Source organism: Pelodiscus sinensis, chromosome 3 (assembly GCF_049634645.1).
Source record: "Pelodiscus sinensis isolate JC-2024 chromosome 3, ASM4963464v1, whole genome shotgun sequence".
In the NCBI taxonomy this organism is placed as follows: Eukaryota; Metazoa; Chordata; order Testudines; family Trionychidae; genus Pelodiscus; species Pelodiscus sinensis.
Window position 1 is genome coordinate 63,249,469 of NC_134713.1, and position 72,089 is coordinate 63,321,557.

The 72,089-nt window shown below is 43.4% G+C and overlaps 1 long non-coding RNA gene across 1 annotated transcript; it reads left to right on the top strand.

The window, feature by feature from the left end:
• The first annotated feature begins 31,330 nt into the window (after positions 1-31,330).
• Positions 31,331-58,816, top strand: LOC142827604 (uncharacterized). The gene is made up of 4 exons (XR_012902292.1): positions 31,331-31,457; positions 37,646-37,716; positions 38,817-38,863; positions 58,403-58,816. It is a non-coding gene; the product is annotated as an uncharacterized LOC142827604 (long non-coding RNA).
• Positions 58,817-72,089: the final 13,273 nt, after the last annotated feature.

Genomic DNA, 72,089 nt, shown 5'->3' on the forward strand with positions numbered 1-72,089 from the left:
GCTGCACGTTTAGGCGGTTTGCCTTTGCTCGGGCGTCAATGCAATCTCCCCACCGCGGTGTGGGGGAAAGGGGGGCCCGGGCCCGCCCTCACTCACGGGCCCCAGCCCAGGGCCCTAAGGACGCGGAACTGTCTTGCTCCGGTCCGGCTGACGGGGCTCCTGCCGTAACTCGTCAGCCCGCCAGCCCAAGTGGGCTCTGCCCTGGGCTGCTTCCTTCCCCCCCCCCCCCCCCCCGGGCGTTCCCCGCTCGGAGTGTTTACCTTCGGCCTGGCCGACAGTCTGACGACCCTGTTGCGCCCCCCCCCTCCGGCGCCGGAGGGCTGCGGTACCGTGATCCGGGTGTGGGCAGTGCTCCCGCCCCAGGGGTGTCGCCTGACTCTCCGCCTCTCCCAGGGGGGCTGCCGGCGTTTCCAGCCCCGGCGCGGCTTGCGTGCAAGCCGCGCACTCTCGGGCCAGCCCCCCCCCCCCGGATGCCGAGCAGCGCCTGTTCGGCGTAGCTCAGGGGTGGGGAGGGGTCGCCCCGTCACACATACACTGATATATTCTGCTTTCATTAAGTACAAAGTAGTTTTATTTTTCTGTTAAAAAAGGTGCTTCTTGTTTATTGTGAACTTGAATGAAATTGCGTTATATAAATGTGGATTTAATTGCCCTTTCAAGCAGTGAAAAGGTAAAATTGGCTGGGTTTGCCTCATATATGCTGTATTAAGAAGCGTCATTAAATCTGTAAAATCTGTGCAAGTAAATTTCACTTCTGGAACAGTGGGAGTTAGTTGACATAATGTAATGTCAAACTGTTTGATGAATTACAGTATCAAAAAGGATGTGTTTTTGTGCTCCATAAAAACTACTCAACAAACATAAGTAATACAAGAGCATTGTTTGATCAAACAATAACAGCACTTAAAGCTACATTTTGTACTTTCTTCAAAACAAGCGGTAGGAAAAGAATTGCCTGTCTTGTTAAAAGGCATCTTTAATATATAGGCTATCTAGCATGAAGATTTTTTTCTTACAATGAAATTTTAGCACCAATATTTTAACTGATTAGAAGCCATTCCCCAAAGGTGAGAGATCAAATTGCAGGATGTGTTGCTTTGATGTTCTATGCACACATCCTGTACAATGGGCCCTTCCTGTCTTCAGTAAAAATAAAATTAGAGCATCTGGTTGTGGATCAGGTCCTTAGTGGACAGAATGAGGAGGGCCTGATCATGCCAAGTGAATTGCAGCATTTACAGCCCTTGACTTCAATTAATGCTGATTTTCTTTGCTTAGGAAGAGAGACTAAAAAGACTGGGACAGTGCTCTTCAGAGAAGAAACGCATAAATGTGGACACAATCAAAGCAAACAGAATAGAATACTGTAGACCTGAGCAAGCCTATTTCCTTTCACAAAAGGAGTGAAAGCTGATGGGCAATAAATTTTAAATTGATACCAGGAAATATCACTTCACATAACACATAATTAGCCCATAAGACATCGAGGCCAAGTATTTATCAGGCTTCGGAAATGATTGGACATTTATATAGGTAATAAATAATAATGATCCCATGTTTCTTTTTTAAAACAAATATTAAATGAAGTGGCACAGACTTTGGTCTGAGTCATCTGCTTGACCTGCATGCCACTAATGTAGACTGATGAAACCCAAACTGTGGAGTACATTTCTCCTCTACATTGGCTTTTCCTTTTCATAATAATCGGTGCCTGGCAATTTTCCCAGTTCATTTACAATGCTAGAATATGCCAGGATAATATAACACTCAATCATAGCAATATTTTAAGTGAACCGTATCAGCTTCAGGAAGTCAATGGGAATTTTACTTAACCAAGCAAGGCAGAATTGGCCTAAAGCCCTTTTTCTTTCCACAATGATGGCATATTCTCTTGTTGTCAAGGTTTTTCTTAGGTAAATTTCTGTCTCCCCCTTTCCTATGTTCCATGGTACAGGTCTTTTAAAGAAGGTAGGAAGAAAAGATCTTTTGAGTTTGCCTAGTAGGCAGACATTTCTTCAGCTGAGCTAAGCACTCTGTAAAAGTAACTGACAAATGTGGTTATGTCAAGTGCTAAAGTTTATTTTGTCTTTTATATTTAATGAACATCTGTGGCATTGAAACTTTGTCCAGCGGAAGGCCACATTGGGAACAGAAACCAGCAAGGCCCAACCTCTTTCATATTTAATAAGGATGCGAGCTCTACACAGTTCACAATCCCAGCATGCAGTGCTCAATCGATCCATATGATCAACATGGGCCATGTATTTGTAATAAGTATGAGGGTGGCTGTTGGCCATAGTGCAGAACTCCATGAATTAGGATGCACTTTGGCCTACATTGCTCCAAAAGTTGTTCTGAAATGTTACTCTTAAAAGCCTGACTCTACAAAATTCTCTGTCTTCTTATGTATGAGTGCTTTCTTACCTTCAGCCATGATGCAAAGGAAAGGGTGTCTGGTGTAAATTGTTTATAGTTACACATTTTTACCACAGTGCATTTCTTAAATGACTGTGAATGTTAAACTCTGGAAAGGCTGGAATGTATTGCATTTAATTTGAGAATGTCAGAAGAAAATTAACCAATAGGCATTTTTACTAATTAAAAATTAACTAATAGGCATTCACCGGTTAAACTGAGAAATTCGTTTTGCACATGTCATACTACAATTGTAAATGGCAAACATTTAGGGGATTCTAAGGCCTATCACACCACTGAATTTTTTAACTGTTCAGGGATATTATGAATGATTCACGAGACAAATGAACGCTAATAGTTTGCTGAAAAAAAAACAATTTTTTTATGAGATAGGAAGATACTATTGCAGATAGGGTGAAACCTTATTTAAACTAGGATCGGGAGGTATAATCTCTACCCTTCATTTAAGATAGCTGTAAGAAGCCATTAAGCTCCTTTATGGAACCAGGTATGAAAGACAATAGGAACGTCTACACAAAACAAAATCATCTGTCTCACTGCCCACCACAAAATGAAAGAAAGCGAGGAAGAATGGTAAGAGGTCAATGTGGCTCCATCAAAAAAGGCTGAGGTATGTAATGTCTGTTTGCATCAATCTTCACAAAAACTCAGTACAATTAGTGTTAATAACAAAAGGGAAGGAACACAAACCAAAACAGGGAAATAACAGGTTAGGCTATGTCTACATCACAAGGTTTTTGCGCAAAAAGCGGTGGAGTGTTCACACCTCAAGTACGTTTTTGCGCCAAAAAAAAAATACAATAAATCAACAGGATAGAGGGATTTTTCTGGTAAAGTTATTCCTCTCCCCATGAGGAATAACTCCTTTTTGCACAAAAAAGCATGTGTGGATGCTCCACCGGGGTTTCTTGTGCAAAAAGACCCTATCAGAAAAAGCACAGGTGCTCTGATGGCCATTCTTTTAATGGCTATCAGAGCTTTCTTTCACAAGAGTGTCCATGCAGTGTGGATGCTCTCTTGCACAAAAGCACATCGCTTTTGTGATGCACATTTGAGGTCTGGACACGCTTTTGCGCAAGAAGTTTTTGCGGAAGATCTCTTCCGCAGAAAGCTTCTTGTGCAAAATCCCTGCAGTATAGACAAAGCCTGAAAGAATATTTAGATAAGTTGATTCATTCAAGTCAGCAGGGCTTGTTGAAACTCAACCTAGGGTACTTAAGAAGTTAGCTAAAGCAATTTCAGAAATGTTAGCAATTATCTTCAAGAATTAATGGAGGATATATGTGTCCCACAGGACTGGAGAAGAGCAACCATAGTATCTCTCATTAAAAAGTGGGAGGGGGGAGGGAAAGGTCCTGGAAATTATAGACCAGTCAGCCTAACTTCAATACCTGAAAAGATACTGGAACAAATTATTAAGCAATCAATTTGTAAGCACCTAGAGAATAATAGGATTATAAGAAATAACAAGCATGGAAGTTTGAGGAACAAATCATTCCAAATCAATCTAATTTCCTTCCTTGACAGGGTTACTAGTCTAGTGGGGGAAAGCAAATTGATTAAATGTATTTTGATATCAGCTCGGGACATCATCTCACATGATATTCTCATATTCAAACTGGAAATGTGATGAAATTTCTAAGAGGTGGGTGCACAACTGGTTTAAAGACTGTACTAAAAGTGTATTTATCAACGGTACACAACCAAACTGGGAAGATGTATTTAGTGAGGTCCTGCTAGGCTCAGTCACAGGTCTCTTGAAAGGACTATCTAATGGCTCATCAAAGAACACTTAACTCACAATGGTCTATGGGAGATGCCCATCCACACTGAATGGACTTTCCTGTGTATGTTCCATCTGAAGTATAGGTAATGGTCACTGCTGTGACTAAGCAAAATTATGCACGGACATGGGACTTGCCAACGTGACTCCAAATCATGTTACTTGTGATTTTTCAGAGTGAGAACAATGGGTTCCCTTTCAGTTGGCAGAAGCTGTAAAAGACCTTGGAAACATCTTTATTTGGCATCTCTACTGCTCCATTCTCTTTCCTACTCAAATTTCTGGACTATGGACTTATATTAATGGGAGCAATCTAATAAAGGATTGACGTCTGTTCAATGATTTGAAAGTAACCAGAGACTTGACTTAAGCCAGAAGTTTATTACAGCATTACTACAAGCCTGAACAGAGAATTTTGCAATTACTGTATGTACTTGATTCCTCTAACCAAGTTTAATTCCTTCCTTCCTTCCTTTATAAATAAACCTTCAGATTTTAGATATTAAGGGATCGACAGTAGCGTGATTATTGGGTAAGATCAGAGTTGTATATTGAGCTGGGTGTGTGGCTCTTGTTAGCTAGTGTGGTGAAATAGAAGTTCACCTTTGTGGTTGATTTGGTATATCTTATGGGTGAATATCCACCAGCATTTTGGGATGAATGTGTCTGAGCTATTTGTCAGCAGTGCAACCTGAATTTGGTATTCTCAGTTGTGACTCATGAAGGCACGGTCACACCTCCTTAAGCCTATCACTACAGGGCATGTTTACTAAGTAACCTTCCCTTCAGTTTGACTAATGACCACCCAGAATGAGTTTCATATCAATCAGCAGCCACTCCAAAATAGTAATGGACTTGCTTTGAATTTTTGTGCCAGAAAAAAAGTAGACTGCATAATTTTGTGTTGCTTTGGGTTTTATACTGAAACTCTAGGCAGTAGATAAATCAAATAAATTTTACATTTGATTTGTATTTCAGTTATATTATCTTACTATATACTTTAGAAATGTACATCTGTCCATCCATCCGTCTGCGAGTCCATTTGTTCAAGAACTCCTAATCAGTAAGAGCTAGGACTACCAAATTTAGTATGCAGCTTCTTATTATTATAACTTAATACAAAGTAAGTGTTTGGTTGGGTCAGGACAATGGGATTATCTGAATTTGATTGTTTCTCACAAAATAGAAAGGGAAGGGTCTGGTAGAAGGGACAATTATACTGCAGAATAACTATGAGGAGGGCCAGCAAGGGGCCAGAGTGGGGGTCAGGCCAGCTATAAACCCATTGACCCAGCAGGGGTGGAGACAGGGACAGATATCTACTACCTATTTCAGAGAGTTTATGTGTTTGTTTGTGTGTCTGTCTCCCAGCCAGGAGACATGTACTTCTCTCCTGGCTGTGCCTGCTGCAGCGGCAGTGGCCATGGACAGGCGCTTCTCACTTGCCCCCAATCCCCTGTGGTGAGAGAAGGCTGGAATTGTCCTCTTCCCACGGTTGCCTGCATACTAAACCCCTCAGTCCCAGCCAGGGCCGGCCCTAGGCCAATTTAGCCGATTCCCCGGCGAGGGGCAGAGGCGCCCTGCACCCAGGGAAATTACGCATGCGCCATGCGCCGGGAGCACAGTGCATGCGCAGTGCGCTGGGAACCCCTGGAATCGGGCCCTACGCTCCATAGAGCCAGCCTTGGTCCCAGACCCACCCCCGAGCAATGATTTAAATGAAGAAAAATAAAACTTCTTTGTGTTAAGCACCCAAGTAATGCCAGGTAAATCTTCTAGGGTACATCTACACTTGCTTCCTAGTTTGAACTAGGTATGCAAATGTAGCCGACCGAAATTGCTAATGAAGCGGTCAAACTAGGAAGCAAGTGTAGATGTACCCTAGAAGAACCACTTACTGCCTCTGCTATTGTGGGGGTGGGGCTGGACTGGGGCACTGTCTTCTGTTTGGTGGTGGTAAAGTATGAGGGGAGTTGAGTCACCTTACTGTCTGAGGCTATGTCTACACTACAAGGTTTTTGCGCAAAAACGGCCGTCCGCAGAGTGTTGTAGTGGAAATGCGGAAGACAATTGTGAGGTTGAGGAAATTAGGTGGTGTACCACAATCGTTCCTTTTGTGCCTGCATTTTCTTACAGGCCTGGATGCTCTATGCAGCCATTTGTGCTTTTTGCTGCTTATTATTCTTTTATTATTCTCAAAGAGTGAGCTGTTTGCTCAAGATGGTACAGTGTAGGAATGCACTGTTGACTTTCAACAAGTTCTGGGACAGGTCCCAAGGCCATGCACCTGGTATGGGAGTGCAGGAGGGCTTGGAAAGATCACATAGCTGTCTGTGCTGAATGTTTCCCATGTGATAATGCTAATTATTTGGCCTGGGAAAATATTCAAAGTATCAACGATCTTGTTAGGTTCTCAAAACAACAGGTGTGATTACTGTAGATCCAACAGTATATAAAGGCCGGGAATATTCCTAACATTGGAACCTCGGTATAGACCGAAGCCGCAGAAGGTGCTACGCACTGGCCACTGGGGTCCGTCTGCTGTCCTTCTTCAGGGGGTTCCTGGCAGCAGAAGGGAAGTAGGCATTGCATATCATTCTGAGGTTTGCTTAGGCTTAATAAGCATTGTATTTTCTTAATAAGATTTGCTTAGGCTTAATAAGTATTTTATTTTATTCTAAGATTTGCTTCATTGTATTTTACTCTAATATTAAGCATTGTATGTTACCTTAATATTTGCTTAGTAATATCTTTAAGCCTTCACCCAATTTGTGTGCTTATTGCCTCCGAATCCCATAAAGGAAGAACCATTGCTTCTTGGCAATACAAGTGTCCACACCTCAAGCGCATTTTTGCGCAAGAAAGTCTACAGTCAATCAACAGAACAGAGGGCTTTTTGCAGTGTAGGTATACCTCCTTCTATGAGGCATAACTCCTTTTTGTGCTACAGCTCTTGCGCAAAAAGGCATGTGTGGACACTCTGCAGGAGTTTCTTACACGAAAAGAGCCTATCCGAAAAAGCACAGGTGCTCTGATAGCTCTATGGTGGCTTTCTCGGAAATGCTTCCAGTTCCATGCGCAGGGTTAGGTAGGCAGGCAAAGTTCAGAGTCTCAATGCGTGGATGAGACGATGGTGTAGGAAAGAGGGGTTTGGATTTATTAGGAACTGGGGACACTTTGGGGAGAGGGGGAGCCTACACAGGAAGGATGGGCTCCACCTAAACCAGGGTGGGACCAGACTGCTGGCACTACACACTAAAAAGTCCGTAGAGCAGTTTTTAAACTGAGAGAGGGGGGGAAAGCCGATTGGTGTGGAGAAGCACATAAATCGGATGGAGACTTCTCTTACAGGAGAATCCATTGATAGAGATTCTCTAAGCTGTAGTCAGAAAGAGAGGAGGGGAGAGGACAAACCATGGGCCATAGCAGACGAACAACCGCATATAAAGGAATCCAATGCATCAGGAAAGGGAAGACAAATAAACAGTGGCAAATTTTTAAAGTGCTTCTACACAAATTCTAGAAGTCTGACTAAATAAGATGGGTGAACTAGAGTACCTCGTATTAAAGGGGAGATTGACATAATAGGCATCACTGAAACCTGGTGGAATGAGGAAAATCTGTGGGACACAATCATACTGGGATATAAAATATATCGGCAGGATAGAGGAGGCCATGTGGGTGGCGGAGTGGCACTGTATGTGGAAGATAATGTAGAATCAAATGAAATAAAAATATGAAATGAATCAACATGTTCAATAGAATTGCTATGGATAGTAAATCCATGCTCCAATAATAAGAATTTAGCAGTAGGGATATATTATCGACCACCTGACCAGAACAGTGACACTGACATTGAAATGCTGAGGGAGATTAGAGAGGCTACCAAAATAAAGAACTCTATAATAATGGGGGATTTTAATTATCCCCATATTGACTGGGTACATGTCACATCAGGAAGAGAAGTGGAGATAAAATTTCTCAATGTCTTAAATGACTGCTTCTTGGAGCAGCTGATACAGGAACCCACAAGGGGAGAGGCAATTCTTGATTTAGTCCTGAGTGCAGTGCAGGATCAGGTCCAGGAGATAACCGTTACAGGACCGCTTGGGAATAGTGACCATAATATAATAACATTCAACATTCCTGTGGTGGAAAGAACACCTCAGCAATCCAGCACTCTGGCATTTAATTTCAAAAAGGGGAATTACACAAAAATTAGGAGGTTAGTTAAACAGAAATTAAAAGGCACAGTGATTAGAGCCAAATCCCTGCAAGCTGCATGGAAACTTTTTAAAGACACCATAATAGAGGCCCAACTTAAATGTATACCCCAAATTAAAAATCATAGTAAGAGACCTAAAAAAGTCATCGTGGCTTAACCACCATGTAAAAGAAGCAGGGAGGTACAAAAAGGCAACTTTCAAGAAGTGGAAGTCCAATCCTAGTGAGCTAAATAGAAAGGAACATAAACACTGTCAAATCAAGTGTAAAAATGTAATAAGAAAAGCCAAAAAAGATTTTGAAGAACAGCTAGCCAAAAACTCAAAAAGAAATAGCAAAATATTTTTTAAGTATATTAGAAGCAGGAAACCTGCTAATCGCCAGTGGGTCCCCCAGATGATCAAGATATAAAGGGAGCAATCCAGGATGATAAAGCCATTGCCGAGAAACTAAATTATTTCTTTGCCTCAGTCTTCACGGCTGAGGATGTTAGGGAGATTTCCAAAACTGCACCATCCTTGGTGGGTGATGAATCTGAGGAGCTGTCCTGGATTGAAGTGTCATTAGAGGAGGTTTTGGAAGTGTCATTAGAGGAGGTTTTGGAACAAATTGAAAAACTTAATCTTAACAAATCTCCGGGACCGAATGACATTCATCCAAGGGTTCTAAAAGAACTCAAATGGGAAATTGCTGAGCTATTATCTATAGTTTGTAACCTATCCTTTAAATTGGTTTCCGTACCTAATAACTGGAAGATAGTTACTATGACACCAATATTTAAAAAGGTCTCTAGAGGTGATCCTGGCAATTACAGACCAGTAAGTCTAACTTTTATACCGGGCAAATTAGTCGAAACAATAGTAAAGAATAAAATTGTCAGGCATGTAGAAGAACATAATTTGTTGGACAAAAGTCAACATAGTTTCTGTAAAGGGAAATCATGTCTTACTAATCTATTAGAGTTCTTTGAAGGGGTTAACAAACATGCAGATAAGGGGGATCGAGAAGATATAGTGTACTTAGATTTTCAGAAAGCCTTTGACAAGGTCCCTCACCAAAGGTTCATGTGTAAATTACATTGTCATAGGAAAAGAGGGAAGGTCCTTTCATGGATTGAGAACTAGTTAAAAGACAGGAAACAAAGGGTAGGAATAAATGGTAAATTTTCAGAATGGAGAGGGGTAACTATTGGTGTCCCCCAAGGGTCAGTCTTAGGACCAATCCTTTTCAACTTATTCATAAATGATCTGGAGAAAGGGGTAAACAGCGAGGTGGTATCGTTTGCGGATGGTATTAAACTGTTTAAGATACTCAAGACAGAAGCAGACTGTGAAGAACTTCAAAAAGATCTCACCAAACTGAGTGATTGGGCAACAAAATGGCAAATGAAATTTAATGTTGATAAGTGTAAAGTAATGCACATTGGAAAAAGCAACCCCAACTATACGTACAGTATGATGGGGGCTAATTTGGCTACGACAAATCAGGAAAGAGATCTTGGAGTTGTCATGGATAGTTCTCTGAAAACTTCCATACAGTGTGCAGCAGCCTTCAAAAAGACAAATAGGATGCTAGGAATTATTAAGAAAGGGATAGAAAATAAGACAGAATATCTTACTGCCCCTGTATAAAACTATGGTACGCCCACATCTTGAATACTGTGTACAGATGTGGTCTCCTTACCTCAAAAAAGATATTTTGGCCTTGGAGAGGCTTCAGAAAAGGGGAACTAAAATGATTAGGAGTTTGGAACGGGTCCCATATGAGGAGAGGTTAAAGCGACTGGGACTTTTCAGTTTAGAAAAGAGGAGACTGAGGGGGGATATGATAGAGGTATATAAAATCATGAGTGGTGTGGAGAGGGTGAATAAAGAAAAGTTATTTATTAGTTCCCATAATAGAAGAACTAGAGGACACCAAATGAAATTAATGGGTAGCAGGTTTAAAACTAATAAAAGAAAGTTCTTCTTCACACAGCGTGTAGTCAACCTGTGGAACTCCTTGCCAGAGGAGGCTGTGAAGGCTAGGACTATAACAGAGTTTAAAGATGCATCTGACGAAGTGGGCCTTTGCCCACGAAAGCTTATGCTCCAACACTTCAGTTAGTCTATAAGGTGCCACAGGACTCCTCGCCGCTTTTGCAGAGTTTAAAGAGAAGCTAGATAATTTCATGGAGCTTTGGTCCATAAAAAGCTATTAGCCAGGGGATAGAAATGGTGTCCCTGGCCTCTGTTTGTCAGAGGCTGGAGAAGGATGGCAGGAGACAAATTTCTTGATCATTGTCTTCGGTCCACCCCCTCTGGGGCACCCGATGCTGGCCACTGTCAGTAGACAGGCTACTGGGCTAGATGGACCTTTGGTCTGACCCAGTACGGACATTCTTATGTTCTTATGTTCTTGATGCAATGTGGGCAGGTTCCAGTGAAGCTGGTGAATTAGAAAGGGTCTGACTGAGGTCGTGTAAATCTGTTGAGCAGCTTGTGTATTAGTCCTGTAGACTGCAATACACAATAAAATAGATGTGCCTCTACATGGTTCCCCCCAACTCGTCTCTCTCATATATGTGGCATGAAGGAGGGGGAGTATAGCTTCCAGTCAGAGCTCCTTGTAGGCCTGACGCTGTAGTAGGAGCGTGGCCTTCAGACCCACTTTCAGGTTTATATGGTGCCCACTGAGAACTGCACTGGAATAACTTCTGTTTGGTAGATTGGAGTGGTTATCCCAGTTGGGTAATAATCTATAAATAACATTCCAGCCTCCATATTTAGCCACATTATAGAGACTGTTTCTCATTGTTTTATGTCCACACCAAAATGATGACCAAGCAATTAGCCACAATTTAAAACTAGTGAACTCTCAGTAAATATCAGCAGAATAAAGTTTTGACAGATACAGTTAAATTTGTAGGCTCCTCTGCTATTGCAGGGACACTGTTTTTATTCTAGCCTTCATACATCACATTTGAATTCTTCCACAGACTTTGCTCTCCCATAGCTTCATCATTTTAGATTATAGAATCGGAACAATAGATAACCTCTTGTTCATATATCCAGTAACATCTAGGCAATATATCATCCAAGAAAACTGTTTTTCCAGTGATGAATCACCATCTTCACACCATTATACACTAACCGTCTATGACTTTCATTATCACACCATTTTTAAAAACCAGGCTTGTGGATGTGGCAAATAACAAGGATTAATATAATAGGAAATGTGCTAGTTAAGAACCTAAGTACAGTTGTTTTTCATGTCTACATGCTAGTGCACATAGAACAGGCATGTCCAAAGTCCGGCCCGCGGGCCAATTGCGGCCCGTGTTCCGGTTTAATACGGCCCCACAGGTAATTTGGCAATATCTATCTTTTATGGCCCCCAACGAATCCATATGTATTGAGATGAATACATTGTAAAATCTCAGTTAATGTCAGTTGGTCTAAATCAGTTATAAATATATTTGGACACAACATGTATACTTGGTGTTATGTTCCTGTTCATATTTTTTGAACTTAAAAGTTGACAGACAACCTTTATTACCAATAATATGTAATGTACTTTACAATGTTCCTGACATATATTTCAGCTTCCTGGATTTTTTTTTCATCTGGCCTTCAGATATGAAAGGCAGAGTGATTTAACACCTGTTTAGATTTGTCATCCATGTGATGAATGAAAAGTATGCCGTTTGCAATAAACTTTGCATAAAATAGTTAATTTGCGTTTAATTTTAATGGTTCAAAGAATGTCAGGCAAAATGGTCAACTCTCACGCATATTCACTTCATAAAATCTGGCCCTCTTTGAAAAAAGTTTGGACACCCCTGACATAGAACATATATATGTGCATACAGAAACACACAGGCCCCAAACTCTGGTCTACCCAAGCTCTGTTCTCCCCCACACAAGGAGCATTATGTTGTCCACTGAAGTTCACCAAAGTGCTGGCTGTACTGCATTCCACAGAATGTCCCCTAAGTGGAAGAGGGCCAAAAGGAAGTGGAGGAGATCAGTCTGGATCTATGCCATCCAGGAATTTCCCCTCAACAGGTTAATGTTCCTTTCACCTTGCCAGGCCTGTGCAAAAGGAATGGAGCATGAGCCAGGATGTGCATAAAAATGTATTAAATACAAAAACCTTAGCCTGTAGTTAAGACAATACTAAGGAAGCAAGAAATCTCAACACATCGGGATATGCAAAACGTGATTTCAATAACAACATTAACCCAGTAATGTTGCCATTGCACATATCTATTTATCTATCTTAGGGTTTTATACTGCCAGCTGCCACCCACCACCATAGTAACTGAGCACCTGCTGGGTTCTTATTGTAGGTCCAGGACTGTAGTCCTTATGCCAGAAAAATTACCACTGACTTCCCTGGGCATTTTGCCTACCAAAGAACTACAGGATTAGACACAATGAACATTAAAGTAATAGACTTTGTAGTAAAAAAAAATAGGCCCTGTCTTTATCTGCCAGGCTTTGCTATTAGAATCTGAAATTTGTATTTTCTCACTCTTTCATGTTTAAATTTGCAACTTGACTGTTTCTTTGTTTTCCCTCAAAACAGAAACGAAAAATATGAATTTGCAGTGTTACAAATCTGTTTTGCTTAACTCTTTGGGCTAAAGCAGTAGTCTCCAACCTTTTTAAGCACAAGATCACTTTTTGAACTTAAGTGCAATCCAAGATCTACCTCAAATACAAATACCCTGGCCCCACCTCCCTCCCTCCTCTTCTTCGAGGCCCTGCCCCTGCTCACTCCATCCTCCCTATCTTGTCTTGGATTAAAGGATTTGAAGTGTGAGAGGGGCTTTGAGCTGAGTTTGGGGCAGGCTCTGGGATGGTTTTTGGATGCTGGGGTGCTCGGGTCTAGGGCAAGGGTTTGGGGTGCAGGAGTGGGTTCATGACTGAGGTAGGGTTTTGGGATGTGGGCTCCAGCTGGGCACTGCTTACTTCAGGTGGCTCCTGGGCGGTGGTGCAGTGGGGCTAAGGCAGGGTTACCCCTGCCCTGGCCGTGGTCCCACTCCCTAAAGCATCCAGCAAACTCCATCCCAAGTCCTGTTGTGCTCCCTGCCCTGCTTTGTGAAAATAGGATACAGAGTGGGAGGGGACACCCTGACATCAGCACCCCTCCTCTCTATCCCCTGCCCAGCAAGCAGGACTCTCCCCAGGGGGAGGGACAGCTCCAAGGCAAAGGGCAGGAGATGGACAGAAGTAGGGGGGAGGGGCAGCCGAAGTGCTTGCCCTTGATAGCCTCTTGATCAAACCAGTCAGGATCACCCATCAGAGGCTCCAAGATCTACCAGTAGATTCTGATTTACTGGTTGGTGACCACTGGGCTAAAGCAATCCCTACTGTGTCTTCGCTAACTTTTCCCCCATATATTTCGGCTGCTGCAATCTATAGATATAGTAACTCCAGGCAGCAGGATGATATGGCAGAAATGATGTCAGACACTGATCCTTGATCTTTAATCCAATTAAAATCCCTGTCTCATACCCCACAGACTCACAATCCGAGTGCGGTACAGTAAAATGGTGTAGTTGGCATCTATCTTGGACCACGCAACAGAAGATGAATGAGTAAAACGGGAAACGGCTCATAGTTAATCTGCAGGGCATAAAATGCTGCATGTTGTGCCAGAATAACAAATGTGGCTGGCAGATTGGTGTGTGTCTTTGAGGTGACCAGCGTTATGTGAAGGCTGAGAGTTTTGTCCCTGGGCTAATGCTGACTGAGAGCACCATGTGGCTGTTCCCGTCATGGAGCTGGAAGGCAGATTCATCAGACCATTTCTACCATCCGAAGGCAGCCCTGCTTCATGAGTGAAAGAACAAAGTAAACTTGAGACACCAGACAAACTTTTGCAAAAGCACCACAAAAGCAGCCAAGATATTTAAATAATGCATTACCTACTTGATCTTCTGTGACTCCAAGCCTCATTATCTGGAACCTTCGTTCAGAGGTAGCCTCATTCTCCAGCGTGGGCCTCTTTTACCAGTGGTGATGTCAAGAAGTGAGTCTCAGAATGATTAAGGGCCCTGAACATTCTAAAGGGTCTGATTCTGCTTTCAGTCACATCGGTATAGATCAGAAGTAGTGACACCGAAGTCACTTCTGTTACTCTGCTCAGAAACCAGCTTAAGTGATATCAGAATTAGGCCTGAAGTCATAAATAGTAAATTCCCAAGGATATGAATGTGGACTGTTGGGTTAAATCCGAGGAGCAAACAGGGATCAAGGAGAGCAGCCGTGTGTACATAGAATCATAGAATACTAGGACTGGAAGGGACCTCGAGAGGTCATCGAGTCCAGTCCCCTGCTCTCATGGCAGGACCAAATACTGTCTAGACCATCCCTGATAGTCATTTATCTAACCTACTCTTAATTATCTCCACAGATGGAGATTCCACAATCTCCCTGGGCAATTTATTTCAGTGTTTAACTACCCTGACAGTTAGGAACTTTTTCCTAATGTCCAACCTAAACCTCCCTTGCTGCAGTTTAAGCCCATTGCTTCTTGTTCTATTCCCAGAGGCCAAGATGAACAAGTTTTCTCCCTTCTCCTTATGACACCCTTTTAGATATCTGAAAACTGCTATCATGTCCCCCCTCAATCTTCTCTTTTCTAAACTAAACAAACCCAATTCCTTCAGCCTTCCCTCATAGGTCATGTTCTCTAGACCTTTAATCATTCTCGTTGCTCTTCTCTGGACCCTCTCCAATTTCTCCACATCTTTCTTGAAATGCGGTACCCAGAACTGGACACAATACTCCAATTGAGGCCTAACCAGCACAGAGTAGAGTGGAAGAATGACTTCTTGTGTCTTCCTCGCAACACACCTCTTAATGCATCCCAGAATCATGTTTGCTTTCTTTGCAACAGCATCACACTGCTGACTCATATTCAACTTGTGGTCCACTATAATCCCCTAGATCCCTTTCTGCCGTACTCCTTCCCAGACAGTCGCTTCCCATTCTGTATGTATGAAACTGATTGTTCCTTCCTAAGTGGAGCACTTTGCATTTGTGTTTATAAACTTCATCCTATTTACCTCAGACCATTTCTCCAATTTGTCCAGGTTATTTTGAATTATGACCCTATCTGCCAGAACAGTCGCAACCCCTCCCAGCTTGGTATCATCTGCAAACTTAATAAGCGTATTTTCTATACCAATATCTAAATCGTTGATGAAGATATTGAACAGAGCCAGTCCCAAAACAGACCCCTGCGGAACCCCACTTGATATGCCTTTCCAGCAGGATTGTGAACCATTAATAACTACCCTCTGAGTATGGTTATCCAGCCAGTTATGCACCCACCTTATAGTAGCCCCATCTAAGTTGTAGTTACCTAGTTTATTGATAAGAATATCATGTGAGACCGTATCAAACGCCTTACTAAAGTCTAAGTATACCACATCCACCGCTTCTCCCTTATCCACAAGACTCGTTATCCTATCAAAGAAAGCTATCAGATTGGTTTGACATGACTTGTTCTTTACAAATCCATGCTGTCTGTTCCCTATCATCTTCCCACTTTCCAAATGTTTACAGATGATTTCCTTAATTACTCGCTCCATTATCTTCCCTGGCACAGAAGTTAAAGTAACTGGTCTGTAGTTTCCTGGGATGTTCTTATTTCCCTTTTTATAGATGGGCACTATATTTGCCCTTTTCCAGTCCTCTGGAATCTCTCCTGTCTCCCATGATTTTCCAAAGACGATAGCTAGAGGCTCAGATACCTCCTCTATCAGCTCCTTGATACATGACAGTTCAGTTCAGATCACAACAAGTTCCATTCCTGTGATTTTTCCCAGCAGACTTTTGTTTAAAATAAATCTAAAGGTTTGAGAACATACAGTTTTAAAACGGCCCGTCATTATTTGTATTCCTCTGGTGTCTGAAGGCCATAGCAAAAATCAGGACCTGAAGGCCATAGCAAAAATCAGGACCTCATTGTAATAGGCACTGCACAAACATGTAGTAAGAATCACTTCCTTGATAATCTAGAATGACAAAGCATGGGAGGGGAAACAGAGGCACAGAATGGAGAAGAGATTTGCCCAAAGGTCACACAGCGGGTCAGTAGTCTCCTGAATGCAGTGCTGTATCCCCGGGGCCACACTGCCTGGCCATGTGAGTAATTAGTAATCAGGGTAACAAATAAGATGCAGCACAAATCAGATTCTAACTTTGGCTGACAGTTCTAGTCACCTGGAGATGCCAAAAAGCATAATGAGTTTTTCAGTGTTCCCACTGAAACCAGATGTCTGGGGTGGGCACACTTGCTATGCTGAGAAAATAAATTGCTGTTGCATAAAATAATTTGAATGGCTTTAATATTACTTTTTTTAATGTTTGAACAAAGTCACTATTAAATCAGAATGATCAAATTAGGCTGTTGTAACTTTAACTCAATATGAAATAGAATATAAAAAAGATAAAGGGACCAAAAGCCTTTTCTTGGGACACAAGGGAGCATGTATAAGAGAGACAAAGAGAGACAGAGTGAAAGAGAGAAGAGACGAGAGAATAAAGATACTTGAAAAGCTTTTCCTCATGCCTTTTGTTTAAAAGGGAACTGAATGTTTGCATGTGGTTAATTTCTCCCTCTTTGGACCAGCTTTAAAAGGATTTGTTTTTTAAAGTCCCATTGTCAGTTTTTATTGGAAACTCTCTAATTTTGTGATGTGCCAGGATTTGATTTGAAAACCCTTTCAACGCCCTTTTCCAAACGTCAATCAAGCTTTAGGTTTCTTTCCAGCATCAAGGCCTTCTACAAATAGTCCCCTCCATGCAAGCACTCTGGGGCCAGGAATGAAAGTCTTTGATTCCTAAAAGCTTATACATGGCTTGATGGGGGTAGGGACAGAAATGAACCTGATGGCAACCTTGTTGCAAGAAGAGATTGTGAATGTTACCCTGGGAATTAGGCTGTACGAGGCAAATCCCTAACATCAAACCAGTTTTGTTCATGCCCCTTACTGCACTTGTTAATGAGGGTCTTACTAGGACATATAGTTGACAGCTCATCCTGAAAAAGAAATGTCTGAGATCTACATGAGTCACTATAGGACTGGTGTGGATAGTTGCACAACCTTTACCAACTTCAGGGTCACAAAACTGCAGCTGTTCAGCTATATAGGTAGAAACATCTTCAATGTCATTTTCTGGTGTTTAACCTCAAGTGTGAAATAGCTATTACACTCCAGGGACAGTCCCTTAGGGTTATGTTGAATTCCTCTGTGATGCAGAAAAATTGAAGATTAATGTGTTGATAATATTAGAGCTGTGAAGAGGGCAGAAATTCCATTCCATGAAGGATTTCAGGATTTCAGCATTTGTCTTCGTTCCAATTAGCAATTAAAGCTGTACGGTTTGAAATTCCCCACGACGAGGAAATTAAAAAAAAAAAAATCAGACCGGGTTAATGGAAACATTTTGTTTTTACAAATCTGTTTAGTTTCAGTTGTGGTTTTTATTTTATATTATAGGATAAAATCCTAAAACAAATGTGAAACAGATACTGAAAAAAAAATTCAAAAATGTCAAAATGGAACCTTTTGCCATTGACAGACTTTTTTTTATTTTTCCTCTGTGTAACACCCATGTGGACTACAGCAGATCCTGGAACTCTGTACTGAACTTCTATGGGGCCCTACAAATACAATGGCTATTAGAACCCCCAACCTCATTCCCTAGGGATGAGAACAAAGGGAACTAGAACCCTGACCTCTTCCCAGCAAGGGGACAGCCTATCTTTAAGCAGAGAGAGTTTACTTTCAGATTTTCATATGGAAGCTGAGAGAGAAACAGCACAGTTGAGGGAGTCCCTGCTACCCTCCCACTCCCCTCTAAAGGAATTTTGCCAGCCAACAGCATTATAATGGTCTACAGACAGCAAAGCGAAACCTGATCTGGCACTGGCTACCAAAACCACCAAAACCCTAGGAGGATCCCAGACCAGGGAACCAGCCAGCCTGGCTGGAATCAGAGAACACCCTCCCCCATACATGGAGAAGAGAAAGAAAAAGGGACTTTTGTTTAAATCAGTCAGTGACAGAGTGCTATGACACTCAACTTGAGACCTCAGTCTGCTTTGGAAAGATGCCTGGGAGGGAGTTGAAGGTTGCAGGGTGCAGCCATTAAGGTTCCTCCAGGGGATCTGAATGACTGATTCTCATTCATCTTTCCTGTGAAATGAATGGCTGACACTGTGTTGAGTGTTAAGATGATGAGAACTGGATTATTTATAAATGTATTATATATTGATATTTGATACTTGACAGTCTCACTTCCACATCAAATGCTGTGAATGGGACATGTACAGTCTGACTTAATTAGCTTCATTAACACCGGTTCTACAATTGAGAGGAAACTGCTTTTGCTGTTATTCTGGATTCTGTAATTTCCACTCCAACTCATCTGATGAAGTGGGTTTTACCCACAAAAGCTCATGATCTAATATATTTGTTAGTCTCTAAGGGTATGTCTACACTGCCACCCTAGTTCGAACTAGGGTGGCTAATGTAGGCATTCGAAGTTGCAAATGAAGCCTGGGATTTAAATATCCCGGGCTTCATTTGCATCTTGCCAGGCGCCACCAGTTTTAAATCCCCCTTAGTGCGGACTCCGTGCCCGTGGCTACACGCGGCACGGAGTAGGTAGTTCGAATTAGGCTCTCTAATTCGAACTACCGGTACACCTCGGAGAGAGCCTAATTCGAACTACCTACTGCGTGCCGTGGGTAGGAAGTCCGCACTAAGGGGGATTTAAAAATGGCGGCACCCAACAAGATGCAAATGAAGCCCGGGATATTTAAATCCTGGGCTTCATTTGCAACTTCCAATGCCTACATTAGCCACCCTAGTTCGAACTAGGGTGACAGTGTAGACATACCCTAAGGTACCACAGGACTGCTCATTATTTATAAATGTATTAGTTAACCTTAATCCTTCACTTACCCAGACCCTATTTTACTATTCCTGTAAAGTATGTAAAGAATATAGGCATACATCCTGTAAAGAATGTAGGCATTCGAAGTTGCAAATGAAGCCTGGGATTTAAATATCCCGGGCTTCATTTGCATCTTGCCGGGCACCACCAGTTTTAAATCCCCCTTAGTGCGGATTCCGTGCCCGCGGCTGCATGTGGCATGGAGTAGGTAGTTCAAATTAGGCTCTCTCTGAGGTGTACCGGTAGTTCGAATTAGAGAGCCTAATTCGAACTACCTACTCCGTGCCGCGTGCAGCCGTGGGCATGGAGTCCGCACTAAGGGGGATTTAAAACTGGTGACGCCCGGCAAGATTCAAATGAAGCCTGGGATATTTAAATCCCAGGCTTCATTTGCAACTTCGAATGCCTACATTAGCCACCCTAGTTCGAACTAGGGTGACAGTGTAGACATACCCTAAGGTACCACAGGACTGCTCATTATTTATAAATGTATTAGTTAACCTTAACCCTTCACTTATCCAGACCCTATTTTACTATTCCTGTAAAGTGTTATTTGAGGTTTGTCATTCCTTTGCTGGGAGTTGTTTACCCTATTGCCCCTTGTAAACTGGGCTGTATGTCCCTTGCCAGTTAGTAGCAGTAATTTTCTCAGGGCACAGTACACCTGTGACTATGGCTCAGTAAGGAGATGCCAAGGCTAGAGGCAACAGGCACGAATCTAGGACCCAATCTACATGAGAAGAAGGGAGAAGCCATTTCATATACTGGTGATAGCAAGCACCACAGAGAGAGAGGGAGGAGGCTTAAGCTACACCTCCAGGGAGGGGTCACATCAGAAAAAAAAATGCTGGAAAAACACAATATGATTTTGCTAAACATTTTGACTCTGATGGAACTGCATTCTCCAACATGGTTTCACTGAAGTTTTTCTGACCAGCTCTTGCCGGCAGCTTTTGGTACATAACTAATTAACGTGAATATTTTTCCTTGTTTTACAATCAAATTAATCAAATAATTACCCTTAATTATTCAATCTGAACAGGCAGTAATCCTCCAAGAAGGTCTTCTAGGCAATTCTTCATGAGCTGCTATATGCTGATGACTGTGGTCCAGAGGCAAATACTCTAGAAGAGATATAATCAATAATGGACAGATTTGCAGAGTCTGCAGAAAGGTATGGGGCTGACAATTAGTCTGAAAAAGACACATGCCATGTATCAACTTGTGTTAGGGAAACCCTGCATGAAACCAAAAGTCACCATCAGCAAGACACAGCTGAATGCTGTACAGATTTCTGCTAGTTTGGCAATATGTCATCAAATGATGTTACTATAGACACACTACTGACAAGTTGTATCAACAAAGGTAGTTCATCATTTGGTGGGCGATCAGGCAGCATCTGTCAGCAAGATGGTATTAAGCATCAAACCAAGTTCAAAGTCTATAGAGCTATTATTCTGTCCACTGACCCTACTATGGGCAGCATGTTATTCTACATGTAATATCTACTTGCCTTCGGGTACGTCTACACTTGCCCCCTAGTTCGAACTAGGGAAGCAAAGGAATGTGACTGAAGTTGCTAATGAAGTGCAGGATTTAAGTATCCCACGCTTTATTAGCATAGTCACGGCCGGTCGCCATTTTGGAAATTGACTAGCCCGATTTAACTTGATGCGTATAGACGTAGTACTCCAAGAAAAATCCCTTAACTTGAATTAACTGGTACTCCCAGATTTGGGAGGTTCAACCTGTACTGATTTCCATTAATCTTTCCTGAAAAATGGATGGCTATACCCCCTGGAGACTTCAACAGTCAGGCTACGTCTAGACTGCAAGCCTCTTTTGAAAAAGAGCATCTAGACTACAACTAGTACTTTTGAAAAAACAAGCTGCTTTTTCGAAAGAGAGCACCCAGGCAGTCTGGATGATCTCTTTCGAAAAAGCACAGTTTGCATTACATAGCGCCTTTTTTCGAAAAAGCACTTTAAAAAAAGGCGTTATTCCTTATACTACGAAGTTTTCTGCAGTCGAAAAAGCTGCCACAATCTTTCGATTTACTTTCAAAAGAACATGGCAGCAGTCTAAACGCAGGTAAAGATTTTTTGAAAAAAAGCCACTTTTTTCAAAAAATCCCTCTAGTCTAGACACACCTTCACAGTCAACATATGCATGCTGATGGCAGACAGACAACAGCTACATTATTTGAGGGAACAGGAGAACATCATTACTTTTAAAAGCTGTGAGAGAAACAAGATTTCACATACACTCTTGTAACACAAGAAGCTGGCATTGCCTTCCATCCCATCATGAACTGTCTGTTTTAGGATTTTTTATTGCTGCCCATCACTGCAGAGATTGAATGTCCCTCGTGGATTTCAAAGTGTCTGGTACTTGTTTCAGAGTGTCCTTGTTTTGGGACAAAATTGTGGTTGGGGTAGATGCTTCTATCTATTTTTCATGCTGAAGCTTTGTATTGTTATGTCATTTGTTGGTTGGGAGGGCAAGGAGATGCTAGGGGGTTGGTACTAGAAGGGAGAGTTTATATAGCTGATAGAGGAGATATCTGAGCCTTTATCTATCATCTTTGAAAAATCATCGAAGTCGGGAGAGATTCCAGAAGACTGGAAAAGGGCAAATACAGTGCCCATCTATAGAAAGGGAAACAAGAACAACCCAAGAAACTACAGACCAGTCAGTTTAACTTTTGTGCCACGGAAGCTAATGGAGCAAGTAATTAAGGAATCCATCTGCAAACATCTGGAAGATAACAAGGTGATAGGGAACAGCCAGCATGGATTTGAAAAGAACAAATCATGTCAAACCAATCTAATAAGAACATAAGAATGGCCATACTGGGTCAGACCAAAGGTCCATCTAGCCCAGTATCCTGTCTACCGACAGTAGCCAGCACCAGGTACCCCAGAGAGGGTGGACCGAAGACAATGATCAAGTGATTTGTCTCCTGCCATCCCTCTCCAGCCTCTGACAGACAGAGGCCAAGGACACCATTTTATCCCCTGGCTAATAGCCTTTTATGGACCTAACCTCCATGAAATTATCTAGCTTCTCTTTAAATTCTATTATAGTCCTAGCCTTCACAGCCTCCTCTGGCAAGGAGTTCCACAGGTTGACTACACGCTCTGTGAAGAACTTTCTTTTATTAGTTTTAAACCTGCTATCCATTAATTTCATTTGGTGTCCTCTAGTTCTTCTATTTTGGGAACTAATAAATAACTTTTCTTTGTTGGCCCTCTCCACACCACTCATGAATTTATAGACCTCTATCATATCCCCCCTCAGTCTCCTCTTTTCTAAACTGAAAAGTCCCAGTCTCTTTAACCTCTCCTCATATGGGACCCGTTCCAAACCCCTAATCATTTTACTTGCCCTTTTCTGAAACCTTTCCAAGGCCAAAATATCTTTTTTGAGGTGAGAAGACCACATCTGTACACAGTATTCAAGATGTGGGCATACCATAGTTTTATACAGGGGCAGTAAGATATTCTGTGTCTTATTTTCTATCCCTTTCTTAATAATTCCTAGCATCCTATTTGCCTTTTTGTCTTTCTGCACACTGTGTGGAAGTTTTCAGAGAACTATCCACGATAACTCTAAGATCTTTCCTGATTTGTCATAGCCAAATTAGCCGTGTGTAGTGCGGCCGAGGCGGGGGGGAGATGTCCCCTGCCTCTGTGTAGAGGGCGCATGTGAAGGGAGGGCGTCCTGCTGGGTCCTGCCCCAGGGTCGGGAGTATGTCAGGTCTCTTCACACACACATGTGCCTATTGGGCCACAGCCCCTGGGTGTCACGCAGCTGGAGCCACTGCCCAAGGGTGGCATGACACATGTTTGCACGTTCACAGGTGGCTGCATGACCCGTGGGAGCCATGGTCCACTTGCGTGGTCCCTGGTCTCTCTCCCCGCCTCCCTCCCGGCTAGGAGACAGTGCTGGCACTTACCTGGTATGGCCTCCCTGGACGACTCTTCCAACTCTGGTGCCAGGACAGCTGGTGGTGGCCCCTCTGTGGCACCCGGGTCAGGGTCCTCAGCTTCCGGCTCGCTGCCTCCCAGGCTGGTGTGGACCGCCCTGCCCCCCCCCCAGGATTTGGTCGAGGGCAGGGAAGTAGGGGCAGGTGGCAGCCCCTGCTGCAACGCCACCCCTGCTGGCCCTGGCATATGCCTGCCACAGCTCCTTCACTTTCAGACACACCTGCTCCTGGGTGCACCTGTGGCCTTTCCTGGCCATGGTGGCCGCTATGCGGCTGCGTTCCTCTGCCTAGTGTGGAGATCATGGATGTTGGGGGCCTCTCTCCAAACCTCAATGAGGTCCATGATTTCTGCACTAGTCCATGAGGGCACATGCTGTCTATGGCCCCTGGGTGCTGTGGGACTGGGCAGGGGACAGCTGGCTGCCATTGTGTGGTCACTGGCTGAGGGTCTGCAGCAGCTGGCAGATCTGGCTCTTGCACATGCCCAGTGGCCAGAGTCTACCCAGTGGCCAGAGTTTAAGGGTCCTGGGGCTGGGGGAGAAGAGAGGAGTTTTCCTGGTTTGGCTCAGAGTGGCCACCAGGGGAAACTGGGAAGGGCTGGAGGCCCCCTAATTCGAAATAACTGTCTACACAGCGCTTATTTTGAATTAGCTATTTCGAATTTGGTGTTATTCCTCGTAGAATGAGGTTTACCAAATTCGAAATAAGTGCTCCAATATTTCAAATTTATTTCAAAATAGTGCTTTGGCTATGTAGATGCTATTAAAGTTAATTTGAAATAACTGCTGTTATTTCGAATTAACTTTGTACTGTAGACATATCCTCAGAGAGTAGTTATTAATGGTTCACAATCACGCTGGAAGGGCATGACAACTGGGTTTCTGCGGGGGTCTGTTTTGAGATCGGTTCTGTTCAAATATCTTCATCAATGATTTAGATATTGGCATAGAGAGTACGCTTATTAAGATTGTGGATGATACCAAGCTGGGAGGGGTTGAAAGTGCTTTGGAGAATAGGGTCAAAATTCAAAATGATCTGGACAAACTAGAGAAATGGTCTAGGTAAACATGATGAAGTTTAATAAAGACAAATGCAAAGTGCTCCATTTAGGAAGGAACAATCTGTTTCACACATACAGAATGGGAAGTGATTGTCTAGGAAGGAGTACTGCAGAAATGGATTTAGGGGTCATAGTGGACAAGAAGTTACATGAGTCAGCAGTGTGACACTGTTGCAAAAAAAAGCAAACATGATTCTGGGATACATTAACAGGAGTATTGTGAGCAAGACATGAGAAGTCATTCTTCCGCTCTACGATACACTGAGTATTGTGTCCAGTTCTGGGAACCACATTTCAAGAAAGATGTGGAGAAATTAGAGAAGGTCCAGAGAAGAGCAACAAAAATGATTAAAGGTCTTGAAAACATGACCTATAAGAGAAGACTGAAAGAATAGGGCTTGTTTAGTTTAGAAAAGAGAAGACTGAGAGGGGACATGATAGCAGCTTTCAAGTATCTAAATGGGTTTTACAAGGAGGAGGGAGAAAAATTGTTCTCCTTGGCCTCTGAGGATTGGAGAAGTAGTAATGGGCTTAAATTGCAGCAAGGGAGATTTAGCTTGGACATTAAGAAAAACTTCTTAACTGTTTAAACACTGGAATAAATTGCCTAGGGAGATATTTAAGAGCAGGTTAGACAGACATCTGTTAGGAATGATCTAGACAGCGCTTTGTCCTGTCATGAGGGCAGGAGTCTGGACTTGATGACTTCTCAAGGTCCCTTCCAGTTCTATGATTTTATGATTATATAATTCTATATTTTGTGTGAGACTTATGGTGGAAAGACTTTCTCTAGAGAAAGGTTTTGCAACATTTCCACCAGCTGGCCAGGGTGCTTTTAAAACTATGCTAACCAAATTAATGTGTTTATTGAAATGGCCATGGGCGTATGTTTGAAGGGCCTTTCATACAGACATATATGAAAGTTCTTTACAAACTTTACTAAGTGCACAGCCCTCAGATATGCAAGAATAGCCATGCCGGTTACTGCAACTCAGCCAGCAACTTTTTAACTCTGTACAGCTGCACTTCACAGTAATGAATTATGCCCTATTTAGTGGAAACTGCTGAGGATAGATAGAATGTTGTTATTCAAATTAGAACAGTGGCCAAGATGCTTGGGCTAATTCCCTAAGCCAATAGAAGTGCCTTGGAATATTTGATTCTTAGGAAACTGGCCAGCTCTTAAGAGGATGTCCTCTAAAGTGTGGATAATTTCTAGGACTTAATTAAGATTAACAAGGAATACACTGTCAAAGAGCAGGAAACTTCTGTGGTTGCTGAGAGAAGGGTAAGGACACCTGAGGCTGCTCTGAGTCCCAATTTGCTCCACTTCTCCTTTAGCAGGGACCAATTCTTCATGACCCAGATGGCTCCTTAAATGGACAGCCATCTCCTGCAAATGCCAGCCCCTCGCCCTGGCTCAGGAAGCAGCAGGGGATAAGTGGCAAGCATCTGAAGCAGAATGCACAGGAAGGGATTTCCCAGAAGAGAGCAAAGTGGCCCTTCCGTTGCCTGTGGAAGAGCAGACAGGACATTGAGTGGAAGTCTGAGGGAAGAGTGAAATCCTTTTGATATCAATAGTGGTGGTGATGAAAGGTCTAAAGAGGAAGGAAGGAAGGAACTGTACAGTCGGGAAGCACAACTGATGATGGAGGACAAAGAGTCCCAATTGACCTCAGAAATGTACTAAGAAAAAGTAGGCTGTCTCTTATGGTCCACATGATGAGTGACCAGAAAGGGTGCCAGGACTTTGGCTTTATGTCTTATCTGAAATTTAGCATGCTCCAGCCCTGAGTTCTCCTAATAAACTGGGTCACTACTGGCACAGGGGAATGGGACACCTATTGACTAAACTACACTGTTGGGCAAAGCTTGCTGGACCCAGTCTTTTCCCTACAAGCTGTCCCATCTAAATTCTGACTCATCCCAACTCAGTTTAGCTTGTTAGATCCAACAGCTTCACTGCCAGAGGTAGTCAAAGTATAGCTTTAAAAGCAGGTATGATAAAAGCTGTGTTATTCACCCCAGTACCAACTGGAAAGCTCTACAAACTGGCATTTCTGATCTTTATTGAGAGGCTAGTAAGCCCCCACCTGCCTCTGGGTGAGATGTCCCTGTTGTTCCTCAGCGCTCCATGCACTGCCCCCATCCAACCCTGAGCATTAGCTCCGCAGCTCCCATTAGCTGGACACAATGGCCAAAGGGAGCTGCAAGGACAGAGTCTGTGGGCAAAGGCAGTACACAGAACTGCCTAGCTACACCTACACCTAGGAGCAGCAGGGACATGTTGAGGAGCTGTCCAAGGAAGCCACTTCCCACATCCGGCATTCCAAACCCGCTCCTGCATTCCTGCCCCAAATCCCCTCCTGTGCCAAAATGTTCTCTCTGAGCCTAAACCCCATGCCCAGACCTCTCTTGCCCCGGACACCAAATCCATTGGCCCCATCCTGGATCCTCTTCCTGCTCACCAAACCCCTCATCTCTGGCCCCAACCAAGAGCCGACAACCCCAGCTGGAACCCTCACCCATTCCTGCATCCAGGCTCTTCTCCCAGACTGGACTCTCCTCCCATATCTTGAACCCCTCATTTCTGACCCCACCCTGGAGCCTGTACCCCCACCCCAGCCCAGAATCCATACCCCTGCTCATATCCCATCCCCCAGCCTCAGCCTAGTGCCCTCTCCACACTACAAGCTCTTAGTTAACCAAGCTATTCGGTGGACCAGCACCCGTCATTCTCCAAACATGCTGGGTAACACAACTTTTACTGTAGAATGTCTTACATCTCTATCCATTTTGGACTTTTTTTAAACGGTGCAACAATACATTCAGTAACCAAACCTGAATTTCATTTTTGATAGGAATGTCCTAATTCTTTAGCTATTCTAATCCATGAAATGATGGTGGATGCTCTGTATCAGTTTTGAGCATGACTTGCAACTACAGCCCAAGGATCTGCTCTTTGGCTCAGGGCATTAGCCTCAGCTACTGTATAAATGGTGGAGTAAAGGACCTAGTAGAACAGAAAGAACAATAAAGCAAGAATTTTCAACAACAAAAGAACTACAAAAGACCTTCACTGTAGAGATCATACATTTGATCTTTTTTTTCTTTGTCTAGGAAAGTCAAGACATAGATCATAAAACTGTAAGGAACTTCAAGAGGTCATCAAGTCCAGTCCCCTGCCTTCATGGTAGGTCCAAACACCATCTAGATCATCCCTGACAGGTATTTGTCTAACCTGATAACCAATGATGGAGATTTCACAGCCTCCCTAGACAATTTATTCCAGTGTTTAACCACCCTGTCAGTTAGAAAGTTTTTCCTAATGTCCAACCTAAATCTCCTTTGCTGCAATTTAAGCCCATTGCCTTTTATCCTATCTTCAGAGATTAAGGAGAATGATTTTTCTCCCTCATCCTTGTCACAACATTTTAGGTATTTGAAAGCTGCTATGATGTCTCCTCTCAATCTTCTCTTTTGCAGACTAAATCTAGTTGTTTCAATCTTCCCTCATAGGTCATGTTTTCCAAACCATTAATCATTTTTGTTGTTCTCTGGACTTTTTCCAATTTGTCCACATCTTTCCTGAAATGTAGCACAAACACATACACTTGTATAGATTAGCTACTTAGAAGTTAAAAATAAAATCAAATGCCTATGGTCAGGAAGTTTTAAACATTTCCCATCCGACCACCTTTCCAGTGCAACTGGAAAAGGAAATTCTTTGACGCCCATGTGACCTTTAACAGTCTCTTCTTTCCTCCCATAAGTTCCTGATGACAGGTGCAGATCAGATCCCATTTAGGGGCTATTTTGCAAACAAAACTATGAATCTGAATATACCCTAATTTTGAATTCAAGAATGCTATGTGTGTGGTTAATCTGGGTTGGAGTATGGAAGAATTTTTTTACTGCTCTTTCTTAACACGACCATGGGATGCTGTTCCAGGAAGAAGCACAACTAAGTGGATATGGGGTCCACCTATCAAGGAAGGGAAAGAAAATATTTGGATACAGACTGGATAACTTAGTGGGGAGGGCTTTAAACTAGGTTTGATGGAGGCAAGTGATCAAAACCCACAGGACAGTGAAAAACATGGAGCCCTGGGAAATGATCAGAAAATAGAGGGAACATGGGCTGTAATAGCAAGGATAAAGGAGAGACAAGGAATAACTGGGGGGCAAAATCAAATCAGTGTCTTAGGTGTCTGTATACAAATGCAAGAAGTATGGGAAATAAGCAGGAAGAACTTGAAATGCTAGTAAATAAACATAATTATTACATAGTTGGCACCACAAAGACTTTGTGGGATAATACACATGACTGGAATATTGGTATATATACAGCTTGCTCAGGAAGGACAGGAAGGGGAAAACAGAGGAGATGTTGCCTTACATATTAAAATATTAAAAATGTCATACATATTAAAAACCTCTTAGACTGAGGTTGAGATGAACATAGGAGGCAGATTTTTTGAGAGTCTCTGTAAGATTAAAAGGGGTAAGAAAATTAGGGTGATAACATGGTGGGGGTCTATTGCAGACTACCTAACTAGGAAGAAGAGGTGGATGTTATTGGCCCATATTTAACAGGATAGACACAGATGGAAGATAATAAGGTGATAAGTAACAGTCAGCTTAGATTTGTAAAGAACAAATCATGTCAGACCAATCTGATAGCTTCTTATTGATATCAAGCTTTGTTGATAAGGGAGAAGTGGAGGATGTTGTATACCTAGACATTAATAAGGCATTTGTCATGGTCTCACATGTCCTTTTCATTAATAAACTAGGGAAATGCAACCTAAATGGGGCTAATATAACTTGGGTGCATAACTGGCTGGTTAACCATTCTCAGAGTGTAGTTATCAATGATTCATAGTCATTCTGGAAGGATATAACAAGTGGGGATCTTCAGGGATCAGTATGGGGACCAGTTTTGTTCAATATCTTCATCAACAATTTGGATAATGGCATAGAGAGTACACATTAAAAGTGTGAGAGGAGTTGCAACTGCTTTGGTGGATAGGATCATAATTCAAAATTATATCGACAAACTGCAGAAATGGTCTGAGGTAAATAGGATGAAGTTCAATAAGGACACATGCAAAGTACTCCAATTATGAAGGAGCAATCAGTTTCACACATACAGAATGGGACGCGACTGTCTAGGCAGGAGTACTGCAGAAAGGGATCTTGGTGTCATAGTGGACCACAAGCTAAATATGAATCAACAGCGTGACACTGTTGCACAAAAAGCAAACATGATTCTGGGATATATTAATAGGACACGAGAAGTAAGCAATACACAAGAAGTCATTCTGCTTCGCTACTCTGTGTTGATTAGGCCTCATTTGGAGTTCTGTGTCCAGTTCTGGGCACCATATTTAGGAAAGATGTGGACAAACAGACAACATCCAGAGAAGAGCAACAAAAATGATTAAAGGTCTAGAAAATATGACCTATGATGGAAGACTGAAAGAATTGGGTTTGTTTAGTCTGGAAAAGAAAAGACTGAGGAGGGATACGATAACAGCTTCCAAGTCCCTAAAAGGGTGTTACAAGGAGGAGAAAGAATAATTATTCTCCTGTATCTCTGATGATAGGACAAGAAGCAATGGCATTACATCACAGCATGGAAGGTTCAGGTTGGACATTAGGAAAAACGTCCTGTCAGGAAGGTTAAGCAGTGGAATAATATGCCTAGGGAAATGTAGAAATCTCCATGATTGGAGATTATTAGAGCAGGTTAGACAAGCATCTGTCAGGGATGATCTAGATCAGGAGTGGGGAATCAAAGGCCTGGGAACCAGATGCAGCCCCCAGCTTGCCTGGATCCAGCCCCTGAGGCTCAGTGCTCCCTCCCAGCATTGGGGAGCCCATGTTGGTAAGGGGTTTGGGTTTTTTTTGTTTCTCACTTGTGTGCAGCGCCCAACTGGCTCTTCTGTGTGTGGACCAGTGGCCCCGACCCAAAAAACGGTTCCCCACCCCTGATCTAGATGGTGCTTGGTCCTGCAATGAGGACAGGGGACTGGACTTGATGACCTCTCGAGGTCCCTTCAAGTTTTAGTGTTCTATGATTCTATAATCAGTTTTCAACTCCTTTTTTTATTTGCTGCGGATTGTTACAAAATATTCTGTAGTCATATTAGTGCTCTTTGACTTAGATATCTCTTTGACTCTTGAATTCCTAAAATCCCGCCTGAAAAACACAAGGAAAAGAAGCCTTGCAAGATGTGAAAGAACAAAAGTAACAAGCTGATGATTCTGTATTCTGTGTACAGTCCTATTGCTTTTATTGACTTCAAGGCTATGTTCTCTTTCAGAGAGCAGGACTATGGTCTTTAGATTGGGATTTCAAGGAACACTGCGCTTATAAATTAGTAAAATGTATGAGTCATCTCAGTGCTGTGTTTGAGCCAAGATGTAGCTATCAGCCTAGCATAACATTTCAGCATCTGTCCACAATAAAACACGCCTTCATTAGCACACAAGCCCTGAGAGGTAAGCCATCTGAAGGTTACAACAGGTACTTTTGTTATTACAGGGGTGATTATGTATATCTGGCATCAATAAAACACCAGTGTGTTTGCCTTAGAGCAGAGAGAGAAATAGCTATACAACAAAGAGCTACAAGGAATATTGGAGTACAACTGATCAAACACTGTTCAATTAATATAGTCAATGAAGTTCTTTTTTTTTTTCAAATCAATTATTTAATAACTAAAAACAAACTATTCATCCAGCAACAAAGCTAGGCTTCTTGTCTACAAGTATGACTGCAGATAATTTATTCAGTGATTTTTTTTCATTTCTATTTTTTGACAAATATTTTATTTCTCATTCCAGACCCAGCTTCCCTATGGTTTCAGTGAGATTAGTGCTGCAGCCACAAGAGAGAGAGAGAAAGAGAGAGAGAAAGAGCACTTTAACCTAAGCACATGTATGCTCAGGAATAGGACTGACGTTTGAAATGATCTTGCAACACAATGAACCTGATTGGTAAGTCGAGGCTAAAGAAGGGAAATTAAGTGCGACTGCAGAACTTGATGAAAGGCATACAAATATGGGTGCTGTTCACGAGTCGAGAATTACTGTGGATGTCAATTAACCCCACAGATCACAGGGTTTATTAGGCTGAATTATTTATCCTGAACATAAAACACTGGCAGAAAGAAAGACATCATTAACCAGCACAGCCTTGCACAGATTTTAGGCAGCCAACCAAGTTTCCGAACAATTTAATTTATTAGAGGCCTAAATTGTACTAGATTATCAAATCAAGTGGAATGGTGGAAGGCAGTGCATTTTACATTCAATGCCCAGAATGTAATAAGTGTGTTATTTCATTCATTCCATGTCACAGCTTGAGTTATGAAGAGAAGGGTATGTTTCCTTTGTAGGGTAATTTTCGATTTTTTTTATCCATTTTCAAAAGCTGTCAAACAGCTGTCATGAGGAAAATGTTGCCAGTTTATCACTGAAGCTTGAAACCTGTTAAATGTGAGCATAAAGTGGTGCACTACTTATAGACCCGATACAATGGGAGGAGGCTTAGCTGTTTGAAGTCTGTCTTTGTGGAGATTATAGCTGGGCAGAGAGGGACAATGAGAGAATTTCTCTTGGGAGAAGAGAGGCTGACAGGTTTGTGTGTTTTCATGAAATCAGGAGCACTTCTTACATGATGGGCATCAATTAAAAACACAAGAATTTGGGGAAATTCCCCAAAGAGCTTAAATCCTCCCTAGGAAGTGGGGATGGTTTTAGGAGGTTCCATGAAAAATTCATGCAGTGGATCCATTTGTACAAAAAGAAAAAAGTATAATAAATAAATAATCATATTAATCTCACTGCCTCATAAAACAGTAGCATATCCATTTCAGCCACTTAGTTTGAAAACAGGTCCTCAGTCTGACCATGTGTGAAATTACATCACCCGGAATCAAAATAAGACAAAAGGTTGCACTCTAAAGTAGCAGCTCACACGGTACACTTACTCACAATGTCTGGGACATAAGAAGCGGCCATGCAGCCATATATACCCAGCCAAGAAACTGTACAGGGATGAACACAAAGAGGCAGACAAAGCACAGCATGAAAATGGGTGATAAGCAGAGATTTGCAGCCATCAGGAAGGGGAGAAGAGGAGGCAGCTGCAAAGACAGGAGGCCGGAAAAAACAGGCGAATTGGGCTGGAAATATATGCAGTAATGATAACGACTGTGAAAGGATTACATGGGACTGCAATTAGCTAGCCATGCTCTACTGCTATTCATTTGTGCCATCCCCCATCCTCTCTTTCAAATATTTTCTGTAAAGAGAGGAAAACTAGCTTATTGGCGAAGAGTTATGTATGCAAAGCTCAGGTTGAAAAAATTGATGTGCTCGTGTGGTATCTGCTCTTCCTCCCCTCCATCCTGTGGTCAAACCCAGAGCTTCCTCCCTCCAGGTTGCAGACAGACCATCCGCCACCGTTAAGCTCTCCTCTTTTTAAACTGGGGAAAGAAAATGGATGCACATGAATAAATGTAATATTTACTAACCTTTAGGGGCAGAATGGTTTTACTCGCTAGTGGGATTTATTTCTTTATTCTCTTTTTATTTTCTCCCTGTCTCTCTTTTTTTATCCCTACACTTTACAATTATTTTTTTCTCCCTTATGTTTTTTTTCTCACCTCTCTGTTTCCTCTTCCCACCCTCTCAATTCCCTTCTCCTTACTGCCTTGTCTCCCAAACCTCACTCCTGCTTCCAGAAGCACAGCTCACTTTCCCAAGTGCTATCATGAGTCACCTACAGGTCCAGAATTAGTGCCGTAGATCTGAGCTCTGAACTGTAGCAATTTTGAAGTATGGTAGAAACTATTCATTTGGAAACGCAATTAAAAACACAAGACTGATGGTTCTTATTAGCAGCATGACACATGTGCACAGGGCCTTTCTTAACCCCTGCACACACCTCCACCATGTCCCTGCTCCAATATAGCTATTTCAGGGAAGAGGATTGGCAGGCAGGAGCACAACATGTCCCGTGACAAGCAATAGGACTCTTTTACCTAAGGACATTGGGGCAAGCAGCCTCTGTTATTTAAAGTGCTTTGAGGTCTTCAAGGTCCATGTACAGGAGACAGGACTGTGGCGCACAATTCAGCCCCAGCGTAAAAGAGTGAAATTCCTTTGAATCTGGCCCTTGGTTTTGAAAGTCTTATCCAAAAGACCCAAATACAGTAAAGATGATTTATCTTGCTCAAAAGGATGAGTCATTCTTGCTAGGGGGTGAACCCATCACTCCAGAGAGTCTAATTATCACAGATGTGTACTTAGACCACTAAGCCATTCCCTCCTGCTTTAAATCAACTCTAAAGGAGTCAATTTTGATCCTGGATGGTTTTGTGGCACCTGTGATAAAGGCAAAGTATTTAACAAAGTCTCTGTAAGTGCAGTAGCTCATTATTCATATTACAGAAGGTGGACAGTTAAGGAGGTGCACATTGTGTTGTAACAAAGATTACAGTAGCAGCACTGTGAATTGCTTCTCAGCTCCCAGCTCGATTTTTCTTCAGCTACACAAAAGAATAATGGAGCAAAAGGAGAGTTAAACGAAATTGTACTTGTTCCAGGCATGTCTCGTTCCTCACTGGTTGTTTACTTGAAGGAGATTTCATTTCACATAGTTCTAACCCAGGTTAATGGGTTACACAGCTGAAGGATCATGACTGTACTGTGATCATCTTGTTCTGTACCCACAGCATGCATCTCTGAGCTGTGAGACAGCCTTCCCCAATTTCAGTGTGCATGTATTTGGCAATTGCTCTGCCAGGATATTTGCCTGTGCATATGCATACTGCCTATGCATGTGTGTGCATGCCCAGAGAAAAGGGAGGGGATCCTTAGCTGTCCAGATCCAGCATATAATGACAGCCAAGAGATTTTTTCCCCCACAGCATTTGGTTAACATATGATGTGTCTGACATTTTTGCACAGTTCAGAAGACACCTTCCCTCATTTGGATTAAAGGAAGTTGATGGGAAGCCCCTCATTATAACAAGGCTCATGGTTAGGGAATGGCATTTCTCACCCTGTAGAAAGGGTGAGCTGCTAAGAAATTGCATCCTGAATCTTTTCTCAGAGATACCATTGCAGTTGATAGACATTATTCTTCCTGTATTTCTCTGGAAGAAAAGTGATTGTTTTCCCCATTACCTGAAAAGGACACAGGCCTCTTTCTAACACACTAAATCTTAAATGTTAATGGACTGGCAGTGTTTGCAATTTTCTGCTGGAAGGCTGGCTCGCAGGATACCGGCCTGCAGTCATTGAATCATTCCACTGAATCACAGCCATGTTGGCAGGAGCACATTCTGAGGAAGTTTGCAGTACTGTCAAACACCTGCTGTTGCCATTGAGTGATATTATGCAAGATCCGAAATTCTATTTATTTAGACCCTCATTTGATTTTTTTTTTATCCTCTTCAGGCACTGAAGCCTCAAGTGACAACAACAATAAAACCCATTCCCAAGAGCATTATACAATACTTGGCCCAATGCCAATGAGCTTGTTCTTGTAGGATGAAATCCTATGAAATATGTGCACAGATGCAAATACACCAAGATGATAGGGGCCATAAAGTACCAAGACAGGCAAATACCCATGCAAGCAGTGCAAGTGAATTCCTAGGATGACATGTACAAGTCAGGCAAGAAGGATTTGGCCCACAGACTTTTCATTCATTGCTTTCACTTCTTCTTCTGAAAGATGTTGTATGTACAAACCTATGGGAAGATAGGAGAGAAAGCTACCAAATACATAGAGATGGGCTATCATATATCTTGGAATTGACAGCTTAAATTCCTGGTTTAAATTACAGGACAGTTTCACAAGGAGTTATCTCATGAACCACCCATATGAGAAACTAACCTTATCTGCACCATGAAAGCAAAAATCCTAACTTTCCAATTATGTATAGCAAATGTATTCCTTTCCTGACAGTTCATGAGATCCTATTAAAATCTATATTTAAATATATTTTTCTGATTATGCTCAATATGCTTATATCTAATACACTTCAGTTCCACTTTGACTTTAGTGTTTGCTATCTCAGAAACTGTTACAGCAAAAACAAATATTGTGAGTCTGTGTAAGCTACTTATGTGGTTCCCATTATCCCAGTACCTGAAATCTTCCCAAACTTAAATGCCTTGAACCTTACAACACCCTTTTAAGGTAGGACAATGCTATTATCCCCTGTTCACAGAAGGGGAAGTTAGGCACACAAAAGGGGAAGTAAGTGACTTGCCCAAGGTCACATTGGAAGGGCTGTGGTAGAGTGGAGAATTGAAACAAGATGGTAATTAAAACAAACTGAGAAACACCCTGATAATTAAATGGTATTGTAAATGTTTTGATATTGAAGATTAATTCTGTAAAACTTTGCAGGAATTTCACACAACTGAAAGAAATGCTAATATTTGTACATCAGCCATGATTCCTTCTTTCAGAAACTTCTGAAAGGCTGTTTGAGTCCCAAGCTGCTGCTGACATATGGTTTCCTTGTTTCTATGGCCACAAGTACCTACAACTTTCCCTTTTTGGAGAAAATATTAGCTGTAGGGAAAAAAATCAAAGAAAAATGAAACCTATTTAAGGCCATTGGGTCATTGACACTTTTCTTTGTTGCGGAAAATGGAAGGAACCTAGAGGGTTTGTGCGTGATATCAGCATGGAATTCAAATGGCTATGCACTTTCTGCTGGGGGAGGAACCTTTGTTGTAATTCTGAGACACTTTCAACGTGTTATGTAATTATATTCAACATCTTCAAACCCACTGAAAAAAAATGAAGCATTGCACTGGGTGATACCTACACTTTAAGGTTCATTGTTTCATGTTGTACCTGGGTAGGGTTAGTTAACATCCTTTCAGGAGAATAAACATTTCTAAGCACTAATCCCTCAATCAGTGCAAAAATATTTGAGCCCCTGAGACCCACCCCTGTCATCACCCAAAAGCCACAAGTCCCAGCATCACTCACCAGGACTTCCTGCTAGCACCAAGGATTAGTATTTCCCATGAGCATATGTGGTGGATGGAGGAGTCATAGAGCTGTCATCCTGCATGTGCCAGGGAGGGCAGTAGGGCTGTTGTCTTCCTGTAGAGTGGAGAAGGGAAGGGAAATAGGCAGATGAAGAAGCATTTTCATTCCCGGAAGAAGGGGAGCAGTTGTCTGGCTGAGCAAAGGAGGAACTATATTAGGAAATGTCTACACTGCAGAGTTTTTCTGGAAAAACAATACTTACGTCCACACTTCTATTGCATTCTTTTGACAAAAAGTCGAAAGAACAGAGGGTTTTTTTCGACCGCGGTAAACCCCTTTCTACGAGGAAGAAGCCTTTTTCCGAAAAAGCTTTTTTGGAAAAAAGCATGTGTAGAAGTGGAAGAGGCCTCTAGGAAACAACACAGGTGCTCTGGTGGCCACTCTGTCCATACTAATAACAACTGAAATGTGAGATAGTATCCAATAAATGTGGACGCTATCTTTTGAAAAAGCAGATCGCTTTTAAATTGCACTTTTGCTGTGTAGACGGTCTCTTTCTGAAGAAGTTTTTCCAGATCTCTTCAGGAAAAGCTTCTTCTGAAAGAAGCCTGCAATCTAGACGTAGCCTCAGTTATGGCTTATTCCTGTAGTTTATTATCCTGGCTGTGACTCAATAGTCTGCCCTTGTAAAGTTGTGATTAGTTGCCAACAGGAATTGTATCCATGGACCATCACTCTCATGTTTACACCTGCCTGCCAGAAGAGGCTTCATTGGGAGGAATGTCAATAGAAAATGAAAACTCCTAAAGGAACTCACTGGTAGTGATCAGTGCTGCTGCGTGAGAAACCCAGGTTCAGTGTTGCCATCAGTGTCTCACACTTTCTGATCTGGCAAAGGCTTTGAACTCTGGAACCCTCCATGACAGATAATGGAGCTACTCTGAAAATCCTGCCATTTCAAATAATCAGTGAACAGATATGGGATATTACAGCATCTCATTTAAAACCTGGATTTAAAACTGAGCTCAGCTCATTGCCAATATTAGGAGCAACACAAGATGCAAAGTTTGGATCAGCTGCCAACTCCATTTTCCCCAAAGTTTGAGGGTAGTGAGTAAGAGAAATTGCATTGGATTTAAGATTTTCCTTTTATTCACAGGTTTTCATGTATTCCACAACCCCAGAATGCACTGAGAAATCCAATTCTTGCTGCAGAATTGTGCTCCAAAGGTAAGCTGTAATTTAGAAATAACACGGTGGCCCTCATGCTTGTGAAAACAGCCTTGAACAATTGAAATGAATATAAACTGGTACAGCATTCCTGTCCTAACAGCAACCCGAAACAGGAGCTCCGAGAGTTGTGAAAAGCTCTGAATGTCGCAGTGTTCCCTCTGAAACTTAGAGAAGATGCTCTAACTATCACTATTCACTAGTGACCAGCTTAGCAGAAAAATCCAAGTAATAGCTTGATCTCAGAATCCTATGGCTTCACAGGAGCCAAACAAACAGGTTGCATCCCCTTCCCCTCTTTCTCCAAAGCAATCTGTATGATTCAGTTGTACTAAACCTACACAGACTAAAAAATGAGACTTTTTTAATATACTAGTTAAAATGTCAAATTTAACATCCAGGTAAACAACAGGGACCACTGCACTGATTGCATTTTCCTTTTGTGTGTCATTCATTTTAAAACCTTCATTCTTTAATTAAAATGAGGCTGCAACAGAATCTCCATTCTGACCCAGAGCGCTGCTCAGTCAAAGGCCCCTGCTGCAATATTGCGGCCCAGCTTGCCAGCAAGAACACACGCCTTGGTTCTAGAGAAAGCCCTGACCCTCTGACATTCAAATCCAGATCCAAATCTCCCCTTAACTCGAAGCTTGTTCGAACCCACGGCTGCAGTCTCAGTCCATTTCTAATTAGAACCTGCTTTAGTTTTCCCAGGGTCAGCTGCAGTGTGTGGTGTAGGCCACCTGCGCGTTTAGATGGCAACTAATGAAGATTTTTATTAAAGTTGAGTCTTGGCTGACTGGGAGGGGGAGAGCTATTCAGCATCAGACGGGAGAGGCAGTTGCCTCTGGAATCATTTTCAATGCAGAGCTAAGAGAGAGGTAGTGTGGAGGCTGTCAGTGCAGGTGCTAATAAGGCCTGCCTAGGGCACAGTGCACAACTGCAGTGGTGCATCCCTTTAAAGGTGACCTTGGCCATTAACATTAACATTTTAGCAGACATTTGACATATTCGATTGTTTTTGTATCGAAATGCACTGCTCTGGGAGATACTTATGCTCAGATCAATGTCTTCAATGCCACTGTCTTCTTGTACTGCAGTCCCTTGATGTCTGATATTTAAGAAACACGTACGACAGGAGCACAAGGTAAGGCACTTTCTTATTTAAAGCATCTAATCAGTCAAATCACTATGTGTATATACAAAGTAATTCAAGGTACAGCATGCTCACTGTGAAAATTAAAGTGCCTGCCAAAAAAAATAAAGGCCTTCAAAATAAATCCGATAAGTACTTATTATTCAATGAATCAACCAGCCGACCATTACTATAATTCAGCGGTGCCTTTTATGCTATTCATCATCTTCTGACATACAGAACTCACTACAATAGCCCACTACATAGCTATCAGCTAAGCTCCCAAGAGAAGTGCTTAGCACCTGCAATTGCTGTCAGCTTTAGTACCTCTCAAGATCAGGCCCACAGACAGAGACAATGAGATGGTGTGAGGTGCTTTGACATTTCCATTGCTACTTGTTTGGATACTACTGCGGAACTGCTGCATGCTTCTAGCCTATGGTGCATAATGGCTGATAAGTGTTGCAGTTCTCCCCAAATAAGTGTCTATAAAATCTTCATAATAACCTCTATGCACATGTTTGGTGTATTTCACATATTTGTCTTGTTTTATGTGCTTTGGGACTCTTTTTAAGAAAAAAAAAAAGTCTCTCTGATTTCCCTCTTTGTAGTCATCAGTTACCATGGAAATAGCGATATCACTTGTATGGGCATACTCTACTAATATGAAAACACTCTCACACTTATACAATGTTTTATTAAACATAATTATCATCTCGACATATAAGAATACACTTTGCGTCTAGTATATAATTCAACTGCACATGGACAGAGAAAGTACAGTTGAAGCATTTGGTGCAGTATGTTTTAGGTGCACATACTATTAAAAAGACATTGAACATTTGCTATCATGCCAAACATATTTTTACATATCTGTCTTAACACTTTATACCATACCAACTTGTCTAGAAGACTAAATGATTTGGCCTCAGTAATTCACATTTTTTCACCAACAATCTGGACTATTGAAACTTGACACACCTGAGCATGGAGCCTTTGGCAAGCATGAAACTCTAAATGGGACAGAAGGCTACAGTGAGGTGCCTTAGCTCCTATTAGGAACATATCAAACCTGTCATCCACTCTACACTGGCTTCCCAGTGTAATGATGTTAAAGATCTCAGGCTTTATCTTCAGGCTGCGTCACGATGTGAGACCAAGATACCTAAAAGACTGTCTAAAGCCTGGAGATAAATACTGTGATTGACAACTTTGCTCCTCTGGCACAATGGGACACTTTTATAATAAGAGTAAAACTCAACTGGTCAGGTGAAAGAACCTTCTCATAGGCCAGTCCACAATTGTGGAATGAACTCCATCAGGACCTCAGGCCCTTCACAAACTTCCCATCCTTCTGCTCAAAGTGCAAGGTGCATTTCTTTGTTTTCTCTTATTCGCACATGCGCGTACACACACACACACACACACACACACGAAAATGTATAACTACTAACTCAAACAGAGTCTACCATACACACTTCTGTCCCCAGAGAAAGGATGCTATCATGGCAGATGTTAGTTATGTCACTTTTTGCACTACAGGAAGGTGCTCAGATATTATGGTGATGAGGTAGAAGACCCTATATATAATGGAATGCCAAGTTTCTTACCTGTATTACTAATAGTAATGGAGGTGCTCTGAATGGCTATGCCTCTGGTAGCTCACCTTTGTCAACTAGTGCAACCTCGACATCTCCAGTTGAGCCCGAGCTTCACGGCTTGAGCTTCCCACTGTCAGGGACCAGATAAGCTAGGAACAGCTGCTGGTCATCTCTGATTATGCCAGTAGGCAACCACTGAGCCCAACTGCACCACCTTAGATCTTACAGAGTGGCCACAACCCAAATGATTGCTGGTTTGTAGGCCTGCTTATAAGTCTGACCTCCTCCCGCCCCCACAGCAGATTAGTGGCTGCTCAATGCCTGCAGCTGTTCTTGTCCTCCTTCCTGTCCCTGATCCTGCTTGTTCCTGCCCTTGTTCCAGTCCAGTCCAGGGAAGCTCCTGCTCCCCTCTAGCTTCAGGCTTCTGTCTTTGATCCTTAGCTCTGTCTTGGGCTTGTAACACCAGTTTACCCAACCCTACCATGTCCCCAGTTCTGGCATTTGGCTTGGGGCCCTCTAGTACCAACCTTCAGCTCATTTCCTAGACTCTGCCCACCTTGGACCCAGCTCTAACCAGTAGGATGAACTTTCTTTCACCACCAGACCTGGCCACCTATGTCTTTGATGGCAACAATTTGGGCAGCTACAAAGGCTAGAGGTGCATCTCACAAGCAAGGACAGACACAGGCCAACACTTCCCTGGTGGTGCTGGTCAGAGCCAGACAGAGCTTGTAGGCAGAGCTTTGTACCATGAAAATGCAGAATGTGGTCCTATAAGCTCAGTTGGCTTCATTGACAACCTCAGCTCTTGTCCTCTGGGAGCCAAAGTCTCATTTTCAGACAAGTTCAGTGGCAAGCATCATCAGTTCTAAGATTTCTGATACAGATATCAGCTCTTCTTCTGGCTTCACCCCCAATCATTTCCCACAGGCCAGTCCCACGTAGTGGTCATCACTAGTCAGCTCACTGGAGACATGTGATTGGTTGGATCACAGAAGTCCCCTTAAGGCTGTAACCTGGTGTTCTGGTCATGCTATGGAGCCCACCTCTCTGTCTTCAGGAGCACCTCACCACTCTGTCCTGCTGGACCAGATACTCTGGTCTCCCCCAGCAAAGGCACAGAGTTGAGGTAGCAACCTCCGAGCAGAGTAGCACAGACACTGAAACAACTTCAGGTCTGGGAAGGCTCAGTTACAGAGACTTGACAGCACCCAGGAACACAACCCTCAAAAGGGCCCAAAACCCTAAATAAGTCCCTCTTACTCTGTATAAAAGTTTTATGCACAGAAAGCCCATAAAGATGTTTTCCCCCCTTATCAATGAAAGGTATGCACTCCTATCCCCAGGTAACAATTATTTACTCTGGATTTGATAACAAACAAAAAAATGTTTTAGTAAGTATGTAGAGGGTAGGATTTAAGTGATTGCAAGTGAAAACAGACAGATCAAAGTAAATTGTTAAGCAAAAAATGAAACAAAACACAACAGCTAAGCCTACTACACTAAGAAACTTATTATGTGCAAATTCTTACCCTACCAATAGTTATAATTATCTTTTTCATAAGCTAGACAGCCTCCTAGCTTGGGCCCAATGCCCCCCTTCTTCCCCCATTTAGCCTTAGGGTGATTAGGCATCTTGGATAGTGAGTGGGAAGGGGTCTCCTGATTCTGGCAACTGTCCTATTATTGGGTCCTTTGTCCAAGTTGGGGAATTCTTTGTATTCAGTTCAAACTTTTCCTCACCTTGAGTGGAAAAGTACAAGATGAAAAATGGGATCCAGCATTAGGTGGCCTGGCCATATGTCTTGACTGGACCAATCATAATCTAGGCTTACAGGAAAAATAAGACTATTCACAGGTCACTGGTTTGAGTACTAAACCATTATGTTTCAGGAGTTTCACTACTGCCCGACCCTCATTAGAACATCTAGATTTATAAACAGATTCATGTTACATTGTTCGGAGTTCCACAGTTTAGAAAGAAATCTCTGGAAACACAGAGAGCTTGAGCAATTGCAAGTGTCCACTTATTCCATAACGCAGAACTAACTAGTGACCTAACTCAGTTGCTATAACAACAAGATCTATATCTACAATAACCCAATACACAACAATTCATATTTCTAGCTTCACAAATGATACTTAAACAGAAATAGAATATACACATTCAGCAGGTTGTAACTTTAAAAAATGACATATCACATGCTGCATTTTGCCTAAAGCATCTTAAAGCTATGCATATCCATATTCATCAGCCAATTTTCACAAAGCATGAAGGGGAAGGAGTACGACAGGATGCATTGGCCTGGACTCCCCATACTTGGAGCTGTCCAGCCCCTTCCTGGGCCAGTTGAAGTAGTTGGTTCAGAACATGACAGTTGTCTTTGGTGACCCGCACCATACCTGGACCACTGAAGATGCAGTACAAATGCTATAGAAATGACATAAATTGGCTGCCCAGTATATACTTAAATTCCAGTGCCTCACTCTGGACACTGAATGGTATGAGACTGTGCAGCACTATCAATTATGGATTGGCCTAAATGATGATATAAAAAACAAATTGTGTTGAATCCCCATCCTGTCTCAAGGACCTCACCACCTTATATGTGAAAATTGATGACCCCCCCCTTGCCAAGCAGAGCCATAAACACTGTGAAGCCCATTGAACCCTGACAACACCATAACCTCATGTCCCTCAACAGCGCACCCTACATCAAGACCCAGAACCAGGACCCAGAACCAATGAATGTCAACCAGGCCCACTCATGCCTGTTGAAGGCTGGAGACAGTGAGGCTGAACTTTGGACTGACTTCTGTATTGCGGGCAGTGGACACTTTTCCTTGAGATGCTTCCATAGGTCAGACAAGCTTCAGGGTTGGGAAATGCTAAGCCCCAGCCCCAGAAAAGGGGTCCATGCTGAGCAGGTGCTTTCCTCCTTCCAGAGACTCTCAACCTCCATGTATCTGCCAGGAACACAACCACAAATCCACCACTGATGCATCTCCACCTGCCATTGCAGTTCCTACTTTAAATAAGCCCAGTTGCTCACCTGGAGGCTCTGGTCAACTTGTCGGCCTCGGGTAACTTCATGGACCAGGATGTGGTGGGATATCTGCCATGTGTAAGAATTCCCTGGATCTGATGATAACCATGATGCATTGCTTGTGGTCTCAGGGTTGGTGGCTCACCAGGCCATCCCCTTAGAGGTCTTTACCCTTCTGTGACACCAGGACGTCTTCAGTTCACATTGATTCAGGCTTCCCTTGCTCCGGTCATCCTGGGAATGCCCTGGCTTGCTGCCCATGACCTCTGTATTCACTGGTCAAAAAGGTTAGTACACTTGCTCCCCATGCTGCCAACATCTGTGACTTCCCAAGTGAGAGCTGGTATCTTCTGTCGCATATGTCATCATTTTGGGGAATCCCTAAGAACTGGATGCATCTCCAGATGTCCTGCCTGCCACTGACAAAATACCTTACAAGTACCATGACTTTGCAGATGCATTTCACAAAGGAAATATGGACACCTTGTTACTACACTGCAAATACAATTGCCCAATCAACTTCAACCATGTGCCAAAATTTCCACCAGATTTTGGACTCAGGCCAAATCCAGGGAAGACTCCAGTATAAGATTATTCTAAGTCATATCCCTCCCACTCAGTGTTCAGGGGAAGCTGAGGAACAGACACATGCCCTGGACCTGTTGCATGTCTTCCACCAGCTCTACCCTGAGAAATCAGGCCCCAGGTCTCCTGGAAGGCAACTCTGAAAGCAAGGGGGTGTTGTTAGGGACTAGACCAGCGAGGAACAGCTACTGGCTTGCTCCCTGATTAACTGTGTCACTACACGACCAAGAAACCAAGATGCACTGCCTTCGAACTCACCACGTGGCCACAGCCCCTGAGTGGCTGCTGGTTTAGCAGTTCTGTTTATAAGCCTGGCCCCCACAGCGGATTAGTGGCTGCACAACGCATCCCAGGCCCTCAGTTGTGCTTGCTCTACTTTCATTCTCTGCTCCTGCTTGCTCCAACCTCTTCTCTCCCTCCCCTCCTTTCCCCTCTCCCCCCCTTCTGGCTGCAAACTTCTGGCTTTGAATCCTGAGGCTCTGCCTTGGTCTCACAACTTTCTGGATGACCCTCTGGTACTGTCAATTTGTTTCTCTCTCTCCAGTTCTGATCCCTGGCTTGTGACTCTGGTTTACCTCCTACCAGCATGGGCATTTGGCTTCTGCCACTCCTGTACTGACCCTCTGCTTGTTTCCTGGAATCTTCCCGCCTAGGACCCAGTTCTAACCAGTGGACCAAAATCTCACTTTCCTCACTTAAGCCTCAATGCTCACTCGTTGGTGAGCAAGACTCATAGTGTTGCAGTCAATCATCCAAGTTCAGCTCTGAGAGCGGCTAGTAAAAACTCTCAAGTTTCAGGCCAGAAGCCAATCTCTAACTGCCTGGGCTTAGGAAGAAACTTTCCAAATGGACAGTTTATCCTAAGCTTTTCCATTACAGAGTTTCTTGCACCTCCCTTGAAGCATAGACGGCGGTATGGCAATTCCTATGTGTACATACGGCAGGTGCAAATGATATGATAGTTTCAAGCTCTGGTCCACAAATTACAGCAGAAATCACATAATTAACAAGCACAATTTAGGATTTTGTAGTTTTTTCAGTGTGAGAGTAAGTAGTAGGTTAGTACCACCTGTTTTGTATAGTGCAGGTGTGGGCAAGAGAGCCTCCGTGGGCTAGAGACAGCCTGCCAAGTGGGTTGATCCAGCCTGCAGCTGCCCTGCCACTCTCCCGCCCCCAGGCCAATCTAGAGCTGGGAATGGGGGAGTGCGCAAAGTCTCCTCCCCCCGCCTGGGGCACTTATTGCCTAGAGTGAACCACCAGCTGATTGTCCTGGGGGTCAGTGGAGTATACAGTCTCTCCCCCTGTCCTGCAAGGGGTGCACAGTGCCAGAGTGAACTGCAGGCTGATTAGCCTGGATGTAGGTAGAGCATGCAAAGTCTCCCCCCTTCCTGCAAGAGGTGTTCAGAACAGATGGTGGTTTACTCTAAGTACCGTGTGCCCCTTGCAGGGTGGGAGTAGGGGATGAAAGACTTCGTGCACTCACCTACTCAAGGTCCTAATTGGCGTTGGGGTGGGGAGAGCATATGAAGTCTCCTCCCACCCTGCAAGGGGCATGCGGCACTAAGGGTACGTCTAGACTACATGTCTCTGTCGCCAGAGGCATGTAGATTAGGCTACCAGACATAGTAAAATGAAGCGGCGATTTAAATAATCGCAGCTTCATTTAAATTTACATGGCTGCCGCGCTGAGCCGACAAACAGCTGATCAGCTGTTTGTCAGCTCAGCACAATAGTCTGGACGCGTGGGTGGCGACATCAAAGGTATTTGTCGACCACCCAGGTAAACCTCATCCCAGGAGGCTAGAGTGAAGCACCAGTTGTTCTGCCCAGCTGACAGCTCTCACTAGGCAGGGGAAGGGTGGGAGCAAAGATTTCACATGTTCACTGTACCCCCCAGGACAATCAGGGTCTGTGGGCAGGGGAGCATGGAAGTGTCATGGCCCCGCCCCTTCTGCCTGAGGCCCCGCCCCTTCTGGGGCTTCCCAGGGCCACTTCAAAAATTTGTGAAGTGGCCCTCGTTCTAAAATTATTGCCCACCTCACTACAGTGGATATTTTAAAGGGCCAGATTATGGGCTAGCTTGTGCAGTCATATAGGGGCTTAAAAAGGAGAGGGTAATCCTGACTCTGCACTCCCTGGACCTTGACTCTGGATGGTCAGCAGACCACTTGTCCACTCATTGCTGCCCACACTCAAGCAGGTAAGCAAGGAGTGGGCAGAACTCCTTTACCTAAGATGGAGGTGGGGTTGTGCTCTATTGCTGGTAAAGACCAGCAAGGGTATGTCTACACTACCCCGCTAATTCGAACTAGCGGGGTAATGTAGGCATACCGCAATTGCAAATGAAGCCCGGGATTTGAATTTCCCGGGCTTCATTTGCATAAGCCGGGCGCCGCCATTTTTAAATCCCGGCTGGTTCGAACCCCGTGCCGCGCGGCTACACGCGGCACGAACTAGGTAGTTCGAACTAGGCTTCCTAGTCCGAACTACTGTTACTCCTCATTCCACGAGGAGTAACGGTAGTTCGAACTAGGAAGCCTAGTTCGAACTACCTAGTTCGTGCCGCGTGTAGCCGCGCGGCACGGGGTTCGAACCAGCCGGGATTTTAAAATGGCGGCGCCCGGCTTATGCAAATGAAGCCCGGGAAATTCAAATCCCGGGCTTCATTTGCAATTGCGGTATGCCTACATTACCCCGCTAGTTCGAATTAGCGGGGTAGTGTAGACATACCCTAACAGAGTTCACACAATGCAAGGAGGGAAGGAAACAAACTGAGCTTTTCTGACCATAGTTCTCACAGTCATCTCCTTGTGCTGCTTCTGAAGCACTCTTCACACAGGGCAGATTGGAAAATCACAGACTGGCTCTCCAACAATGTCTTTTTCACATTTTTGAACCAATTCCATAGTGGAAACAATGCAGCTAAAAAAGATGTTCCTCCCACTGCGAGGGCAGGGAGCTAACAGGATATCTTTCTAGGCTGGAGTTTCATTGCCTGACGGTGTTGTCAGATTGACTGTGAGAGGCATGGTTGAGCTTCAAGGGGCAGACACGGATGTGTGTGATGCTTTTGACAACAAACACATTTAACAATTGAAATGTTTTTGGTTTTGAGATGAAGAAAGAGCCAGCACTTCAGAAGGGCAGTATTTTTGACAAGCATGCAAGGTCGTGAATGATGAGCTGTGGGTTCCTGTAGTGTACTGCTCTGACTGCTTCATAGACTCTGTTGGAACAAATATATTTAGACTATAAATCTGGAAAATAAGAACACTTATCAAGCAAATGTATTTTCAACTACTATAGAACTAAAATATAAACTGTTTATATATATTTGCAATATGTTGTCTAGATGCGATGGGGATAGGCAAAGATAGACAGACATCATGAAGACATTGTGTAGCATAGTATAAAGTTTTACCTGCATGGGTGTTGGGTGGCTGCTTTGATCACACATGGCAAAGCGACAAATGAATGATAAAGGTAAGCCCAAATCAGCACAGATGAAACTTTTTATATCACACAATCATATCCTCTATACAGGCATAATACAGTAAAGCATTTAAGCAGGTGCTTAAGTCCATCCCTATTCAGGAAAGCATATAAGCACCTGCGTAACTTTAAGCACCAAAGTCAACAAGACATAAGCACATGCCTACAGTAAAGGAAGAGGCTATTAACTTGGACTATATGTTACATATTTTATAAGAACATTATTTTAGGAATGTTTTAGAGAGTTTTTAAAAAATATTGGGGCTTTTTTTTTTTAAATTTTCCTCCACTTGTAAACACAGATGCCATCATTAGCAGAAGCCCATCTGTAAAGGACTTAAAAGGGGAGAAAGATTAAACCTAAGTATCTAAAGCCATTTGAAAGATGCATAAAAATGTCATGACTTTAAAGTCCAGTATCTCGAGAGCATGTAGGGCTAGACACAAACCTTGAGTATCTCTTTGGAAGGTTGTGAATTTCCCCTTTCCAATGGTATAAAGCTCTCTTTTCTAGCCTGAAGAAACATGAATTATTAGATCCTAGAGATGACACTGACACACAACTGAACATCACATACCCTAGACCTGAGGCAGAGTCATACCGGTGGTGGAAGGAGGGAGTTTCTACATTTGAAAAATATTTTAGTGGCACATAGGTTTTTCAAAATGGCAGCTGTGTAGCAGTTGCTCAAGGATGTAATGTTGGAATAAGTCTTGCTCTGCACTTGAAAGCTATATCGACAAAGCTACATCAGGAATAAACCGGTGTCTCTCTGCTAACCTAACTCCCAGTGAAGATGCAGCTCAGTTGATGGAAGGGTGCTTCCGGTGATATTGCTAATATCATTCAGGGACAGGGTGTTACTATGCCAACAGAAACACCCCATCGGTCAGTCTAGACTGTGTCTAAACCACAGGCCTATGTCGGCATAGCTGTGACAACATAATCTTCCTAGTATAGATATATCCTAAGGCCCTTTGGAAGATGAATTTTGATGAAGAGGTAAAACTTATATGGTCCTGCAATCAATTAGATGGGTATCACGATCATATATATGAGTGCATGCCTGCATTCATGTATACCTATGTGTAAACATACATATGAATTTCTAATAATAAATGTCAGTGTAAATAATTTTTCTTTAAATTTGTATATCCCTCTTGTTGGCTCAGCTAAGCATTAACAAAAACCATAAAAAGATATGTGCAGTAAAAGTTAGATATTACAACCTGAGGCTGCACATGAGTCATTGCTGAAATTGGCAATTATGCCAGTAGCTTTGATTATAGATATAGTAATACACTTTGCTTTCTACTGACACCACTAGAAGGAAGAGTGTAAGCCTAGCAGGGACTTGAAAAAGGACCTAGGAGAGGAGAGAAGAGAGAGACAGAAAACAGAAGAAGGATTCTAGTTGAGGGAATGCAGAGGAGAAAATAAATAGCCTTCTCATTGCCTGCATTAGTGTGATTTTCTAGTTAGATTCAGGATCAGTGTGTTCATTGGAAATATCCTCACCAGTTTCCCCTGAAGCCCCTTGGCAAGATAGCTGATTTGAGCTTTGAAATTCTTTGGAGATAGTCTTGCTAGACACTGTCACAGGGTCTCTCGTACCAGCCCCCACTGCCTCTGGGGCTTACCATCACCACTGTCCAGGGCTGGCCCGAGCCATTCGTGCACCCTGGGCCCCGGGAGTGTGGTACATGCACGGCCCCACCCCCACCCAGTCCGGCAGCCCCGTGTGGCACCCCCTTACAATGGGGCACCCCGGGCAATAGCCTGGTCAGCCTATAGCTTGGGCCGGCTCTGCCACTGTCCAATGCCATGGTAACATTCACAGAAGCGCTGTCAGGATGATAAACAAGGTCAGTGCGGTGACAACAGAAGAAATAAAGAGAGGGGAGATGATTAGGACCCTGATCAGGCTCCCGATTTACTCTGTGGGGAACTGGATCCAGCCCTCAATGAAACAAATGTAGCATGACTCTCATCTTAGAGAAAGAGCATCTGAATGAGCATCAACCACTGTAACATCCATAATAGTCAAACAGTCAGTCCAGCCGCTGGGGCAGAGGGCTGATAGCCAGTTTCAGCTACTCCCCTGTTGGCTTATCTATCCAGCAACAAACATCTGGAGAACTTCCATGGCTACAAACAAATATTCATGGAGCAGAATTCCAAAAAACTCCATTTTTCTCCATTAACAAGGAAAGCAAGGTTTGAAATCTCAGCACTCTCTGGTGTACACTAGTAAGGCCCTTGTCTTGGCTTGCTCCTGGCCTGGCGTAGATGAGCACAGTATAACACAGAGACAGATGGTGAGCCAAGCTCTGGGAAATTTAAAAATAAAATTAATTTCATGTGCATTTTTGGAAGGGTACTGTTGTATGCGGGCCCAAAGGCTTAAAGGTGCTAACATAATCATGTCCCTGTCCAGTGACAACAGTCCCTCCTGCCTTCCTAATGCCTGGAGTTGCCGTCTTGCCAGGTACAAGGCCAGCTTGGGGTTATGCCAGCCCTGATGACTAGATGCAAGTCCCCCTGAGAGGATTCAGGTGGTTGCAATATAAAAGGCAGCAAGCAGGAAGCTGCAGGGAAAAAGTGTGGTAGAGAGAGTAACTCAGACTGCCAGGAATCATACAACCAGAGGGTTAGGAGGGCCCACAAGGATCATCTAGTCTAACCTCCTGCCAAGAGGCAGGATTTGTTGTGTTTAAACCATTCAAGACAGAAAGCTGCCCAGCCTCCTTTTGAAAACCTCCAGGGAAGGCACTTCCACATTCTTCCTAGGCAGTCTGTTCCATTGTTTTACTGTTCTTGCTGTTAGGAAGGTTCTTCTGCATTGCATCTCGTCCTGCTCTTTGTGGCAAGAGAGAACAACTTTTCTGCATCTTTTTTTAATGGCAGCCTCTCAAGTATTTGAAGAGTGCTACTATGTCCCTCCTCTCCCCCCTCCCCCATCTCCTCTTTTCCAAACTAAACATACCCAGTTCCTTCAACCTTTGCTTCTATCTCTTGCATTCCACATCTTTGCTCATCTATGTAGCTCCTCTCTCTGGATCTTTTCCAGTTTTTCCACATCCTTTCTATACATTACAGCACTCCAGCTGAGACCTTATCAGTTCCAGGTAGAGTGGTACTATCACCTAAGGTGACTTGCAAGCTATGCTTCTTTTAACGCAACCTCAGATTGCATTTTTTTGGCAACATATCACATTATTGGCTCATTTTGGAGTTGTGACCCACCATAACTCCCAGATCACTCTCAGGAGTGCTGCTGCTAAGCCAGCTGTCCCTCATTCTGTATTTGTGCTTTTGTGTATTTGTTTTCAAAGTCTGGCTCCTTACATTTGCCTTTGTTGAATTTTATTTTTATCTATAACTCATTTCTCCAATTTATCTCTTGGAATTTTAGCTCTATCCTCCAAAGTGTTGGCAACCCCCTTGGTTTTGCATCATAGAATCCTAGGGCTGGAAGAGACCTCAGGATGTCACTGAGTCCAGCCCCCTGCCCAAAGCCGGACCAACCCCAACTAAATCATCCCAGCCAGGGCTTTGTCAAGCCGGGACTTAAACACCTCTAGGGATGGAGATTCCACCACCTCCCTAGGTTACCCATTCCAATGCTTCACCACCCTCCTAGTGAAATAGTATTTCCTAATGTCCAACCTAGACCTCCCCCTCTGTAACTTCAGACCACTGGTCCTTGTTCTGCCATCCGTCACTGCTGAGAATAGCCTTTCTCCATTCTCTTCGGAACCTCCCTTCAGGAAGTTGAAGGCTGCTATCAAATCCCCCCTCGCTCTACTCTTCTGCAGACTAAATAAGCCCAGATCTCAGCCTCTCCTCTGATGTGCTCTAGCCCTCTAAACATTTTGGTTGCCCTCCCCAGACCCTCTCCAATGCATCCTCATCCTCTCTGTAGTGGGAGGCTCAGAACTGGACACAATACTACAGACGTGGCCTCACTAGTGCCAAATAAAGGGGAATAATCACGTCTCTAGATGTGCTGGCAATGCTTCTCCTAATGCACCCTAATATGCCACAAGGGCACACTGTCGACTCATATCCAGCTTCTCATCCACAGTAATCCCCAGGTCCTTGTAATCCCCATCTGCAAACTTGATCTGTATACCCTCTATAGCTAATCCAGATAATTAATAAAGATGTTAAACACCACTGAACCCAGAACAGACATGCCACTTGAGACGGCCCTCAAATCTGACATCATGCCATTAATTGTTGCTCTTTGTGCTTGTTTAACCTATTATGTACCCATTTAATGATAGTTCCACAAGCCTGCATTTTCTCCAGCTTTCTTATTGGAATGTTATGTGTGATTGTGTCAAAAGCCTTGCAGAAGTCCAGGTATATTATATTCACTGCATCCCCTCTATCCATCAAATCAGTTACCCTGTCAAGGAGGGAAATCAAGCTGTTTTGGCACAAGTTGTTCTCGGTGAATCGATGCTGACTGCTAGTGATTATCCATTCATCTTCCAGGACAAATTGAATGTTTTGTAGATTGCTCTAGTAACTTTCCAGTTATTGAAGTCAGGCTGACTGGCCTATAATCCCCCAGTTCTTCTTTTATCCCCTTTGTGAAGATGGGCCTCACACTCACCCTTTTCCAGTCTTTTGGGACCCCTCCTTTTGCCCAGGAGCTTGTAAATATTATTGCCAGTGGCGCTGAGATTTTTTCAGCCAATTTCTTCAGTACCCTTGGGTGAAGAACATTCATCACTGCTAATTTGAATTCATTCAGATGATTGATTTTAATTATATTTAGCCTCATCTCTTCCCCTTTATTGTAACTCCTCCAGTCATCCAGTCACCTGTCATTTTTTCTTAGAAGACTGAGGCAAAGTAGGCATCGAGCAATTTCCATTACCAGCTCAGTAGTTGATGCACACTATCCTTGAACTTTCTTTTTTTACCTGACATATTTGAAGAACCCCTTCTTGTTCTTGCTAAGTAACATTTCTTACCAGCTGTAACTCATTCTTTGCCTTGCCGCTCTGATTTTGTCCTTACACATGTGCATAATTCCCATGTATACTTCTTTGGTGACATGCCCCTACTTCCATTTCCTGCATATGTGTCCCTTTTAATAGCTAAAAAGCTCCTTGTGTAGCCTCACTGGACTCCTGTGGTTCTTCTTATCTATGCTCTGCATGGGAGTAATTTGATGCTAAGCCTCTAATATTACATCTTTTAGAAATGGCCAGCCCCCTTCAACTCCTTTTCTTCCTAATTGGACTTTCCCTGGGACCTTGCCTACTATCTCTCTGAGAGAGTAGAAATCTACCTTTCTGTCCTTGTTACCCACTTTCTTGCCTGGCAGTAATTGGGGAAGCCTTAGGAAACTGCAGCAATGCCTATAGACACTGCAGAGAGTCAGGCTGTGTCTACATTGGCATGATTTTGTGCAAAAGCAGTCGTTTTTGCACAAAAACATGCTGCCTGTCTACACTGGTGGGGAGTTCTTGTGCAAGAACACTGACGTTCTAATGTGTGAAATCAGTGCTTCTTGCACAAGAACTCTGATGCTCCCGCTCAGGAATAAGCCCTCTTGTGCAACTGTTCTTGTGCAAGATGCCAGTGTAGACAGGCAACATGAATTTCTTGTGCAAGAAAGCCCAATGGCTAAAATGCGTCTACACTGGCATGGATGCTCTTGCGCAAAAGCACATCTCTTGCTCAAAGGCACATGGCAGTGTAGACGCTCTCTTGTGCAAAGAGTATTTGCACAAAATCATGCCAATGTAGACACAGCCTCAGGGTATGTCTACACTTGCTCCCTAGGTCGGAGTAGGGAGGCAAATGAAGCATACTGAAGTTGCTAATGAAGCGCAGGATTTAAATATCCCATTAGCATATTCGCGGCCGGTCGCCATTTTAAAATGCCAGTAGCCCGAATTAACTCACTGTGAGAAGTAACAGTTAATTCGAGGGAAGGGTTTTGGATTGGACTACCATCTCTACACACAGCGAGTTAATTAGGGCTACCGGCATTTTAAAATGGTGACCAGCCGCCAATATGCTAATCAAGCGTGGGATATTTAAATCCCACACTTCATTAGCAACTTCGGTATGCTTCATTTGCTTCTCTAGTCCGAGCTAGGGGGCAAGTGTAGACATACCCTCATAAGAAGAGTCTGCTAGGACCTCGAGTCATCATGGAAAGGCACCAGCTGAGAGAGCCTCCTGAGAAGGAAAGCTCCAGGCATCAGCTCCTTGGAAGCAAACAGACCCTCAGGGAAGAGCAGCTGTGCCCAGCTGAAACTGGGATGAACACTGTGAAAGTTTGTGTTTGGTTTTCAGAGACTTTTTGTTATTTTGGCAGAGGGACATTGAACTGGGGTTGGGGCTTAGGGCCAGTCTGTATCCAAAGGGCTAAATAAATGAGAACCCTTAAGGGGATTGTTCAAATTACCTGTGGACTGTGAGTGCTTCAAGAGCTGTGAAGTAGGGAAGACAAAATAAGAGGTCATTGTCCTACAACAGGGTTTCCAGTTACTCTGAGAGGGTATGTCTACACCACAGCGTTATTTTGAAATATCTTATTTAGAAATAGTTAATTTGAAATAAGTCATTTCGAAATAACGCGTCTACATACAAAATGCATTTTGAAATAGCATGCCCACACTGATTGGACACTGAATCGCATTTAAGGATGGCAAGAACCAGGTCTGGCAGGGCATCAGGTCAGGAGTTACTTTGTGTGGCTGCTGCCTGAGGCCTGTGCTTAAAGGGATCCCCCCGCCCTGGACAGCTGGTTCTCAGCTTTCCCTGCCTGCTTACCTACCTCGATGAGGGAGAGCAAAGCATTTTTTCTCTGTGTGCTCTGGCTGCCCTCACTCGGGACACCACAGCACTCTGCAACATGGAGCCAGAGCTGCCCCTGGGCACTCTGGTGCTTCTCATGGATGCGTTGCTGCAAGCCTGGCTGCACTTTCTGCAGGCTGCCATCCAGGAGGTCCACTGGGGGGCTGTCAGTATCCAGGAGGCCCTGCGGGAGAGCTTCCACCCTGAGGAACACTAAAAGCCTCCCTCGTCTGCCCCACTGGGGGCTTGTGCCTCATTCCTCTCTCACATCCTTCCACTTACCCCTCTCTAACCCCCCTTTCTGATGTCAAATAAAATTCACGTATTTTCATGAACACAAACTCTCTTTATTTAACAAAACTGGGGGGAGGGAATGAAACTCTGGTGAGACTGGGGAAAGTAGGAGGGAGAGGAGAGAAGAGAGGGTGGTAGAGGGGAGGGGGAAACCTGGGAGGAGAGAGCAGGAAGGGGGAAGCAAGGGGAAGAAGGGGGAAGGAGAAGCTTAAGGCTCAGGGTTGGGGGTCTCGCCGAACCAACTTGATTTTAAAGCAAACCTGCTCCTGGGTTCACATGTGGCCTTTGGTGGCCATGCTGGTAGATATCCTGCCATAGACAGCCACGTTCCTCCATCTAGTGTGGAGATCATGGACATTGGGGGCATCCCCCCCAAACCTGAATAAGGGCCATGATCTCCACCCTGGACCAGGAAGGCACCCGCCTTCTCCGGGCCTTGGCAGGCTCCTGGGAGCTGGCAGACTGCTCCTGGGGTGCAGTGGAGGGCTGGCTGCCAGTGGCTTTCTGGCTCATGTTTTGGGGCCACTGGGTCAGGGGCAGTGACTGCTGGCCCTGGGCTGGCAGGCTTGGAGCTGGCACAGGCACTGTGGCCAGAGTCTACCCCTTTAAAGGCTCCAGGGAGGTGGAAGGGAGAGGAGTGTTCTTGGTTGAGGCTGGAGTGGCCACCACGGCACTCTGGGAAGGCTGGAGGCCCCCTATTTCGAAATAAGTATCTACACAGCACTTATTTTGAACTAGCGATTTCGAATTTGGCATTATTCCTCGTGGAATGAGGTTTACCAAATTTGAATATGCGCTCTGCTATTTCGAATTAATTTCAATATAGTGGTTTGGCTGTGTAGACGCTAGTACAGTTATTTCGAAATAACTTTTCTGTGTAGACACACCCAGACACAGCTTCTTCCTTCTCAAGATGTACTCAGGAACTTTTCAGACTCTACTCTAGCACCTCTCTTGACAAAAGCTACGTGAACGCGCACTGTTCTCAACCAATGGGAGCTTTGGGAAACGGTGGCCTGGCCCAATGGGAGCTGCGAGTGGTCATACTTCTGGAAATGCAGGTAAATAAAGTATCTGGCAGCCGGCGGGTCTAAACTTGGCAAACCACAACTATCCTGCAGGTTGCTTATTGCCACCCCGTATCAGACTGTAAAAGGAATAGTTTAGAGCAGAGGCTCTCAAACTATGTAATACCGTGACCTCCTAAAATTCTAACTGAATTTGTGTGACCCCCACCCCCCACCCTCACTGCGCCACAAGTAAAGGGGGAGTTGGGGGCAGCAGGGCTGGCCGGGGGAGATCGGGCAGGGGAACCGGTCGGCAGGAAGCAGGGCTGGCGGAGGGTGGGTTGGGTGCAGCAGGGTTGGCCGGGGGACATCAGGAGGAGGAGGGGAGAACTGGCCACCAGAAGCAGGGCTGGCGGAGGCAGTGGGGCTGGCCAGGGAAGATCGGGAGGAGAAGTGGGGGAGAACAGGCCGGTCAGGAGGGGGTCGGAGGGAGTGCAAATTGGCCAGTGGGGAGTAAGACTAACCCAGGCACGTGCAGATCCCAGGGCGCTGCCCATCCCACGCACAGTCCTGGTGAAGCGCAAGTGAATTCAGCTGCGGCTCCACCGTGCGCTTGACCAGCGCTCAGGAGCATGTACAGGGCTTCCCTTCCTTCCCAAGGCATCACACGCAACCAGAGGCTCTCAGCGCTGAGAGCACCATAGTCCATCAATGCTCATGGTGTAAGGGCTATGCAAGGGAGAGGATGCAGAAGCATTGCAATTTAGAGTAGCAGAAGGTCTGGGAGCCAGTTCAACTCTTAGCGGCTCCAAGCTGGGGAACAGCCAAAGATGGGTGAACAGTTAACTGTGAGTGATAGAAGCACAAAAATTAAATATGGAAATGTAACCCCCCCCCCCAATCTCTCACTTTTTTCCATAAAACCTGTTTTACAGGAATGTCTTTTTGTTAGACCCTTGGTGCAATACGTCCCTTTCCTTATCTTGCCATAATAAATGATCTTGTGGATGCTTCTCTAGAGTCAGAATTCAGGGCCAGAGGAGACCACCATTGAGGCTTGCCCCCTACTATCAGAACGAACCCTATCAGATAATTGCGTTCATAAACTTATACTGCTCTCTCTTAAAGCTAATTAAGTCATTTCCCCCCACAGCTCCTATTAGGAGGCTGTTCCAGAACCTCATCTCTCTGTTAGAAACCTTTTAATTTCCAGCCTGAAGTTGTTCATGGCAGTTTATATCCATTTGTTGTTGTGAAGTCACTGATTATACAGTCACTATTAATTTTTACTCTCTTGCTATGTCCCTTTTATGCACACACCATAGCAGCTGATCCATCTTAGGCAAACTAGATTGTGCTTCGGACGGTGCTCTCCTCTCCCTGGGGAACGTGCCTCTTGTTAGCAGTGAAGTGTTTGGCACAATGCAGCCTGTAATGACATTCTCCTTTGGCTTTCCCTCAGCTCTCAGTAAGACTTTTTACTCCATTTTCTGTAACCACTCAGGCACGGGATTCTGGGTACTAAAGATGTTTAACTCTTTACTACACTCATCCTAACCTGCAGGGGGAAATGCAAAATGTCCAATGCACTCTGGGGGTAGGGGTGGAGATGGCAGGGATTTACCCTGAGGGCTGAAGACAGTATTTCCCTTGGGGTGTGTCTAGACTGCAGGCTTTTTTTCGAAAAAAGTGGCCTTTTTTCGAAAAAAATGTACCTGCGTCTAGACTGCTGCCACGTTCTTTCGAAAGTAAATTGAAAGAATGCAGCAGTTTTTTTGACCGCAGTAAACCTTGTTTTACGAGGAAGAATGCCTTTTTTCAAAAGTGCTCTTTCAAAAAAAGGCGCTATGTAATGCAAACTGTACTTTTTCAAAAGAGAGCATCCAGACTGCCTGGGTGCTCTCTTTCAAAAATGCGGCTTGTTTTTTCGAAAGTACTGGTTGTAGTCTAGACGCTTGTTTTTGAAAGAGGCTTTTTCAAAAGTATCTTTCGAAAAAGCCTCTTTCGAAAGAGGCTTGCAGTCTCGACGTAGCCTTGAAGTTTCCACCATGGACACTATAGAAGCACTTCTGCTGGAAAGATCCTATGACTCACTGCTTCCCTCAGCTATCCTGGCCAGTGCTACCCATCTTTGTGCTATGTTAGCCTCTTGCAGACCTCAGCAGAAAAGAGGCTGATGCTATCTTTACCACTATAACTTCTTCCCCAGTGGACTTTCCAATATCAAGCCAAAGTCAAAAGAAAATCTATTCTCTACTCTGGATGTTCAAAAACACAGGAGAGCTTTGTAATTGAATGACATCAGATGGTAAAATAATAAGTATAGCTGTGGCTAGGCTGACCATAAACACGCAGAATCAGGAAAAGTGCTCTCACCTTTTATCTCCAAAGGATGTGTCTCTACACAATAACCCACAAGAGCAGTTTCAGAGGCTCAGCCAGCGGAAAGAATTGATAAACACTTGAGCAGGCCTCATGTATATTTCATCTAGTAGACAAGAGTAATGAACATACCCGCAAGCCAGTACATTAACTTCTGTCACTGTATGACACTGCTGACATTTCTTTAAATATTACAGATTGTACTAGCATTTCCGTGCTCTTTGGCTGGCCAGGGATACAACTCCGGGGGTCAGTGTGATTTAGTAAATCTGCTCTACAAAGAAAACTTGCAGGGTGTCTTCTTACTTTTACAGGTCACCAGCAATCTCACTTTGCACAGGACACCACTGCAGTCCAGCATTCACTGCTCAGCTGACTCCTGCATCCTCACTCCAAAAGCCCCATGAATTCTGGGGTTTTCCCTTCAGAGGAAGAAAAAGATACTTCCTGCAGGGAGCGGTGGGATTCAACCGCAGGCACCCCCGGGAACAGAAATGAGACATTTGCCATGATCAAAAATGGTGCTATTCAGAGCAGCCTTCACTAAACAGTAGGACAGAAAAACCTGCTGCAGGGAACCTCTCGGGAGAATCATGAAGCATTGGTGATTTCAAAGGCTGCAGCTGTAGCGCAAAAGGCTCCTGAATTTATCATTTTCAAACTATAATTCCAGGGTTCTCAGACTTCACTGCACCACAATCCCCCTTTGAAAACAAAAATTATTGTATGAGCCCAGCAGAGATGCACTGTCTCAGGTGAGGGTGCCAAAGCCGAAGGCTGCAGCCCCAGGCAAGGGGCTTGTAATTTGAACCCCACTCCCAAGACTAAACCTGAAGCCTGAACCCCACTTACCAGGGTTGCCGCCCCTGGGCTTTGGATTCAGGCCTGGGTGGAGGGACTCGATCTTCAGCTTTGGCCCTCAGACCTTGGCTTAGTGCCACTGTAGTGTTTCAAGTGTAGACAAGACCTAAGTTCCTTTTGAAAATGGGTTTTAGGCTCCTAAGTCATTTAGGCATTTTGAAAAATGTTATCCCTTGTCCTTACACTGGGATGAGTTGGGAGAGTTCTTTTATGGCTCCTCACCCAGAGTGACACTTGTATGGATTTTTAAAAAATATTTGTACCTCCACCTACAGCATGGGTGCATTTAATACAGGTCATTATTCATATGCAAAATGTTATTTAATATTACATAATTATACAGACTGGACTGGATTCCCACCTAGAATATGAGGAAGAAACTTCACCAAGTCAGAAAGTGGTTCATGGTTTCTGGAGGGAGTTACCACTCTGTGTTTGTTGTTTGCCTATATGATGAATCCTCTTTCCCTGCAATTAGTCACAGAGGGTATGTCTACACTACCCTCCTAGTTCGAACTAGGAGGGTAATGTAGACATACCGCACTTGCAAATGAAGCCCGGGATTTGAATTTCCCAGGCTTCATTTGCATAAACTGGGCGCCGCCATTTTTAAATCCCTGCTCGTTCGAACCCCGTGCCACGCGGCTACACGCAGCACGAACTAGGTAGTTCGGACTAGGCTTCCTAGTCCGAACTACCGTTACTCCTCGTGGCTTCATTTGCAAGTGCGGTATGCCTACATTACCCCGCTAGTTCGAACTAGCGGGGTAGTGTAGACATACCCAGAGATACTTCATAAAGGCTGATGAGGCTTAAGTGTCAGCCCTTTGCCTTGTTGTTTCACCATCCATCCAAGTGCGATCACTGTCGTTCTGGAGAAGATTAGGTGTTGTGGAATGAGGATCGTGTTTAAATACTTTTGTGCCTGCTTCTGTAACAATGAATAAGAATAGCAAGTGTCGTAGTAATGGTATAAGACTGAAATAAAAATAGACCCGCCCCCCTCCCCCCGCTTTGTGGCTTCACTCTAATCATTATAAATGCTGATCATCTTTTGTCTTCTTAAAGTGCAGAGGATGCCATACTGTCTCAAACCTTTCTTCACAGAAACCCCTTTTGAAGTTGAGGCATTGCTGAAAGCACATCAGTGGCACTGACATGCACCATTAAGCCTGAGAGTGACAAGCATCCTGCCTGCTCTTATGAAAACTGTTGTGCATCCATTGACTGTGATAACTGATGACATGTGGATATCACCTCTACTCCTTCCCCACCTGGAGACTCAGAGATAGAGCCTAAATTATGAGTCATCCTCAAAGAATTCCTGCCTCCACTGGGTGGGAATTCTGTGTTCACAACCATTGTTCTCTGGAAAGGACAATCCAATCTACATGGTAGGCATGGTTTAGTAAATCTTGGGAAGTGTTTCTTTTTACAGTGAATTTGTGGCTTGTGAAAGGTGATGGGTTAGCAACTATGATTAACCAAAGAGACACAGGCCAGACAGCGTGTACTAGCTGCACTATGAGTCAACCTCAGGTAGGTTCTGGAAGCATCCCATCTATGGGCAGACAGATTTTCCATGTTCATTCTGTCCTTAAAGGCAAGGCATAAATCATCAGTGAGGAGGCCAACTTCTGCCATTTTTAATAATGGTTTTGATTTTCTAGAACTGGCCTGAGATGAGAAGAAAAGTTTAGAGAGATCAGCACACACATCCTAAGAAGCGTGTTCGGAAACAGGAACACTCTGCTATTGCAAAATGTACCTTTGATAGAATATTCACAAATGAATTGGAAGGTTCATTCCCTTTACAATCAAAGCTGGCAGAAAAAGCTCAGATTCAATTTAAAAACAAAATAGAGAGTTCCTCTCTGTAATGGGGTGCACTCATTCTCGTGAGCACCCCTTGGCTGGGTGCATGTGCCTACTCTCTTTCAGATTGTCCCTGCTCTGGATAGAGCAATTCCCAAGGATCCCTCCCTCGAGACAACGTCTTGGCTACAGCCCTCCAACAGAGTGGGAGGGGACCTGGGCCCAGGAACCTAGCCCAGGAACCCTTTAGGTAGAAGCCCTCTGCTATGTCCCTTTAACTATGTCACACAGCTTCTCTAATTCCCTCTTCCCCACGACCCAGCACCATCTTGGCCTTTGCCTCAGGGCCTTGTCCTAATGGAGTCCCAGAAACCAGCTCCAGGCTCCTTCTTGCTCTCCCCGGGTTCTGCTCCTAAAATGCCTTGGGGAGCGTTGGCACAGAGGTCCATTTGTGGTTCACTACACTGTGTGTGAGCAATGCATGTCAGCCCTGATTACTCACTACACCTCACCCATTGGTGTCATGATATTTACTTAAAGGTATCATGTAGTATGTCACTGGAAAATTACTAACTCACTGGTCATTAATGTTTTTGAGTAATGTACCTATGAGAGTTATGGTTAAATGCTAGAATTATGACTATAATGTATTTAAACCAGGCATTTCATGGGGAGTAGGTAAACAGGTCTGAACTAAACAAAGGAACATGTTTGCTTCTCTAACCAGCTAGTCATCAGGGAGTAACAAAGAAGGTCAATTTACATATCAGACAAACAAAGTCATAAAGCTAACAAGTGGATGAGGAGACAGCACAGTGTCCATGCACCAGCAGGCAAGAGAGATCTAGTCTCATTTTTTATTCTTTTCAAAGAACACATTACAAAGGTTTACTGGTACATAAAGTGGGAGTTGAACCTCAAGTGATAAGCAATGAAATCAACTGATTGTGTATAATGTTATAAAAGTGTATGGAGTGAGGCTTTTTCTTAAAGCTAATTCCACACAAGTGATCAATCAATGTGAAATGCATGCATTAACAGTATATAAGGAAACAATGATATTTAATTTTATTAAGCTTGAAAGGCTGTAGCCAAAGATGGAGAACCGGGTTCCCTTGCAAACAGGAAAGACGACAGCTATCAACCTCTCTCCTATGAAATTAAGCAATGAACGACTAAAACCAATGGAAGCCCAATTTACATAGAAATCAGCAAGGGGATGGAAAGCCAACAGGAAGAGAAGAACAGTGCAAGGCCATCATGCCTCTTGAAACAAGAACTGTGGAAGACATAAACAAGGTCAGAAGCCATCTTTGGCATCAATCACTAGGCAGAAACAAAGGGCTGGCGCTCTTGTTAGCTAACAGAGATGGATCCTTCTACCAAGGGTGCAGAGTTTGAAGTCTCTGGGAATTGAACATCGGTGAGAAACCTGTGTAGGCAAAGATCTTTCATCTAGGAATAAAAGGGAAATTACCTTTCCCTTTCCTGACTGAGGAAAGTCAGACATGGCTGTGAAGAAGGAAGGCTGGTGAAAGAAACTCTCTAGAATAAAGCCCATAACCCGCTAGATTAAGTTTCAGAGTTCTAGATGCATGTTTTTACTTGTAACTACCTCTACTTCTATTTCCTTTTATTTACATTAACTTCTGTCCTATTGTTATTACACACTTCATTTTTACTGTAAAGCAGCTCAGTGCTATGTTTGAAGGGAAGAGTGTATTTACCCCAGTTCAGTTAATAAACTATAACGAGCTTTTGCCTCTTTAAAGGCACAACCGAGCTTATTATTTCTCTGAGCAATCCAGGAGAGAACTTCACATTGCACAGCACACAGCTTTGAGGGAATTCAAGAGTAGGAGTGTGTTGGAATCACCTTGATATTTATAAGGAAAGCTGGTGGAAGCCAGAGTGGGGCTCTAGACAGGCTGCTGGGAACAGAAGGGCAGAACAGGGATGTTTATCACACAGACACTCAGGGTCTGCTTTGTAAGCTGGCTGTGAAAGTCTCAAGCTGGGAGCTACATTGTAAGATAACTGGGGTAGAAGGGCAAGTAGTGACAATCCCTGAACTTCTCTGGAGTGCACCACAAAGTTTGACAGCCCATGAAGCAACTTGGTGTTATATTTGGAGCACGAAAAGGAGAATTCCTGACATTTTCTTCTTCTCCGTGTTCATGTAGCATCAGAAATCAAAAGTGTGCCTGAAATTCTAAATATAGTGTGTGCGCCGCATGCACAAGGATGAACTCATCAGTGAGATATGTTACACATTTATGATGCATAGCTCATTAGGGTTTTGCTATCTGATTCACCAAGGTTTCGATGGAGACAGATTGCTATATATGAGGAGAGGCAAAGAAAATCTGATCAACCTATTTAAAGGGACAACCCTTTGCATACAATATGGGACAAGGCATAGCTCATTTAAAAGCACTGTGGGTGCAGCTGGTTTATGTCACAGTTTGGCTTGACAGTATTTATGGTACAAATATACAGCATCTAGTTAATCAAAGAGAAGGAAACAGACACTTGTCCAAGAATTAGGGGCATCATCACTAACCTAATGAGGGCTGTTCTTGCCATTTCCCTTTCATGCATGTTGGAAACAAGAGGGCTTTTTGTTTTATCTGCATTGACCATGCAAATCACCCACTTTGCAAAATCCATGATGACTGAATTTTAGAGAGAGTATCTCCTCAGGGACTGTAATTATTCATCTTTCAGAGGACACAAGATCTATACTACACAACTGCTGCAGACAAGAACTAGTTTACAGGTTTATCTCATGAGTAAAAGTATAATCCATCTTCACTGGCATGATTTAGTAGGTGCAGCATAAGAAAGGAGATAAAGTGGGTCAAATCTGTTTCAGTTTACATTTATTTGTACACAAGTGTGCCTGCTACCCATAAAGGTGCCACTCATTTCCCCACTGCGGTGAATTAACATCTTGATGACCACAGGAAATTGGCTGTCTTAGCATGTAGCAGCCTACAGAACATCTGAAAAACTGTATGGGGCATGTGAGGTGGGTTTTGAGTTACAGACTGTTCCTGAGAATGCATTGCCAGCAGCAGATCAATGAACCCAAAGTTCTAATTTCTACTGGAGTCAATAGTATATTCTAAGAAGATAGTGTAATGCTAGCACAGAATTGGCTATGCTAATACCTGAACTAGATCCACTAAGAACTAGCTTAGAGATCCCTATATTTTTAATTCAAGCAGACCATAACTTGAGAGATCATGCTGACCATCTTCTCGCCTTTCACTTATAGTCACATAAGCCACCTCCTCTCCCAAGAATATTGATAGAACATCTGTGGCAACCACAGCAGTGGCTTACATAGAAAAGCAATGGTAGGAAAGTGTTTAACATAGTTATGACATCTTTTGATGCAGTACAGGTGCTGAAACCAAAGAGGAGTCAGCAATAAATGATCATCTAGCTCTCTGCGAACCACTAATAGTACATGCCTCCCAGTTTGGGAGCCTTCAAGCCAGGTGTTTCACAAAATCAACCTGAGTTGAATGCTTGTGTTTTTAATAATACACTGTGTCCTTTCTCTAGCTTCCTACAATGTATTTGTAATTTTCATGTATACTGCAAGTATACACTTATGGAGTTCATTTCTTTGTGCACAGTGCATTTCTCTGCACTCTTCTCCCCTTCAATAGTTGCTGTTTTATCTCAAAGACAAACATAGCTTATCATTTCTATCCTGAAGCATAACATTGTAGAATCCTAGACTATAGAAATGTAAGGCTGGGAAGGGCCTTAAGAAGTCATCTAGTTCAGCTCCTGTGCTGAGGCAGAACCAAGTAAATCAAGACTAATCCTAACCAGTATTTTTTCTAACCTGTTCTTTAAAACCTCCAGTGATGGGAATTCCACAACCTTCCTTGAAAGCCAACTCCCGTGTTAAATTTCCCTTATATTTAGAAAGTTTTTCTTAATATGTAACCTATTCTCCATTGCTGAATTTAAACCCCTTATTTCTTCCTTTGCTTTCAGTGAACATGGAAGACAGCTGATCACAATCACCTTTATAAAAGCCCTTAGCATAATTGAAAACTGTCATCAGAACTCTCAGTCTCTTCTTTTCTCAAAACTAAACAGACCCAGGTTGGGGTTTTTTGGGGGGGTTGGTTTTTAACCTTTCTGCATAGCTCAGATTTTCTGAATCTTTTCTTATTTTTGTTGCTCTTATTTTTTGTTGCACTCTCCAATTTGGCCACATCTTTCCTAAAGTGTGGCACCTAAAATGGGGCACAGTGCTCCAGCTGAGATCTCTCCAGTGATGAGTAGAGTGGGACTTAGGACACTGCTATTCATATATGCCAGAATATTAGCCTTTTCTGCAAGTGCATCACATTGTTGGCTAATGTTCAATTTGTTATGCAGTATAAACCCCGGATCCCTTTCTGCAGTACTACCAAGTAGCCATTTTGTAGTTAGTGCATTTGATTTTTCCTTCCCAAGTGAAGTACTTTGCTTGTCATTACTGAATTTCACCTTGTGGATTTCAGAACTATTTGTCAAGGTCATTTTGAACTCTAAAATCCTGTCCTCCAAAGTGCTCAAAACCCCTCCAGGGTTGGTGCTAGCAAACTGTTAATAGCTACTCTTTCAATACAGTCTTTCAACCAGTTATTAATCCACTTTATAAGTTTCAGCTAGACTACATTTCCCTAGTTTGCTTCTGAGAATGTCATGTAAGACTGTGTCAAAAGCGTTATTAAAATCAAGATATAATACATCTACTGCTCTCCCACCCCTCCACTAGACATGCCAAAGAAGGAAATTAGGTTGGTTTGGCATGATTTGTTCTTAACGAATTCATACTCACTATTACTTATAATCTCATTATCCTCCAGGAGCTTACAAACTGATTGTTTAATAATTTCTTCCAGTATGTTCCCAGATATTGAAGTTAGGCTGCCTGGTCTATAATTCTCTGGGTCCTCTTTGTTCCTCTTTTCAAAGATGCTTATGTCTGCACTGGGGATCTATTGCAATTTTTTCATGAGTGTCTGGTAACTTGTGCACAAGTCACGCCAATAATGTGCACATGGGACACCTGTTCTGCTTTCAGATCACATTGTATGAACACAGTGGCAGTTTGCTGATAACTGAGAGAGAGAAGCATTCTCAGGAGTAACCCACAGTTCTTTCTTTATGGCTGAGCAGCGCACATCATGGGATTGTTTTTGTTGTTATTTGCGGGATGCAAAGTGGGAGCCACATGGGTCTCTATTTAAAAAAAAAATAAAACATGTTTCCATGTCTTTGCCCCCTTGATTCCTTTCTGGGTGGGCCAGGACCAGTTTCAAATTGCTGTCTCTCAACGTGGACCCAGAAACACACCATTTCACTATGGTGCCAAGTGTGAATGTGTAGAGACTGCTTGGCGGTATCACAGTATTGCAACCTGGATGCATCGGGCATTGAACTTTACCTACTGTACCACTGAGCAGAGGAATATTTAATAGCAGCATCAGCAGATGGCCAGCAGCAGGAGAGCACTGCGAAGCTGTTGCCATATGAAGAGGACACAGCTCTTGGAGCTAGAGGGCTAGCTCCTGGATCAGCTACACAGTGGGCAGCATCATTTCTGAGCCCAGCAAGCAAGTGCAGAACGATGGGAAAGGGTCATTCAGTGGACTTGGATGACCAGCAATCCCGAGAAAATTTCAAGATGGAGAGGGCTTATGTGCAGAACTGACCCCAAAGCTTCAACCACAGTGCACCAACACACAGTGCTAATAGCCAAGCAGCAAGAAGCCATTGCCATCTGGCCCCTGGCTCCCCAAGAATGTTACTAGTCTTCAGTCAACCATGCTCAGCATAGATGTATTGTTAGGGCCAGAGTCATAGAATCATAGAACACTAGAACTGGAAGGGACCTCAGGAGGTCATCAAGGCCAGTCCTCTGCCCTCACAGCAGGACCCAATACTGTCTAGATCATCCCAGACAGTTGTCTTTCTAACCTGCTCTTAAGTATCTCCAGTGGTGCAGATTCCACAGCCAGGTCTGCCATGCCACGGATAAGACACTGTCTAGCTGAGAGAATGCTCAAGGGACTATTGATGCTTTCTGCACATGGGGGTTCCCTAGCTATATTGGGGTAGTTGATGGGATCTATGTGTGACATACCAGTATACACTCTAGGCCAGGGTTTCTCAACCTATGGGTCAGGACCCAAATATTGGTCACCATTACATGTCAAAAGGGTCGCCAAGTGTCTCCCCAGGTGGCTCTGCCCCCTTTTCCTCCCTCCCCCGTTTTTGAATTGCCTTGGGTCACCAAGTCTTCCTGAATTGTCAAAATGGGTCCCCACCTGGGAAAAGTTGGGAACCGCTGCTCTATGCAAACAAGCAGTTGCGTGACTTCTACTCTGCAACCTTGGGTGACTTGTAATGCCCTGCTGAAGTAGCTCCCATAGGGCTGTTCACAAAAAGTCTTCCAGCATGCAAACTACATCCCTAGTGTCCATGTGTAGCTGCAGACTGCCAGTCACATCTGTGTTATACTCTGGCTCTTACCAGTCTTGGTTATACTTCAGGGTGACCCAATACACCCCCTATTTCCAGATTTTTCTCCCCAGAAATGTATATCCCAAACTGCCCAGCCATCTCCTGAACAGCAAAGTCCATTATTTCTTTAATGAATATGCTATGTCATCATCTCAAATAGTTATTCTAACATGACAATTTCACACTCAGTAGATAAAATAGTAAACAAGTTTATTAACTACAAAGAAAGAGATTTTAAGTGACTACAAGTCATAAGGCACAAAACTCAGAAATGTTACAAGAAAAATAAAGATCAGACATTTCCAAACACCTAATTAAACTATATAAAATTTAAGAAAAGTTTTCTCACCACATGCTTCCAGCAGTCTTACTGACCAAAAGCTCCTGGTAGATCAGGTCCCCTCCCCCAGAGTCCAGTGCTTGCTTCCTATTTCTCCTCAGGTGCAGTGAATGCAATAAGAAGGGAGGGCAAAAGGTTCACTTAGGATGTTTGTCTCTCCTTTTTATAGTTTTGGTTGCTCTTTTGAAAGACATTCCAGCTGGACACTAAGGGCATGTCTAACACTGTAGGGCAAAAGCCGAATTAAGCTACACAACTTCGGGTACGTTAATTGAGTAAGCTGAAGTCGAAATAGATTAATTCGGCTTTTGGTGCTGTCTACACAGTAGGAAGTCTAAGGAAGAACACACTCTTCCTTCGACTTCCCCTACTCCTCATAAACTTAGGGTTACAGGAGTCAGAGTAAGAAGTCCTCCAGCTCAACATTATTTTGAAATAATGTCTTGCTGTGTAGATGCGCTCTTTGTTAGTTCAGAACAACAGTAGTTATTCCGAAATAACTCTGTTGTGTGCACATACCCTAGGAGACAAAGAATTGATGTGGAAGGATGTTACCTGCTGACTTTTTCTCATCTATTTAGGCTCTCTTTGTTTCCCTTTCTACTTGATATAACTTTTTTCTGCTTAAATGCAATGTAAGCAAAGCAAATGTTCTTTCATTTAAGTACAGTTTGCCAGTCTCAGTTTGGACAGGACTGTGGAGTTTGAAGCATGTGTTAATATCATCATATAGGAAAATTTTATAATGTTGCCAAACATATTTTATTGGGATGATGCAAACTAGCAAATTATGAGTTTTCAAATAATATCTTACAAGACAAAACTTGCACAAAAATTATTACACTTGTGTGTAGGGTGCAAAGACAGGGGAATATTATATCACACCATGGGTCTATCATTTGTCCCTGTCAGGCTACAGAACTTATAAATAGAAAGAGGAATTTCTCCATGCCACTCAAAGAAATGGTTGATTACCATGACTGACCATGCTTGGTTGTCTGGAAGAGACTTTGCTGACAAGATCTTTCAGAATTCAATTCAATTTAAATTAATGAAGAAAGTCTCAGACTGGTAGCCATGTTAGCCTGTATTTGCAAAAACAATGAGGAGTCCTGTGGTACCTTAAAGACTGAGACCAGGCCAACCCTAGGGAGTTATTTTGAAATAACAAGCAGAACGTACACATTACTAAGCCCATTATTTCAAAATAATGGACTAGTAATTTTGAAATAACAACACTCACTTTCCACTAGGAATAACGCTTATTTCAAAATAGATGCTCCACTGCTGCTATTTTTAAATAACTATTCCCCAAAGTCATTCAAAGTAATTACTCCCCAGTGCTTCCTGGGGCTCTAAGTTGAGGTAGCATGTCCACATTAAGAGAGCCTGCCTTGGACTAATTTCGAGGCTTCCCTGTAGTATGGACACAGTATTTCAAAATAGTTATTGGTGGAGTTATTATTTAATTTCAAAATAATTTCCTTGTGTAGACATGCACTAACAGATCAATTAGGGCATAAGTTTTCACAGGGAAAACCCTCTTCCTCAGATGATTTAGAGTGGAAGTTAGTTTAATGGACACAAATCAGACATCAAGAATGGTAACACACATAGATCTGTAAGGGAACACTTTAACCTCCCTGGACATTCAGAAATTGATTTAAAAGTAGCCATCCTTCTACAAAAGAATTTCAAAAATAGGTTAGAAAGGAGGACAGCTGAATTGGAATTCATTTGCAAATTCAACACTATCAACTTAGTATTGAATAAGGATCTCAACTGGTTAACACATTACAAAGGCAATTTCCCCTCTCTGGATATTCACCTCTCCACCCTTATTGCTGTAAATGACCTACTTCAACTCTGACTTGATTAGCTTCATTAACCCAAGCAACTTTTTCCTTATATAAACTCCTGCTTCTGTAACTTCCACTACAATTCATCTGATGAAGTGGGTGTTACCCATGAAAGCTTATGCCCTATTAAATCTGTTAGTCTTTAAGGTGCCACAGGATTCCTCATTATTAATGGAGAAAGAACTGTTTGCCCCAAGGACTAATCTTGGTATTAACAGTGTAGAGGTTGGTCCAGCTATTCTGGGAGACCCTGATTATCCTGTGATACCTGGTTTAATGGAGCTATACACAGGCTGCTTGGACAGAAGGAATATTGGAACTATCACTTCAGTATCTGTGGACTAATGGGTGAGTGAATAATTTGGCCACGTGACAGGCAGATGGGATCACTTGAAAGCAGCAAAAAAAAAAAAAAAAAAAAAAAAATTCCCAACCATTATGCTTACTGCTTACTGTGTTTTTAGGGTTGCCAACCCTTCAGGATAGTCCCAGAATTAAAGAATATTTTTTAATTAATAATCATGTCACATGATGAAACCTCCAGTAATATATCAAACCAAAACTAGCAACCTTATGTGCTCTACACAACAGTTGTGAAACCAAGGGGAGAAGCCTTAATGATGGATGGGATGCCGAGGGGCGGCTACTTGCTTGGCGGTTCAAGCAGTGAAAAAGGCATCCCACAGAGAATGCAAACACCCGGGGGGATATTGTCAGCAATCTTATTGTTCACATTTTGCATCTCATGCTTGAACATATATAGCTGTCTATCCAGATGTTGATTCATGGTGGGGGAGGTAGAGATAGACTGAGAGCTATGCAGTATTGCTTCTGGTGGTGGAAGTTGGACATGGCCTATCGACTTCTGTAAAACCATATGAATTATTTTAGCTTTCTTTAAAAAACTGTATGTGCTATATTCAGTGATGAGTCATAATGTCCCCAAATGGATTTTAAACTCTTTTTATGGTGAATCAATCCTAAAATAAAGCTAAAAATAAAGTTTTAATTGAACCCGTGGGTAAATGACAATACTTTTTATTTGATAATGCATTTACCCAAACAATCAACTAAGCAACAACAAACAAACTTTTACAAATGCCATGTAGTTATTTGCCAGGATGGTCCCTCCCACCTCAGACCAAAGAAGGGGCTTGCAAACTATACTGGGGGGGGGGGGGGTGCTACTCCCTATAACATGTGAATCAAAATGGAGCAAAATTCTTCAGTTTTAAGTTTTGCTTTATCGCCCCCATGGAGATAGAGAATGTGCACAGAAAAACAGACAGCATCTTGCAATGTGTCTTACAGGGCTTTTAAACCACAGTGGGGAACAGACCTGTTTGAGTGCTTGGTACAATGCCCTTTTATAGCTCATGTAAACTATGAACATCAGTCAAATTTCTTTTCCTGTAATCACAGTTTCAATAAACTGGGACATTTTGCACAAATGATTAACTGTGCCATGGGAAGGGAGTAGGATAGAGGCTGTAGGTGCACAATCCTGCCACTCACCAGTCTTAGCTAGTGAATAGCAGGCAGCGTTCACCAAACAAGGTAGATGAGGGAAGAGAAAAGGAATACTGGCAGATGTGCAGTCCTCGAAACTGTATGTAGCTGTGGCTTTACCATGAGACAGAAAGCAGTCGCCCAGATGGTGCAGCCACCGTTTTAGAAATATGAACTGTGGTGGGGGCAGATAGGAAACATGGGAGGACAGAGAAGAAAGAGGGAGGGGCTGGATACTCAGGCTTCGAGCTCACATCAACATAGGAGTGGCCATGGGGCACTTGTAATAGAAGCCAGAACAACAACAGTGTAACGTAACAATACACTGGAAGGTTTGTTACATGCTGAAGTTGCCTGCAGGGGGCCTGCCTCATTGGTCCCAGCCTGAGTTTCTGGCTTGGAACCCAGAGATGGCCAATGAAGGGCAGGAATTGGTCCGTTGCAGCAGGGTATGAATGTGGCGGGCTTCTTAGCTGATTGACACCAGAATCCTGGGTCTCAAAAATATCCTGGTTGTAGGGGACAGCTGTTCTCCAACATCCCCCTGCTCATTCTCTAGTGGGTTTAGCCAGCTGTCCTTGGTGTGGGGAAGAGGAAAGTTAGCGAGCTCCACTTGGTGTGCAGGGCAGGTTGTGTTATAATTGTATAGGATTCTGTCCAGTTCATCATCAGACGGACAGGTCACATATTCCCTGACATATTGTCCCCTTTCATCCCTCAGTTCATTGTACTTAATCCTCTACTACCCGCTCTTTACTCAGCACTGGTCAGCATCTCAGCCATACCCTGTCTTGGGCACCTGCTTAGCAATGTCCACAGAAACGTCCTTCCTTATTCCTCTGTCTGGCCACACAAACTTCCTGCTCCTAAGCTTCTTCCAGAGTCTCAACATCCAGGCAGCTGCATGAGGCAGGCTGTTGGGCTTCTGGAGTGCTATTGCACTTGTATGGCAAGAATGTTCACACACTCAGATCCTGGAGCAAAAGGGCAAATTCTTGCTCTGCACCAGCTCTGAAAGTGGGGAGCAGAAGTCCTGAGAACTTGATACCAGAGCAGGGGACCGGCACACAGCTGAAT